Consider the following 72,089-nt stretch of genomic DNA (forward strand, 5'->3'; position numbering starts at 1 on the left):
TTATTAGAGCTTCTGTCCACACAACATGGGCACTAAACAGCAGCTAAGCCATACAAATAAATAAATATACAAACACACACACATCATATTTAGCGGACTTGTATTTCAATAACTAAGCTAACTAAGCATTTAACATAATTAACTGAATCCTGTCTTCTGATTATTCTTTTGAAAACTACAGCACAGGTTTAGCATTTCACTCCTGTAACATGCTGCCTGCAGGACAGATGTACAGCATATTGTATATAGATAGAGCCATTTGATTTCATCACGTCATATTTTCCTCCTCTGGTTCAGCTCCTTGCTCCTCCAGTACGTCACCTCGAAGCTATGCCATCGCTACTGGTGCCACCAACAGGGACAGCCAACTTGACAGCCTAATGATAAAGCACTCCGATGTGGAGAGGAAGACAGAGGTATTCCTGGACCATCTGAGGCAGAGGTACCCTCACCATGCCGCTGTTATCATGGGACATCAGGATTGCATGAGGAAACAGGTGAGATTTAAAGCTGTGCTGGAATGCAATAGTTACTAGTGATGGGAATTTCGGCTCTTTTTAGAGAGCCGGCTCTTTCGGCTCCCAAGTGGCTCCTCAGATTTTTTTGTTGCTTCAATAAATTTATTACCAAATTATGTGTAAAATGAATTACTCATGTAAAAAACACATTATATAGAATATTTATTATTTATATTGCCTTATTAATTTGAAATTATTTAATTTTACTGGGGTCATAGAGCTCTGGGCTGTAGGTCTTGGTGGCTGTGGTGTTGTCCTGGATGATGCTGTAGACACACTGGCACCTTCATTAACAGCAGCTTCCCTTGCTTGTCTTTTCTCCTCTAACTGAATTGATGGTGAACAGTACACACACGTCTGTGCAGGTTGTTTGTGGAGCCTGATATGAAATTTTAATTTTGCAAAGTCTGCACTCTGCCCTCAAACTATCAGTTATATTAAAATGTGTCCAAATTTTACTACGTGTTCTGTCGCTCATGTTTCTCACCTGTCCTGCCTGCAGTCTGACTATGTAGCAGCGCTCTCTCTCTCGCTCTCTTGTCTCTCCCTCACTCCAGTTCCTGTGCTCACTGCGCTGTGTGTCTGTAAGCCCCGAAACATGTATGTAGTAACAGTTCCCTTCTAGACTAAAATTCCATACAGTCTCAGAGTAACTCAGTTATCTCTTTTCTTGTTTTACATTCCATTCAGACAGGGAATACCCATCCCCCTGAAAGCTCCCCCTGTATAGGCGTACTGGGCTTGATGGAGCCGCAAGACCCTTTAACTTCCGAAGCCATGTCTGATGGAGAGGTGGTTCCCCCCACAGTCCCCTTTACAAGGGGCAGTAAAGCCAGAGCAAGTCTACCTGTGGGGAGCTCTAGTGGTCAGACAAGAGAGAGGACCGGTAGGTAGACACACACACACACACACACACACACACACACACACACACACACACATGCACGTGCATGCAAGGCCAAGGTTTGTTGAATCTGACTGATCCAGGCTACTATTACTGCAGTAACATCTTATTATTAAACCCATGCAATAACACTGTAATAGATGAAAAGATCTGCCAACACCTATGACATGGATATGCTGTAGATCCTGAAAATATGACTAGACATCTTTTCCCTGACTGTTCTGTACTGTCTGCAACTATACAAACTCTACAAGCCTCTGTTCTGTGAAATGTCATTTTAATTTAACTTCATTAAATTCTCATGTGTGGGTGCCAAACAGCATGCTGACAACAGACTGACCAGGGACGATGTAAGACCATTACATCCACCTGCTGTGTTGCTAGTCTTTTGTTAGCGGGCAAGATACTCTGACCCAGATATTTAATAAGACCTCAGCTATATTAGCTGGGTTGGTAGGAGTGGTGGGCCACACTAGCATATCATTAATATTAAACAAAAATACATTGGTGGCAGCCACCCCTTATCCTAATTTGCTATACAGGAAAAAACCTTAAGGAAGTTAAGGTGCAGTGATAAGAAAACAAAAAAAACATAAACCTTTGCCTAGTCCCAACCGAAATGAGTGTCCCTATAAAATTTAACCATGTACTTATAACAAAAGCATAGAAAAATCACAGGTCAGCTTATATAGACAAACACAAGCACTGGTAGCACAGCTGAGGGGGCACAGTGGTGTACTGCTCAGGTGACAGCACAGCCACCCCCACAGTCTTTTAAAACATGATGGACAGACCAATAGCCGCAGAGGGGACGGACCAACCCAAATGCTCTATCTACTACTTTCCATCCCAGTGAAACTGACTACTTATGTAAAAAGAATATTGCTGTGACAAACAGCAGGCTGACGTGGATCAAACTGTTGAGTGCAGTAAAGACACTGTAGAATTTGATGAACAACATGGCAGACTGGAGAAACAAAGAGTTAAATATCCTTCCACAAATCACATCTCTCTGAAGGTAATAAGTTGTTACTTAATGAATGATGATATAATGCCACAGCTGGCACTTTGAAAGATAAACACTGTAATTTGTCTAAAACCTTAACATTTCTACAAATACTGTAAGTGTGTAATTAGTGGCTTTACACAGTCCAACAATGGCCCAGGAGCACTTAGTGTTGTCTTATGTCAGACCTGTTGCATTCAGGTTGCTGGATGTGTCGTATCATCACACTGTACTGTCCTGTCAGAGACTAAAGCCCTCTCTGCCTGTGTGTGCTGTATCAGGTGTGTTATACCTACAGTATGGAGAGGAGACAAAGCAGGTCAGGATGCCTGCTGAGATCAGTAGTCAGGACACCTTGCGGGCTTTGTTTGTGACTGCCTTCCCCCATCAGTTCACTATGAAGATGCTGCAGTCTCCCAGCATGGCCATCTACATCAAAGACACCAGCCGCAATGTCTACTATGACCTGGAGGACATCAGGTGAGGACTTTTTAATGAAGTAATTTGCAATTAAACTGATGAATTAAACTGTTGTACTCAAATACATCAACATGCGTGCCTCCTAGATTACGGTAATACATAACAAAGTACATATATTATAAAATAATAAATACAATAATATAATATACAATAATAATAAAATGTCAGTGAAATGCCTCCTCTCACACTCAGGTGAGATCTACCTCTGAGTTGTCCCCAGCAACTGTCTCCAGTATTAACTCCAGGAATACGCTCTGGAAAGAATATCATGACAAAAATAAAATAAAAATCAATGTAAAGTTATGTATAACACATACAGTATCTGTATAAATACTGTTGTAAACTATTGTTTCTTACCAAAATCTTCCCAAACTATTCCCAGCCAACATTTTAGCTAACTAGCTAACTAATTTTCATGTAAACAAAAGTCCAAGTCCCACTGTCCACATGCATGGGCATCAAAATTTGCATGCCATTTCAAATATACTAAAGGCTCATGCATAACTAAACAAGAATCATGAATAAAATTAGATTTTTGAACTTGGGTGTAGGTGTAGACACCTGATTTTCCTGAGGAATTGGCAGACATCTTGGATTTCCCTTGTAAAGTGTATTTTTCTTCTGACACCACTAGATGGCAGTGAAAGCGTCCACATATGTGTGCAACAGGTCCCAGTTATACAGAATTAAGTATTATGGTGCAGACAACCAAAAATGTTGTAGAGGTTGTAGATTTACCAAAGCTGTGAGCCTGTAAACTATTATCAGAAAACGGATTCCATAAACGTGCTTTCAGGACATTCATAATTTCTGATTATAATGATTTAATAAATTCAGAATATCTGAGTCAGGATCCGATGATTGTATTTGTTTTTTCACATTAGTAATAAATCAAAGTTATTTCCAAGAAAAAGGGTTGGATTTATAATTAGATGCTCCATAGCCATAAGATGGGAACAGGTTTACCTACAAAGACTTGTCTGATCACTCATTGATTTTGCAGTGCAAGACCTGAATTGAATCTAAATCTTAATCAGTTACATATGTGTGAAGAGTGATTTGTCATGTAATGACCATGAGCCATGAAACTGTCACTGTCTGTGTTCTGTTTGCTTCTAGAAACATCACATCCCACTCCTGTCTCAAGGTTTATCATAAAGACCCTGCACATGTGTTTAACCACCACGCCAGGCCTGCCAACAGAGAAGGACGGGTAAGTTCTGTTTTACCCTCCATATTTTTGATTGTGTCCTACAGCGTTGATACAGTGACCACATATAGAACAGCTGTTTTCAGTCATATTTCAGACATCAATCAATCAATCTTGATTTTTATAGCACCAATTCATAACAGTGTTATCTCCAGACTCTTTCCATAAAGAGCAGGTCTAGACCAAACTCTTTAATTAGAGAGAGACCAACGATTCAGGAATTCAACATTAAGGATTCAAGAATCCCCACATGAGCAGCATCAGATATTATATTAGGACACAGTGGAGGAAGAACTCCCCTTTAACAGGAAGAAACCTGGAACAGAACCAGGCGCAGAGGGGGGCATCTTTCAAACAAACACTATCAGGCTCCTCTCCTGTGGAATCTGGGTTCGGGGGGCAGACACCCTCTCTACATTTCAGAGCAGTAAAAACCTTCCTTTTTGTTGAAGCCTATAGTTTAGGGCTGGCAGGTTCAGGCCTTGGAGCAGCCCCTAGTTATACTGCTTCGTCCACACGACTCACCATGATGCACTGGGCTCCTCTCTCCTCCTCTTCCTCTCCATCCTTCTGCTTCATGTCTCTTTAATGTCTGTTACTAACTTGGTATCTTCCCCGGAGCCTTTCTATGGTTTTCTCATCCCTCAGGTTCTCTTGGCTGTGGTTCTCTGGCTGGCTCTCACTGCTGTCAGACGCTGCCACTTTTTACCAATATTAGTCGTGCTATTATTTTTCATATATTAACTATTGTCATGTCATATATTTCAGTGTTACCATATTGCTAATTACTAGTCATATTCCTATTGTCAGCACTATAGTTCTGTTATTATAGTGCTGTTATTATTTTGGTTGCTGTCTGTCTGTCTCTCTGTCCAACCTCAATCCCAACACGAGGTTTCTTCCTGTTGTATGTGTTATACTTTTTTCTTTTCCTCAAACTTGTCCTCACCTCACAATGTGCAATACCTTGTAATATCTCCCATTTACATATTGCTGTACATACAGCTGTATGTATTTTTTTTTTATATCTACTCGTGTCTGTTGTGACATTGTAAATTTCAGCATCATGGGACTAATGAAAGAATATCTTATCTCATCTTATCTTTTAGAGCATTTTTTTTGTTTTTTGTAGATCACTAAAGACAGCAGTCACAGTCCAGTCCACAACCTGTCATCATCCAGCCGCAGCACCCTGTGCAGCCTGCAGGGCTCCATGTCCCCACCCACGGTCCGCTCCATGCCCTCCTCTCCCTCCAGGATGGCATATACTGGGGGCTGCACAGGAGGTGGGGCAGGGCTGGTGGATCTGGTCAGCGCCATGTTGCCACAGGAACGCTTGTCAGGAGCAGGGCGATCCAACACCCTCTGCTACAACAGCAGTGCCATATTGGAGAGGAGAGACATTAAGCCAGGTGAAATAAGGGCAGGGTCCTCAGCAGATCAGTGATCAATGATTAATTAATGATTATTAATTATTGCAAGCAAAATGTGACAAGGAAAGAATTGACATGGTCTATTTTTTCTGCAAAAGTCAAGTCACCCAAAATTACAAATTCATTTAATGAATATGAATACATGTCAAAAAATGTCAACATTCACGTGCAACTAAATGAAAGTGAAACCTCAGCATTGATGTATACCTGAATGAGCTCCAAATGTTTATCTGAACCACCAGAGATAGATCCACAGCATACATGATTGGAGGATGTGTGGAACAATCTCATTTCTCTTGATCTGAGCCCTGTGTATGTGTGTGTAGGGATGCTTTTCTGTGGTTTGACACCAAGATACATTTAAGAAGTTTATGTAGGTTTACAAGCTCGGAGTCTAACATCGCAGGCATAGATGAGACTAAAGAATACAGAGCAAAGCTTTTTCACATATATAGGATTCTGCAAGCAATATCTGGTTTCAAGTATGTGAGGGGCTACCCCAAAGATGGACTTGACCTTTCCATGGACCGACCATCGTCCAGACAAAGTGGAGTTTATCATTGTTTGGAGTTTTGCATGACACCAATTCTCTACCTAGCTCCACTCAACTTTAATTTAAGGTCAAATCAGCCAGAGTTAGTGAAAACTAGTTAGTTCTAGTTTGTAGGGTTCTTGGTCCACTGTGTTTCATACCATCTGTGAGAGTTTAAAAAGTAAAATGGAAGAATAGGTGTCCTGGTTGCTGTTCAGACGCTGGGGCCAGTGGCTCTCACTCATTTACTGTGCTGTGGGTTCGTCTACTGAGCAATTCAAGGACTCACATGCACTAACACGCACATGTGACTGTTCCAACGACCAAAACAATGGATAGAGAAGCTCGGATTACAACACACTGAGAGTGAAATTAACTTGATTCTCTGCACAGGTTTGCATTACTCTACATAGCAAATAGTTGGTTTATGCTGTATAAATATTCTGAATGTCATAAAAAGAACCTTTACCAAACACTACTGTTACCCTGAACAATTAGTTGGCTATTTGTTACTGAACTTGCTTTCTGGATAAGATCCTAGTTCCCCTTGCATTTTGTCTCAGACAGCAAACATACTCAATTATTGCCTATGCCACAACAGTAATTATGCTACTGCAGTGAGGGGCTGATCTTTGTTGCCATCAGTTATCCAGGTTACACACCTGGCCAGATACCTCAGGTTTGGTGCAGTGGACAGTGAGCGTAGGAAGTGGTCTGCCTGTTAGGGAAAGTTACAGAAAATTGACTCTGTGTGTGTTTGTGTGTGTGTGTGACAGATGAGAATGCTGGCAGCAGCAAGAGCATGGCCCTAGTGGTGCGTAGTGAAGGAGGACCACATTACCCAGACACCTACTGTTCCTCCCTGCAGGATGGAGCAGGAGGTCGCCTCAGCATCACCTCCTCCCAATGCAGCGCTCCATTAATGGGCTATGGAAATAGCATGGAGCACCAGACCGGTTCACTCCACAGGTACACACACGGATTTAAACCTAGTCCAGATACATATACAGTATACAGATAGCACAGCATACAACAACTATCCTCTCTATACCACTCTATGTAAATGCATACAAAGACCTGAACAAAGTAATTATTATTAGTATAGTAACATATTAATAACATACTAGTATTAGTAACATATTAGTAAACATTAACCTGCTGAATCCAGCACTAGTATGGTTTATTCACTTTCTGTAATTACTTCGACACTATATATACTAAAGAGGTCATCACAGAATGTAAATACATTGTTTGGCTAGTGTGCAGAAAACAAAACTGATGTTGTAAACATCAACAATTTCCTCCGGGATAAATAAAGTCATTCTTATTCTTATTCTTATTCTTATTACAGTATCACTGTAACCAGGTGTGTATGAATCCATCATTGTCCCATCTCTTTCTCCAACATCCAGGCATAAGATTAGGAAGTATGGAGACAGCCAGCACCTGCCACTGGGAACCAAAACCCCACCCCTTTCCCCTCACAGAGTCAATGAGGTCCAGATGATTGACAGACAGAGCATTGGAGGGTTGTCTCCAGAGAGGATGTCACCTATTCACCAGTGGCGGGACAGCAACGGGGCCACGGTGGAGATTGTAAACAGAAGCAGAAGAAGTTACTCATTGTCCTCTACCTCATCTGTTTTTGTGGACGGCCATCTGGAACAACACAACAGACAGGGTTATGTGACTGCCAGCAACACTCAGAGGTGAGCTGAGAGCCAATCAGGATGAGTTGAGGAGTTTAACAGCTATGGGGAAGAAGCTGTTTGTCAGTCTTGTGGTGTGTGCACGAATCGTCCTGTATTCTGGTCTTCCTGAAGTCCACAACAATCTCTTAGTCTTTTTGGTGTTAAGGATGAGAACACCAGTCAGTAAGGTTTTGCACCTCCTCCCTGTATGCTGACTCATCTGCTAACTTAATGATGGTGTTAGTTAGAGGCTGCTCTGTTGGATAGTATATGTGCTATCTTATGGGTGCATGTGTTTCAGTGACAGAATGAAAGCCATGGAGGAGCAGATAGCCAGTCTAGCAGGTCTGGTGCACCATGCTCTGTCAATGGGACCAAATCTTCCAGGAGTCAAGGACCCTGTCAGGTCTGTAAACTGTTATCTTTTTAAGCCAACAGCCACTTATACAGAAGCAGCTATTCAAGTGAGCACTGGTATATAAAAACTGAACCAGGAAATAATCAGTATCTCAGGTATTAACATGAAATTTGTTCTGTATACTGTATAAACATTGCCTAGACCAGGGGGGCCCACACTCTTTCGGCTTGTGAGCCGGTCGATCGCGATCGACGTATTGGGCACCCCTGGTCTAGACCAATGATGTCTAGGTTTATTAAGTTATTGTTACTGTCTGTGTGTCTTTTCAGAGAGACTGCTGGACGCAAACTTCTCAACAACAGACCTGGTGAGATATCTATTTTTTTCAATTACAGCCACTGGTGACATCACCAGCCACCAAGAACATGCATCTTATGCTCTGAACATGATGATGACCTTAAAATCATTTTCATGTTTGACCTTCAGGAGTGTCACCTGAGCCTCAGAACCCTGATGTTAGGATTGAAAACTTCAGCCCTGGCCCCCTGGCTCTTCAGCTCCGTCCCTCTGACAGTGGGCTGCAGCAGAGCTTGGTGTTAGCAAAGACAAATGTGTGTGAGCTGCGACTGCAACTCAACCAACTCAGACACTTACAGGTACTGAGCTGTATACTCACTAATTATAGTCAATGAAACCATCACGATCATCATCATTTTAATGACAGCTGACGTGGATACAAAATGACTACACTGTAGGTGACGGTTTATTTGTGGTTAATGTGAAAAGGACAGTATTAGTATTATGTATTAGTGTCCACAGTGCATCTGTAGCTTCAGTCATGTGACAATATATGGGCAGGGGTGAGAGGGATTTACATCAAATCCTGAAGATGTGATTGGGTTGCTCAAAGAAGAGTAGAGTAGGTAGAGAGATGCTGAGCTGTAGGACTATTCTCCTCCATCCCCATTGTTAGACTGAGAAGAGGAGAGTGGAGATGAAATCAATAAACTGGTTACTAAAATGCAAACACACTCACATATTGCTTTGCTACTCATGAGGTAACAGTGAGATTTATTAATCAAAAACATTTTAAAGGAAAGAAAATGTATACATATGTCAAACATATAGACATATTTGGCATTGTAACAACATACATCAACAATTAAGAGCGCAGGGTTAGAGTTAGGTTAGGTGAACCTAGTCCTAACCTAAACATACTCTACTGTAGCTGGACAACATGGTGTTATTTTCTCATATGGTGTTGGTGTATATAGATATATAGGTATTATTACTTTGTACTGTTCAACTGTCAGTGGGATATTCAGAACACACACATAGGTGCTAAAGCTGCTAAAGCTGCAGTACTCATTAGATCCATCAATACAAAACTGACTGAAGAACATGATTATGGTTTTGCTATTCTTTGAGTTCCGCCACCAATGAGCCAATAAGTCACATTGTCATTATATTTGAAAATAGTTCATCCTCTTGGGAGCATGATACGTTCACAAATTGAATGCCAATCTGTCCGTTAGATATTTTTTTATCACTTATAAATATATATAAATGTTTGGCTAGATTGTGTGGTGGTAAAGTTAGGACTTATTCTTAAGTGATCAGCTGTTATAGTAAGTATTGTTGTTGAATCTCAGTTCCTGAGCTGATGCATGTGTTCCAGTTGTCAACCCAGGAGAGTGTGAGTTCAATGCTGCGGATAGCAGGGCAGGAGCTGCTGGTGCTGATGTGTGATCAACTATCTCTGTCTGAGATGACGGCACACAGACAGAGAGCTGAGATAGAGGAGGAGCAGATCCACTACCTGGCTACGAAGGAAAGAATACTCACACAGCTCAGGTATGAATATGCTTTGAAAATATCGGTTTTTGAAGTAAGACTATGTAGCTTTTGAAAAACAAATAGCAAAAAAAGTCAATCTTTACAAATAAAAAAAAAAAAAACCCTATATTTTTAGCATTGACCATTAACAAGTAATCAAGACTTGTGGACACTGTTCAACAAAAGTTACTTAAGATAGCTTGAAAGGATCAAATCATATTTTATTTTTGTCTTATTGTCATTTTAAGCATTTGTCCATCAATAACTTCTCCACACAATCTGTGGCACCTGCTCTCTGTTTTATAACAGATTTAGTTCAAACTATTAATTCTAATTATTATTAACATCTTACCTAGCCTAGTACCTATGCCTCTAAAAGATAATTACATGTGTTTGAACAGTTACATACAATAGGTTGACCCTTACTCATCCATTACACCAGTAATCTTATAGCCATATTAGAATCTTATACATTCTGTGGGATTGACTCACTGAAGCCTCCAGAAAGACATGCAGCTGTTTAATTTCCAGCAAACAAGTTGATCAGAGAAACAGTGATACTACCACCACCACACACAATACTACTACACTGCACAAAACTTTCAATTCCAAAATGTAAGGTGTCAGCTGGGTTCTTTTGCCAAACGTTGAAGCACAGCAATTCTATAGGTGGCCATGATTTCTTACGTGGTGTCATCATTTACACCCTCTGACACCACGCCCCCAATGATGTCACCGAAGCTAAAGCCAAATCATTAGTGGCATAAAAGGCACAGCATGGCAACATCTTTAGGCCGAGACAAAATGAGAAGAAACATATTGTTAAAAATAGAGCTAGGGGGATGGAAAGTGATTTGATCTGGTGTGACATGGGTTTCCAGAGACATCAGAACTCATTCTCATGTTAGCATGCTACACACTGACGTAGCCCAAATGACTCAAATGACAAACAGAAGCCTGGCTTTTTTTTTTACATACAAATTTGAGAATGAGCGTGACACAATTCTATCTCCCTAAACCAATCCAAATCATGTATTTCACTTTGTATTGCTCAGCAACCTAGCTTCTATGAATTGAGAATTTGAGCATTTGAGGATAATTTACACATAAAATATTTGAGTCCACCCCCCACACTGCTCACCATTGACTCTGCTCATCACACACAGAGACTTTTGCTTGTTTTCCTCCTCTATGCTGACAATAATGTCAAGGAGTAAATCAGCCAATAGGCACACTTACTGCCCACATCACTGGTGTTTGACCACAAAGCATGCTTTAGAATCTCCAATTAAAAAATATATTTAAAAACAAACTGTAGCTCCCCTCCAGTTTAATTACGGACGACAAGGCGTTCTTTTTCTTACAGACATTTATTCCAACATGACAGTGCCATGAATGCCATGAATGCCATGAATGCCGTGAGAACTGAATAAATAAATATACAAATATATATAAGTTGGAGCACAAATTCAAATAAACGACAAAGAAATGCATAATAAATACAAACAGCACAATGTAAAAATAGGCATAGCTACATTTCATACCTCATTGGCCGCATAAACTTTGGGGGAGAAACTTCCAAATCAAAAACGATGCCCTCTTCAGTCCTCTTATGGACTCATAGTATTAACAGGTGCACTGCTCCATGTGGCGTCTGCTATAGTGCATCTAAATATATTACCTGACCCCAACAAGGTAACAACATTTGTTCCACATAAAGGTTCCTCTTTAAACAATATTCACCATCGTGTGTTTTAATCTTTTAAGCTTATTTCTATAAAACAACATAAAATATTATTTTATTAACTAAATTATTCTTGTTTTTAACTTAAAATAATGAAATGAATGTCTCTCGTTGTGGCAGAACAGCAATTTGAAGGTTATTGAAAGTAAAAGAATACTGTCAGCATAGTCTTTTGAATACTATCATCAGAAAACAACCTGTGTCATTGCTTAGACATTGTCAAACTAGTTCACTTGGTAAAGTGTTGTCAACAGGCAGGAAGATGTTAGAACTCTTACCTGCATGTGTCGACTGTTACGGCCACACACTTGATGTGTTTTTAACCTCCCAGTGAACTGGAAAACTATGTGGACTTTTTGCGAAGACGCTCTGCCTCTAGTCCAGACTACCTGTCAGTCACTCTGAGAGATGTGGAGGAGGGAGCAGTCAACCTGAAGAAGGTTGGGGAAGCTCTGACCATCCTTCAAGGTTAGTGGACTTTAGCTGTTGGGCTGCAGTTGTGTGTAAAATGTGTGTGTGTGTATTTCTTGTTGTAGTTTGACTGGTTTCTTGGTATATTTACATTCAGTAAAAGCAATACAATTGAGAGATGAACATAATGTTAGTTAATAATATATTTGGTAGTTTGTTTATTGTAAACCATTTTCACAGGAACTATGAGAACTATCCTTAAACACCTCACTGTGCTCTGTTAACACACTAGAAACAGTAACCCCACATATCGCATTGGAAGCTCCCTTGAATGATTTCCACCATAAACATCATGGGTTCAAAATAATTGCTTGACTTATATTTCTGTAAGAATTCTCATAAGTATCTTGCCAACAACCAGTGTTGGCTTAAAAACGCATTATATGTAAACAGATGAAGGAAATCTATGATACAGACTACAGTGGAAACCCCTTATAGCGGTTACGGCTACAGTAATCAATCACCTTTATGTATCAAAAAGTCTGGGACAGAATCTCTCCTATGCAAATGTTACTTGGCATACAGTACAGGCCAAGAGTTTGGACACACCTTCTCATTCAATGCGTTTTCTTTATTTTCATGACTATTTACATTGTAGATTCTCACTGAAGGCATCAAAACTATGAATGAACACATGTGGAATTATGTACTTAACAAAAAAAATTGATTGATTGATTGATTGGTTGATTTATTTAAGCATGTTCAAATGTGATTAGGCAGATTTACTTGACGCTGAAAGTCTGCATAGACTTAAATGTTTCTGCACAAAAGATAGAGCAGGAATCTATAAGAATCAATAAGGAATCAGACAGATAAGCAAGATCAATAATCGAGGTAAAGAGGGCTGCATAGGTTGATCTTCTGTGGGCGGTCAAAAGATAAGAAACTTTCAACTGATGAAAAATGTAGAAATCGGTGCCTTTATGTGTCAATAATCACACTCTCTTGATCACAGACTGTTGGAATGATGTTTAAGTGGAGGAAGAAATCTTTTCAGATTAATGTCAGATTCCCTGTCTTCTTTTCTCTGTCAGTGATGTGAGATCAATCAATCAATCAATCAATTAATCAATTAATCAATCTTTATTCATATAGCGCCAATTCATAACAGAGTTATCTCCAGACTCTTTCCATAAAGAGCAGGTCTAGACCAAACTCTTTAATCAGAGAGAGACCAACGATTCAGGAATTCAACATGAAGGATTCAAGAATCCCCACATGAGCAGCATCAGATGTTATATTAGGACACAGTGGAGGAAGAACTCCCCTTTAACAGGAAGAAACCTGGAACAGACCCAGACTCAATGTGGGCAGCTTTCTGTCAGGGTCCGTGTTGGGTGGAGGTTGCCAGGTCAAAGTTGCCATGTGTCTAATGACTTTGCATTCCACCCCTTTGCACACATTCCTGTAAAAAAAAATTGCAACAGGGTGGGAGGCATTGGGATTTATGAGCTCTGATATGTGACACCTCCCAGATAAACTGTCAGAATACCGTCATAACAGCTAAAGTTCACCATAACCAGGCTTTATTTGTGCAAGCTGCCTTGAGAAACCGCAGTTGGAGATAACAGGGAAAGGAGTTTCTTTGTTGATCCAGGCTTTCTGCTTCAGGACCTGTGTGTGATCCCATCAAAGAGGCATTGGATGGATCATTTGACACAAAGTGAACAAATCGATTTATGCATGCCGCCTACTTTAGTCAAGAAAAGCAGGTTGTTAAAATGGAAAGATGGAGAATATTCTTTAAAAAACGCAGCAACACTGTTGTTTTCATCTGGTTCTGTATGCCTTCTCAAACAGTGTATTTGAACAAAAATAAAATGAATTTTAGTGAAATATTATTTGGGATAAATAACCAATAGACAATCAATTTTGTTTTTATTTTTAATGATAATTCAGACACACCTGGTTGGAGAGTGATTCATTTTAGGTATTATCCTAACATTTCTTTGCAATTGCTCAAAGTGTTTAGGTGCTTTTGTTGATTGGTTGTCTTCTAGGTGAGTTTCCAGAGCTGCAAATGAAGATGCGCTCAGTGTTGAGGCTAGAGGTGGAGGCAGTGTGTTTCCTGAGGGAGGAGCCTCATAACATTGACTCCATGTTAAAAAGGGTCAAAGCCCTGACTGAAGCCCTCAGTTGTCTCCGCAGGTACTCATTAACTTCACTCATAAGTAACACAGTTATGTTTAGCAGGAAAAGAATCCTGGTGTGTCTATGATCATCTTTATCCTCACTGTTATCATCAGGTGTGTGTCAGAGTCAAACCCCCAAACAAACAAAGGACCACTGAAGACCCAGAGCCCCCAGAGCCCCCAGAACTCCCCCAAACCCCAGCCTCGATCCTCTGTCATGCCCCCTCTGCCCACCCCTTCTCTCTCTGGGAGTCAAGCGGAGGTCCGCCAGGTGAGCTCAGCCTCCCCAATCATGGCCTGCAGAATGAAGAGCACAGCAACCACTGCGATCCAGCCCTCCCACCACCACCCCAGCCCCCCACTGACACCCACACACGGACAAGACTCCCCCACTGTGTCCAAGGTATAGCACTGATAATTGTTGCGTTTGCTGCATGATTATAAAATGATGAAATGTGAGCCTGAGCACATAAACAGGTGTCTTGTTAAGAACTGTTGTATTGTTAAGGTGAGTCCTCACAGCAGAGAGAGCAGCCCTGCCCTGCAGAGGAGACTGGGCCCTCTGCAATCTGACGACATCAACCAGCCTGTACCGACACCAAGACAGGAGAGCAACACTGACCAAACTGTCATAAAACACATACAGATGCATACTGAGGTCAGTCCTCAATATATACTCACTCTATTACTCTGTTTTATTCTGGTAATTGGTAAATGGTCTGTATTTGTAGAGCTCCTTTCTAGTTATTTCAACTACTCAAAGCGCTTTACATCACATCCTCATTCACCCATTCACACATCATTCATACAGGAGGAATGTAAGCTGGAGGAGAATATTATGTCAGACTATTATTTCACACACTGAAGCTGCTTCAGGAGCAAGTTGGGGTTCAGTGTCTTACCCAAGGACACTTCGACATGTTGACCCATAGGAGCCGACTCACATGACGACCTAACAACCCTAACAGTGTTTAAGCCTGACCTCCCTACCAGTCAGTTAGAACTGAAGAAGCCTCTTGGATGGGAGGCGAAATGTCTTCAAGTACCTTCAACAAGTCCAGTTGACTTTTGCTCAACTCCTAAGTGTCATGATCCTGCATTTTGTTAAGCTCCGTTTTTGTCTCGTCTCCTGTTGTCTTGTCATTTCCTGTTGTATTTTGTAGTATCCCTGTTTTTCCTCGTCTCGGTTTTCCTTGTAACTGCTACCCAGCACCTGCGAGGTGTGCCTCTGGGAGATTGCCCAGTATTTTAAGTCATCCATTGTATAAAGCTCTGATACAAACCTCTATTTCAATTTGGGAATACATTTATTCTAGTTTGTACATTTAGATAATATTAATGACATTTAGTGTATTAAGAACACATTGCTTTTAAGGTTTTAGTTAAGTTTAGTTATGAAGATCCCTCACTGTTCCAACAAGCACTCATCCACTGCTCAACTGTCAGTCTGGACTAACATCATTCTGCATCTCTTTGCTAGACCTCTGGTAGCAGCGTCAGCTGTCCTGGTCAGCGATCCCACACCAAGTCTCGCTACTCATCCTCTACTGGATCACCAGAAAAAACCTCTAAGGGCCAACAGCAGGCCACCCAGGAGGACCCCAGCCAGGTAAATCAACTCTGAGAGACCTGAGATTAGCAGCTCTGCATCAGCATAGACTGAAAGAGAACTGGAATAATGCTCCATCCATGGTATCTGGTTCTGAGATCATAGATAATCATATCATAGATTCTACTTACCATGAAGTTTCATAAATATTACTCTACCTTTAGGTGGACTCCCACTGTACAGTAAAAGAATTGAACTGACTTTACTCATTTTATTTCTCAAACAGTAGCAAGCAATAGCTTCAGTCAAGGTTGAGTATTTTATTACGTTAATTTACAAAAAATGTTCAATGTTAATGCTAAATGTTTTTATTTATTTAGACAATTTTAATTTAAAAATTCTACAGTAGATAAATAGTACTTTTTTAAATTTACCTATAAATAGATAGATTAGAGGGAACTAGATTCAATCAATTCTGTTTTATAGTAACAGTAACACAATTTTCAGAAAATGTCAATTGCAATAATTGCATAGTCAATAGTTGGAAAAATTAGTGAATAATATTGTTTTACTGATTTCACTGTTTGCAGTGAGTTGAGTTCTCAGTTGAGAATGTATTGTACCTTCCTATTTTGTGGAGATGTGGATCTTCCTCAAGTTATATCTGTCTGTTTATGTCTGTTTGTGTTCCTCTTCACCATGGCACACCTCTGTCAAGATATCCATTCATGCCCCTATAACCAAACGTAGTTGTTGATCTTTTGAAAACTCAACACAGTTGACATTTGAGTCTGTAGATCAGTGGGGTGTCCCTGCATGTGACCTGTACGTTCACTGTATACAGCCATTCATCCTCTGGCAGTGAGTGAAATATTATTTTAGTGTCAAAAAATCTGTAATGTCAGTGGATATGATGGACCTGATTTTAGCAATCTAGCATCTATTTTGTAAGGACATGTGGATGAATTTTATTGAACAGTAGACTGTATAACTTCTTACCATGAGTAACGGCTTGGCTGGCCAAAGCCGTGGAAATGAGAGGTCTGTGTACTTAGATTCAGTGTTCAGTGTTCTTGACATATTCTGTGGTGTCTGTTTGCAGGCTGACAGCAGGAGCAGTAGAGCAGCTGGGGATACTAACCATTCTTTCATTACTTTGTGTGCCTGTAATATCATAGCTCTGCCTCTCTGTCCACTCCTCACTGCTCAGACACCACCAATAGCCTTCAAAACATCTACTTCTTCACCTTCAGCTTCTTCCACCTCCTCCTCTGGGAAACACTCTCTGTCCCCTCTCCTCTTTCTGTTGGGTGAAAAACCCCTTTTCAGACTCCCAACTTTACTGTCCCTCTCAGTTCCTCCTTCCCTCTTCCTCATAAGTCTTTTATCCTGTCTCTGAATAGGAGTCTCCTCCTCTCGTCTAGCCACATCTTGTCACCATCCCACGCTAATCTCAGCCATTGCAGCAGCAAACGCCAGCACCGCTTTGTCCTTGCGCCTGCCTCCAGCACCACTTCCACCTTGCCAGCACAGCTACTACTCTTCATCATCCTACTCTTCATTCTCACCCTCCTTCTCCTCCACCTGCTCCTCTCTGTCCCACCCCTCCTTCTCCTCTTCCTCTCCCTCCCAGTCCTCTCTCCTCCTCTCTACCATTGTCAGTCATGGAGCGAGGAGCGTCCAAACATCAGCATCCGACCCCAGCTCTCCGGGACGTGGCAAGAAACGTGTTGGAGGTCAAGCTGGCCAAGTCTTGAGCGCGGCAGCAGGAGTCCCGAAGGACGCAGTGTGATTTTTTTTTTTTATCCACAATTTAGTCTTTAAAACATGCAAGAGCAAACAGAAATGGGTGGAACATACCCAACTGATGTGCTAAATTGCAGTATGTTTACCTACAAAGATAAGGTTTGTAAAATTAAAAAGAAATGTCAGTATCCTGTCCTATAACCATACATCAGAATTCAACATTGACAGCAATAAAAGCACAAACAGGCAGTGCCTTGTGTTCCAGCAGATGGTGTTACATAGAGTGGTGGATAAAAGTACATTGGTTTGATCACTGCCTTACAATAACATTACCATATTATTAGCTTGTCACTCTCACTGCCGATGGAGTGAATCAACACCCTCACAGGTGTCTCCACATGTGCTCACTGATTGGACCTCTGCTCAGGTGAAAAGTAGGTGTTTTCACAGAACTGGGAGATATTTAAATGACATGTACCAGTAAAAATGGTAAAGGTGCAAGTTTTACTGTCTAAACAGGTGCAGCAAATCTAACAGAGTGAGGGAGATTTCAATGATGAAATCTGTACACACCAACACAGCAGGCACAATAAGAATACAGCTGTGTGGGTGTACACAGGTGTGTTAGGCCGAATCCTTACCAAAAGGTTCATGTACTGTGTTTATGTTGATGACTATCCACTAATATGTTCACATTTGAAACCCTTGTGTTGATATCAGTTGGCCTCCGTGTTGGTTGGGGTCTAGTCCACCCTGTTATTAGTTTTGTAAAGTCACATGCTAGCATCTGATATCCAGGCTACTGGACCTCTGCACATAATCTATATATCTATAATCTATGACCTATAATTGTCAAAATGTAGAAAAGTACACAAATCTTCAAAACCTTCAGCCCCACTGTTATAGATTTATTAAGACATTGACTCAAGTTTAGTTCTTCTTCTTCTCTTCATTCTTCTTCTTCTTCTTCTTATTATTATTATTATTATTACATATCTGCATGATTATCTTCTACTACAACATTTCACAGAAAGCCTTTCTAAAACCCCTCTGGAAGACGGATCTTCGAGTGACAATTTCTCCACTGCTGCTTTACTATGTCACATAAGATATAAAATAATAAGAATAAAAATGTCATTTGAATATAGACTAAATGGGTGAACAGAGTTTATTTTTCTTCAACTAGTTTTACATAGTTTCAACTTTGATTGCAATCAGTCCTCCTAGTAGAACAACCGCTTTTGGATTATTGATGTATGATGTTGAGTAGAAGTTGTAATTATCAATGTCCCAAAGACAATCCTTTATGTAGATGAAGTATAATATAGAAATAATATACAGGCATATTGTATTGTATTATTTGTAGCTTCTTGGTTATTCGTATTTCATTCGTAGTGAGTTGTTTGAAGTGTTTTTTGTCAACTTTCATTACACTGCCAATGTAAGTTCATCATCACAGATGTGTTCAGGCTGTCTGTAAAACTGAATCCTCAAAGAACACAGGGACAGTCCACCATTCTGGGAAATCTCTTTATCAGAGTCAAATGAGTAGATCAATACCAGTGCGAAGGGATGTCCGAGACATTTCCCAAACATTTCAGACTTCTGACTTTGCAGACAAACAAAACTGTTAACTTTTGAAAATACCAAATCAAACCACAATCTTTGCTGACATTAAAAGGTTTTTAGTAGCTTCACCACATGTGGCACGCAGAACATTAGTGTCTGTGGTGTCCTACACTTGTACATCCACCATCGTCGTCTATGCACTCTAAAAATGAAGCACTTTGCTAACTGGAGAAAACATCCTCAGTGAACATCCAGTTACTGTTTGTATAATTATAACTTGCACAGACAAACCGCCATGATGAAGTTATAGATGCTTTTTTGTTAGAGGAAAAAAACACACTGACTTCTTGCATACCAAGAATATTTTATAAATGCAATCTAAAAAAAAATGTAGTGAGAACTGCTCCTGAAACACGACAGCCTCCACTGTTTTCCACCATTGTCTTTTCTAATCTTTGGTGAAATACACAGAATTCAAGAGGTTACAGGTTTGAATAAACACTTCAAACACTGGATCTCCCTTGTAAACACTGAGATGAACTGACTCATTCATTTTATGATCTGACTCTGAGTAAGACTGCTATTCTATTTCCTAAAATGTCAGCCTGTTCTTTTACAGACTTCTTTCTGATCTTCTGTAAGGCAGCCGCATGAGCTTTAATACACCAATACCTTTGGTTTGATAATGTGATTTGATACACACTGTGTGGACCTTCTACTGTGTATTTGAATGTGTATTTTTCATACCTAAAGGCACAGTTTAATATAATCTCCCACTTGGATGCAAATAGATTATTTCTTTTATTGGTTGTGCATGCCTTTAACTCTGCCTTTAACTTCCTGAGTTTACACCACATCGAATAACTGTATTCTCTCTTTTTGTAAAATGTTGACTGAAGTTTCCTATGAGTTTGGAGAATTAATAAAGGGCTTCCAGAGTGTTTAATCATCAGCTGCTCCTGCTGTCCTGGTTTATTTAACAGTGCAGTCCAGTGTTGTGCCAGTAGAGGGCACTAGAGGCCCAACTGTGGTCTGATTCATGCTTCACATTTTCAGACCGTCTACTCAGCACTTCACTGTTACTCAAGGTAGAGCTCATCTAAAGTGTTCTGTTAATAGTAACAAATCTTAACAATCCCCTTTTTTTTAAATGTCTGTACAGTAAAATATTAAACAAAAGGAGGTAATTAAATAAACTGGAGAATCCTTTGCTGAAAAAATTGTGTGTGATTGCTGTGACGGCTTTATAATGAAAAAAAATCTTTTTTTTTGTAACATAAAAACTGTTAATTACCAAAACAACATAAAAATCCATTAAATCATGTTTAAATATTTCTATACTGAAACATTTCTGTTCTAATATTTTGCACGTCAACTATTCTCTTTCAACATGGAGGAAACATTGAACAATCGAACATTCAGCACAAGGTATCGATGACTGTCAAGCACTCATTGAAAGAATTACAGATTAGGATCCACTGGCATCAGACAGTTATCACTAAAATGGCAATTACAGGCCTCATTTGTGAGATGATCTAATAACCTGCTCCACAAAGAAACGCTGGTAAGTGAAGCACCATTGCAAATAGTAGCTCATCTCAGTCTGTGATTCTGTGATTGAACATCCTACCAACATATTTAACATACAAGAACAGCTGACTGGGTTCCCAAGGGATTTCTTCTCAAAACATTATTAGTTATGAAATTAAAATCACCTGGGAAAAAAAACAATGATTATTTTAGGAATTACGGTTAATTTTACATATTGTGTAAAGTGAAAATGATTTGTTTAGGATAAACGTTTGCCAGCTTCAAAATGACTGCACCCCTACTCTCCCTGAGAGTGTGTGATACTTTTTAGGACCCATGGCAAACATTTGACTCAATAAATAGTTCTATCTATCTAAACAGCATTGCTATGTAGTGTTCAGAGTTGCTCACTGACCAAGTGAATATAAGTGGTGTGAATGGGTGAATGAGGATGTGATGTAAAAGCGCTTTGACAGAGCATTTACCATTTTACTATTTCTTGCTGTGAGGCAACAGTGCTGCCCTGAAAACCAACTGACCAATCATTTCAGAACATTTGGCTTCCACAGACTGTCAAAACTGTTGTGCCAGATGTCCTTATAAAAAGAACTTTAAGATGCTCTTGATGCCAAAAAAAAGAAATCTTCCAGTCTGGATGTAATTCCTCCTGAGCTGCTCTGAGTTGTGGCACATGGTTGGTCCTATCCTCCTTGACTCCATTAAATATTCGCTCAAGGTTGGCTCTTTCCATAAATATCAAAAAACTACACTTATTTGTCTCCTTTCAAAAAAGTATAAGGATCTTTGGACTGCACCGCCATTATCATTTTACAGTATATTAAATTATTTGAGGTTGTATTCCTGCATTACTTCTCAGATTCATCAGACCTCCTTAAGAGCCATTTGACCATCGCCAATATACACTTACTACATATAATTGAGGCATCATCTGATGAACATCCTGGGGCAGTTTTATCTTTAGATGTAGAAAAGACAGTCAGTCATGTGGTGTGTGGTATTTGACAAGAGAACAAGGCAGGGCTGCTCACATTACCCAGCTCTCACTGGAACCTTTAGCCCAGGCAGTTTGGGAAAATCAAGCCATATCATAATTGTTGTAATGCATTATAATCATTATTATAATGCATTATTATGTGATTATATTTACTGTAAGTGGCCAAAATGTGCTTTAAGTGAAATATAAAATTCCCAAAGAGTAGGCAGATATAATACTTTACATGTTGGTCAAAGTTGGTCAAATTAATTAATTTTAAAATGACAATATTAGCACAGGAAAAACAAGCACTACTAAATATATTACACAGAATAATATTACTGTATTGTTAGTTCATAATTCAGATATACTATGTTTCCACTTGTCCTTTGAACAAGTGGAAGTGACTGAGAAGCCTGACACCAGAGAAGAATGGTGGTGCTGACAGTGGGTGGATGGGACAGCAGTTATTTGTACATGACTTTAGTCAGAGAGAAGGAAGTTAGAGGTAAATATCCCCTTAGAGGTTGAGACTTACCAAGTGCTGATACCAGGCCATAGTTTTTTAAGGAGTCACATTTGGTGATCAAACCTTTACATGAATCTAAAACATACTGCTGCACCGAACCTCCAGCTGCACAGTGGAGCTACTTTAAACAGTGAACCTGGAGCCTTAAAGGTCTCCTGCTTTCTTCTTTGTCTGTGAATAAAACAGTACGTTTTCCCCCAAGCTTCCTTTTTTCCAAAAGCATAATGAGAGCCCAGTCCTATAATTGGCGAAATTATTAGTTCCATCATATGCTAATTAGCTCATATGTAAATTGCAGGGCCAGATGAATCCCAGTGCCGACTTTGTGTAATTAGTCTGTAACTCCTCTGCATCCTGTGGAACGTGGGGAAGTTGATGGGCCAAAAGTGTGTCAGATGCAACAGAGGGAGGGACGGGAGACTAATTAGAAATAACTCACATAAAGCATTTCTACATTAATTACTACATTTTCTGTGTCCCAATACTTTTTTTTCTTCCTTCTCCCCACAACTGGGTTGCGTCAGAGGAGAACATCGCAAACCAACAAGGAGCCTGACTGCTGCTTAATCAAAGCTGTGGCTCCTTATTTGCATTTTTAATTGGAATTAATTATGATTGCCCAAATGTGTATGTGTGTGTGTGTGTTAACTGTGCTCAGGGATATTCTTGCTTATGGGAATTTCTTCATCAGATGATGTCATTATCAATAGCACAGTGTGTTTCGCTTTACAGAGACCAGGACCTGAAAACAACTGACCAGACAGACGGCTTTTCTGTGCAATGCATAGATCATTCCATGGTATTTATAGTGCATTGATGTGGATATAGTGTCTCAAACTAAATAACCATCAACAGGCAGGATAACTTGAACCTGCTGGCCTTCTGGACTGGAGCTTGAAAACTGTGGTACCAAAAAACTACCAACTGTCTGAGATTGAGGGAGCACGTGGTTGCTTTTAGATTAGGAGAGAAAGAGTTCTGTATGAATGGAAATGGTCTGTATTTGTGCACCTTTCTAGTCATTTCAACTGAATCTAAGTTGGAGACTATTCTTTCACACTCTGAAGCTGCTTCAGGAGCTAGTTGGGGTTCAGTGTCTTACCCAAGGACACTTTGACATGTTGACCCATAGGAGCTGGGGATCGAACCCCCGACCTTCTGATTGAAGGACGACCCACTCTACCTCAGTCTCTCTCCTGGTTGAGTTCAACAGGTTTAACACTCGCTTCGCAGCCCACAATTAGCATCAGAGGTAGCAGGTCAGTGGTCTTCCGCTGCAGGCCGACACAATTGTTGGCCCAAAGGCACAGCTTAACTATCACAGACACCTTTAAACAGACTGCCTGTTGTTGTGTATGGTTACAGAATGTTTGAACCAGTGTTTGTACCCAAGAAAACACCTGTCACCTGTCTTAATGATTATTGTTGCTGTTATAATAAGTAAAATAAGTTCTTGGAAAGACTGGTTAGAGCATATATTATATGGAACATTCCCCCACTGACCCATTAGAGTTTACCTGTAGATGACACTAGCTCACTTGTTCTGCATGTCTTGGTCCTCAAGAAGAAAAGTACATGACATACAGTGCATGATAAAAGGCCTCACTTAATGTAAGACCAGAGAAACCATTGCCTACTTGGCAAGTTCATCAGTCCATCGACTGATCATCTATCAAAACTGTTGGTAGTTTTAGATTTCTGCGAGCACACATCACTCACACTCACCTCTTCCCTCAACAATAAGGCACAACAAAGGGCTGTTCTTCCTGAGAGCTTCCATGTAGGAACAGAAGCTCTGCGCAGGACTAAAGAAACTAAAAACTACACTCTGTCACCTGTGTGTCAAACACGTGATCAGTAGGTTTCCAGCTATATTAGAACTTTTTGAAAATCTATCAAGTCCCCCAATTTGCAGCAGCTTCCATCTGAACCCCTTGACCAGGTTTCCACATAGGAGCTGCAGAAACAAACGTTCATGGATTCCTCAAGGAGAATTTCAAAGGAACAAACTATTTGTTTCTTTCAGCACAACTCAAAAGTTTTGGTTTTGCTTTGACATCCATGAAATGTTCAGACAAAGACAAGAGAGAATGTTTTACATGGAATATGTAGCACATGACCTTGGCTCAGGATGTGTCTAATTCAGTCTTCTGTAATTTTGAGGGCAGCACCGCAGGCAGCGACACACAGCCCACTCCCACCCAGGGGCCCCACCCACACATGACCCCAGGCTATCTGACAGCCAGCAATTAGAACCTTACCAGTAACTACCCCAGACCCTCATTACCAGTTAATTAAATCAAATCTATCAGGAATTATCTGTGTAAACCTGGGAGGAATATCTTCAAGAAAGCTTTCAAACCCTCAAAAGGAAGAAGCAGAAAGAGGTTTTCTCCTGAAATGTGTCCCTCTCTTTGAGCATCAATTGGGAGTTGACTGTTTGACCTGTGAGCAAATCTCAGTTTTTGATTCTAAGAACTTTGGATCATGGTTTGGTTCAAGTTCCTTATTTGAAGACAGTAGCTATGCCTACAAATAAGATGCTTTTTGTCATGTGTTGGGTTAAAACAAAGGCGTTTTCACAAACAATGTAGAGTTTTTATTCCAAAAAGCAGCACTTATGAGCTGGAAACTTTTCATATTCTATTTAAACAACAAGAAAAAGGTTAAAATCCTCCATAATTTAGACATTCACTTCACAAAAATAACATCCATTTATTTATTCTCAAACAGGTAACAAAAAGCTACAAAATGACTGGCGATCTATGCACAGACATAAAAACATAGAAAAGTCAGTGTGGCTGGATTGTCCACAAGTGGCTTCATCATCTCTTCCTCCTCCTCCTCCTCCTCAAGTTCATGTCCTCATTGCTTCCCCATCAAGTGAACTTATATGTGTGACTGTCAAGGAAACCGCAGCACATCTCTCGGCTGGTACATTGACAACACAACTACAGCAGTCTGAAGGGCAGTGGACACCTACAATATTCAGTCTACCCTCATTCATTTAAATAGGGTGGGCAGAATATTTAGAACAGCTGTCAGTGTGACACTAGAACTGAACATCAGAATAATTGTAGATGTAACTGATGTATCAACACTTCTCACTAAGAAGCAGCTTCAGCTTGGTGGGCCTGATACACTACTGTAGAACTGTAGCATGAAGCATGATGTAGTGTTTTCCAATGCTGAATGTCCTGCCCTCCACAGTGACTGCCACTGTTGTCAGTGATCATCACAGTAGACATCATGTGCATTTGTTGCTGCTCTTGTTACAATTAAGTAATAACGCACCGTTCCCACTAAACAAAAGGTAACAAGACCAAAAAGAAAGACTGAAATATGAGCTCACAGATCCATGGCTCAGGTCTCTCTCTATAACTTACCACTGCTCTGTGCTAGAAACACTCTGTAACCCACTTTGTTAGAGGATATAACCATTTGAAAATACTAAAACAACATACATGTACTCCCCATCAGTGTAATGTTTTAATGGCAGATCAATACAAGCTTTCTATTGTATTTCATCTTGTTGATCTTGTCTTCAGTTTTTAGGAGAGATCTTTGCAGCAGCTATTAGCTTTCATATGGATGTCTTTGTGCACATATCATATCCTATTACGTATTCAAAATAATGTTTCATTAATTGTTAATTAAATGTGCTTCATACATCAGTGCAGCTGCTGATTACACTGCTTGATCAGGAGACAGTAAGTGATCACGTTTACTGGTGTGTGCCACTAACTGTAATACTAAGGTGCTGTCATGCTGAAGGGAAATGGCAGAAATGATGGAGGGAGAAGCGGTTACTGTCCAGTAAGAGGTCTTTTGTCCTGAGCCGTCATTGGCTGTAAAGGATATGACTCGTAGTTGAGTTTCTGGGTGAGAACTCCTGTCAGGATGAACTCGGCGTTGTGGACATCTGGACAACAGAGACAGGACAAAACACATCAACATAAGGTCTAATGCAACACTTTGGTTCACAGGGTCAATCTCCTCCTTACTTGGTACTGTTTCTGACCACTAGGAGAGTGAGGCCATGTTTTAATGAGTGGCTCCCTGTTTTGTACTGTGCACAAGGACACACATACAAGTGGGCAACTCACAGGAGAGGACTGCCTTTTTTTTTGGCTATTTAAACTTTGCAGCATGCCAGAGGTGGCAGTCCTAAAATAAAGATGCGTTTAGGACTACACTGGAATTGGGGTCCTGAAGACACACAACTGGGGAGCAGGCAGTAATGGTCGGAAATGCATTGGGAGCATGATTTCTATAAAAAAAAACAAAACCAATCCCGACCGGGGTTCTAACTCTCATCCTGCCACTGGTGTCAGAGTATCCCACTGATTGACAAAAAAGAAACATAGCAATGTGCTGGCAAAGGTGAAGAGGAAAAGGACTGCCTGGGAACAATATAGAGTTTTCATTGTTCATGTTTTTAAGCGGCTTCGAAAATGTTTTACACAAAATTAATTTGTGTCTAACAGAAATTAAGTTTGCTTCAAGAAAACTCCACAAGACAAGACATATTGGAAATGTAGGAATTGTATCTGTACAGGTGGTCAATATTGTATCAATATTATCGCAACTATTGATTCTGTACATCCCACCCCAGGGCTCCAGTGTCCTGGCCCCTTAATACTGGCTAGAGTTCAGTAAAGACACCCAGTATCATTCAGTTAGGAAACACACAGCGCCCATCTCTACTATCACCTTCTAAACATTTACAACACTCTGCACTCAAACAGGAATAAGACTGTGTGTGTGTGTGTGTATGTATGTTTGCCTTACCAATGTTTTTCAAGAAGTATTCTCTACAGAGGTGGAGGTCATTGTCGCAGGAAATTAAGATGATTTCTGGAAGGTTCTGCAACCAAAGACCAACATGTATTTAGAACAATGTAAATAAATAATAATCAGAGAATTAATCAGAGGTATTTTTCAATCTTTGTTGATACTAATGCTTTTAACAGAAACACCATCACCTACCACTGGCTGTGAACTTATATCTAGGTATAATATCTGTCATGTGGTTTTAAAGTCCCTAAAATACATTTGTATCCCACCTCTGTTACATATTAAAACCCTTGCTGTGAGGGCTCAGTGTTTTTAAGGAGGGACAGTTGCATTAAAGGATTCCAGGTAAACTGAAGGACCTTGTTCTGTTTATGCTCCATGATCTTTCTGTAGGAGGGTTGCTTGGCCAGCAGCTTTCCCCCAGCACTCTCCAGGATGGCCTTCATGGTGCTAAGGCTGGGGCAGATCCCTGGGGTGAGGTAGAAGTACTTCCCCTGCAGAACAGGGACAAAGCACGTTCACCAGAACCAATCCAAGTTTCCACTATTTAAACTAGTGTGTCATTTCCAACTCGTTTCAGTGTCTTACCTTGAAGAGCTGTGTACTGTGGGCTCTCTTTAACGACTCCTCCAGATTGAAGCCAAATAACACCTCTGCCTCAGCATCCCTTAGAGTGTAACTCTGCTCATCTGCAGCACAGACACACTAGATAAGTCACTACTGTGTGAAATAGTACACATTTTTTTCAACAAGGACATTGGCCCTCTGATTAAAGTCAATTAAATTATGAAATAGATGTTCAATTTATACTTGAACCTCATACATACTGAATCTGCACAACTCAAAAATAACTCTAAATGAAAAGAAGGGAAAAAGAGACTCAAAAGAGGGAAGACTAAATGAAAACAGAGTGACCTTGTTGTTATTTTTGGTAGATAAAGTTTTCTTACAGTTGCAGCCCCGGTAAATAACACACTCACATACCCACAAACTTCTGGCTCTTCCAGCTCTCCTCCAGCCACTCTGGGCTCACGATGTGTTTGACCACAGACATGGCGGTAAGGAACTTGACGGTGCGAGTCACCTTACTGGCTACCAGGTGAGTAGCTTTGTGACTGCTATCTGCAACTTCACCACCTAAAGCTTGCAACCTCTGCAGGGAGGAAGAGATGAGGACAGACACCATCACACAGTGAGGCGTTAACGTTAACATGTAACTTGATTATATGAGTGAGAGAGTAATACTGACATTCTGTCTCACTACCCTGTTTATAGGATTTGGTTTTACCTTTGTGTACTGCTGTACTTGTGTGGGCTCAAAGCCTGTGAACATGACTCGAGGAGTGGACTCAGGAGGAAGCTTCTTACTGGGGGATTGGATCTCCTCCAGTCTGCACACACAGAATTGTACCCACAGTACCATTATTGCATGTTACAGACTCCAATATTTTTCTACATTATATAATATTTAGAATTACAGATTGGACAGTTGACAAGCAGCCTGTACCCAGATCTGTTGGACTGACCTGGCCTTCTTGTTTGCAGGCTGGTTGGTGGAGTCCATTATCTTCTGTTTCTGGAGCAGCTGGAGACTCTGGACAGCACAGAAACATTACAGAGACACAATCAGATGAGCCGACACAGCATCGACTGCCCGTATGGTTTCTTCCATCTGTACTAACCAAACAAGTTTCAAATATAAGCTACATGGGAAACACTCATTCATTGGTTTTCATTGGGTTATTTTACATCCAGACGCTGTACATGTGGGGAAACCATGGAGGGGTTTCTCTTATAATAGTATTAATGCAAAACAAGTTTAAAAACTCAGTGAGGTGCAACATAACTATTTGGATAAAAGTGTAGGGGTGGTTATGACCATGATTTATGAGTACAGGGTAACTAGTGCAGACTGTAAACACACCAGAAATATGTTTTGCACTGAATACATGATTGACAAGACAGAGTGTTTAGGTTGGTTGATGTTAAAAGCAGGTACGCTGCACGGATGTTTCATAGGCGTGTGAGGAGCATTACAGCCCAAAGCATTTTGTGTCAGGATAGTAAACATCTTCCAGATGGAGCTGACTGGGCTGGTTTTGACACACCAAATAGAAGGAAAGCACACTGTGGATTTCATCTCATCAAACAGCGCTTCAACAAACTCACCACCAAAGCTTCAGGAGATATCTTGATCGGCGTTCTCCAAGCAGCTACAGAAAAATACAGACAGTCAGCACAGATTCATTTATACACACAGATTCAGACAGACAGACACACACAAAAAAAAGTTTGGCAATTACTACTGATTACACTTTAGATACAATATCAAGCTTAAGGCTGTTTCATTAGTCCTACTCCTGTCACACATACATGCTCATACCATATGAATCAAACATCTGGGACTCTACAGTTCTACGTACAAACATAACACACTCCAGTAAGGATACAGAGTGTGAACTAACTGCCTTGTTTATTGTCTGATATGTTCTTTCTAACATAAAATGTTGATGCCTGTTAATCATGGTATTTTCAGCTGTACATACCCAGCAGGTTCTGGACCAGTTGTGGATTAGGCACCAGTGGTTCAGAGAGTGTGTAAATGGAGTATCTGCTGTGCTGAATCTGTCTCAGTGCTTCAAAGTTGCCCAGCAGTATATCACACAGCCACTGGGCATTTACACACGGGATCTTCCACTCCTTAGCCTTCTCATATTTAAGCCCACTTGGTCTGTGGAGAGATCAGCAAGATAAACATATCACCAACTGCTTCTTTTGATATCTTGGTCTGTAGTTCTGCTGCTCTCAAACGAAACTGACTGAGACATGCAACACTCACTGACTTACTCTCTACCTGGCACCTTGCTATTACATGTATTCTGTTGTTGTTTGTTGTATATTTGCACACTGACATCATCATTAGCATCAAGCGGTGCAAGCACCCTAACAAAATGCAAGGAATTACTATGATCATATTCTTAGCTAATATAAATCACTATTTTGGAGGCCTTAACATGCAGCAAGAGTAGTGAAACTGTTGCATCTTGTCTTTAATATCAGAGAATGCTATTGTAATTTTATTGCATTCTCTTGTATGGTGGCAGCAATTGTTACAATGACAATAAAGTTCCTTAATTTGATTAGATTTGGCTCTGGCAGAAATCATGTTCATGGGCGAGTCAAATTATTAATGTTTAGTCAGGTTAACTAATGTTGCATTAACCTGCTAACTTACCATTGGATGGGTTGAGAACACATATAGCTACAGTAGTTAATATTGTGTCGCAAATTCAGTTTTGGGCTGTTATCAGTGGTCAAAATATCATCTGGTGATTCTCCAAACATTAAAGGAACTAGAGGGGGCAAAGGGGATATGACAATTCTGACAGCAGGTTGATCATCCCGCAAAGCTGTGTTTTTGTGAATGACAATCTTACTCTTTACAGATGAGGACACTGTTACTGCGACACAGATATCCGGTGTATCTGGCACCAGCCAGATAGGCCATCAACTTCAAATCATCTCTGTCAGCATCCACAAAACCTGTCACTGAAATAATCTGAGAGGAAAGACAGAAACAGGGAAAAGGTTTGAGTACGTAGATGACAGGCAGATGTCATTAAGAAGGGAAAAAATAAAACATAGGCAATTACAATTATTTCTCTCATTTTCTGTACAAGTGTAAGAGTAATATTCCAAGTGGAGGAGACTTCTTGAATTCTCAGCCATATAAAGACTGTTACCTGGTTAAATAAACTGGAGATTCCATGATGAAAACATACATTTTTTTTGGTCATTGTCCTCATTAACTACACTAGGGGACGTCAGGCTGGTAACATCCATGACTGTGTGACCCAAAGTAGCAGTTGTTTGCAGGAGTTGGACCTACATGCTGAGAGCAGGGTTTGGCTCCAGGAGGGAAGGCAAAGGGCAGATGTAACGTCCGATGAGGAGGAACCATCTTCTTCCTCTTCAGTACAGTGTTGAGCCAGTGTGCTGTTACACAGCGCTTTCCTTCTCTCAGGGCCTGACAAAGAACACACCACAAACAACCACAAAGACAGCAGTTTTTGAATAACACATCAAACTTGGTTAAACTAAACCAAAGAGAAGAATAGCTTGATATTCATCATGCAGTTCAGTCCATACAGTCAGTAAAAGAAAATGGTGAGGACACGTGTAGCGCCTTTCAAGTCTTCTTGACCACTCATTCACATTCACCTTTTCACACATCATTCATACAGGAGGAAGCTAACTGGACAGGAGGAAACTGTTCATTCACTCACCAATTTGGGGTCCAGTGTCTTTCCCAGAGACACTTTGACAAGTGGACTCAAGAGCCAAAGATTGAACAGCCTGAGCTGTGGCTCACAGTTGACTCCCTCTTCTCCTAAATGTTCATAAACTCTAACTTCTTTACTTTCAGATACTCAGTCAATGCCTTCTCCTGTCACCATGTTTTGTTTGTAATAATCTATTTTCTAGATCGTCTCCCTCTGTTGTCATGTTGTCATGTGTTGGCATGTTTTATAGTGGTAGAGTACTTACTACATTTGTGCTCTGATAGCACACATCCTTACCTGTACATACATGTTACTGACTTGACTCTCACACAGCAGGTGTGTACAGCGGCTGGTCAGGGTGGGATCAACAGCACCTCCACATGCCTGGATCACCTGAGGGAGGAGTTCATCAAACATTAACCAATCCCTTAATTTACCATTTTGTCTCAATGCTGATGTTAACCACTATTGCTGAGTGTAAATAAGCAAAGTCGAGTCAAGTCAAGGTAAATGTATTTGTACAGCAGCTTTCAGACCCAATGCAACTCAAAGTGCTTTACAGGGACATAAAACACAATAAAAACAAGACAGAAACATTCAATTGCACATAAAAGATAATAAAATCACAAGAAAATAAACAGTTAAAGCTTAAGAGAAGATGCATTAAAAGACAAGAAAAGCATGTGTATAAATAGTTACAAGTTAAAAGTTATGCAGCTCTATTACTGGAAAGTGATGTTTTAAGGCCTGATTTAAAAGCGCTGACAGTTTTAGCATCTTAAGTGTTCAGGAAGCTTGTTCCACAGGTGAGGAGCATAGAAACTAAAAGCTGCTTCACCTTGCTTGGTTCTGATTCTGGGAATGCTGAGTAGACCTGCACCTGATGACCTAAGACCTAAGGGGTCCAAGACCATTTATTGCTTTGTAAGCAAGTAATAGGACTTTAAAATCTGTCCTTTGGCACACTGGAAGCCAGCGGAGGGATTTAAGAACCGGTGTGATGTGCTCCACTGTCTTGGTGTTAGTGAGGACTCTGGCCGCCGCTTTCTGGACAAGCTGCAGTTGTCTAATTAACTTTTTATTACGACCCGTAGAGACACTAGTGCAACAGTCCTGCTGAAGATAAATGCGTGAATACGTTCTTCTGTATCTTTTTTTTTTTAGTAACTTTTTATTTATGAGAATGTAATCGGACTATTTGATTAATACAAGTAAATTATTTTAACTGCATTTATATAAGAATGATTGTGTCCCAAGCTTTTTGAGCCATATAAGCAGATGATCAATGTAACTGTGATCACCACTCATAGCATAGGCTCCTGATCATTATGCAATGCAGCTCTAAATAAAGACTATTACCTTCTTACTTTTTGTTAGACTGAGCGACTGTCTTACCCTCTTCCATGTGGCCAAGAGTTGTTTGTCAGCCATCTGTTCTGGATAGTCAGCAACAGCAAACACACAGCCCAGCAGGAAACCATCCTGAGGAACTGAAATGGAAAGAAGTTACAAAGGTGAATCTGCAAGTCACAAGAGTTTTATTTGTCATGTGTGAAACACTCAGTGAATACGTTAGCAATTCAATTCATGCAAGTAAAGTAAAGACGACAATCTAAGGCATACAATAAGATCTTACACTGACAGCAGGTGCTACCATGTTAGGCGCCAACCTGCTCATCACGGGCCAGTTGCACTAGTTGGATGCAAAAAAGTCGAGTGCAAGCCCTATAACAGGCTTAGCTATGTTCAGCCTTGTGATAAATATTTACACCCAGCTGACACATTCGTCCTCAATGATAGTTTCCTTTCACGTTGCTTATTTAGGCGCCAGTGGCACTCTGGTCATGTTGAGCTAAGATGGACAATATCTGCACATAGCCTCTCTTACAGACTTCAGGCAGCAGGTACTGAAGGCAACTGCACAGGAAACTACCAACCAATGGTATCTGCTTCAAGAGATCAGCTAGACTTTCAATCAGTGAAGAAAGAAATAAGAATAAAGAAATTATGTGACAGTGAAATTACAAGTAAAAAAGGAGAACCTTGAGTTCAACAAACGGAAACGCCATACATTCCATATATCTGGATAAATATAAATACCTGAATGAATCCTATACAGTCAAATTATATCGTCTCTGCATAGATGATGGTGCAACAGGTATTGATTCTACGGAGGGCTAAGGGCACATTTTACATCCAGCCTAGTTTTACAACTGGGTGAATGTCCAGCTGGTGGAGTCTATTCATTAACACACACACACACAAAAAGATGACGCTCTCAGCTCAAGGGCAACCACCAACCAACTGGTCACATCCTCTGTGTTGTGGAGGACAACACATGAACAGGTCAACGAGTGGCCCAGGTGACCACACGTCTTGAGAACCTTGCCTGGACAAGCAAGACAAGTGGCAACACCGAAGCCTGCGCAGCCAAGAGGGCTGACGGGGCAACGGGTGTAATTTAACTCCACCACGTGCCCAGAAGACAACCCTGATGAGAAACCCTCAGCTAGAGTCAGAGGGAGCCGGAGTACCCGGAGAGAACATGCAAACTCCACACAGGAAGACCTGTGCTGCCCTAAAAATTCTGGGAATAACATCAAATATTTCATTACTAACTGAAATACCAATTGAACAATGCTGTGCAGTGTTCGTCCAACATCAGACGAGGGTCAGGTGACCAGTATGTCATCATTCTCATAGCCTGATAATTGAGAACAACAAGAAGCCAAGTCCTGAATCCCAGAATTGTGTCTCCAGAATACCTGTGTTCTTCCAAAAATCTAATGCCAATTTCAAATATAAATACTAACAGAGTAATAGCAGTCAGCAATGCTTGACCAACATACAACAGACAACAGAGACTCCTGATTGTAGGTGTACTCACTGTCTTGTCCCGGCTCGTGTCCAAACAGCTGGGAGATGTGAGGAGGGTGCTGGAGCTGAGGCTGCATTGTGGTGGTCTGCTGCTGCTGCTGCTGCTGCTGCTGCTGCTGCTGCTGCAGGACCTGCTGGTTCTGATGCTGCAGGGCCTGCTGCTGCTGATTCTGCAGGTGCTGCTGCTGCAACTGCTGCATGTGTTGCTGTTGTTGCAGGAAATGTTGCTGTTGCTGTTGTTGCTGCTGCTGCTGCTGCTGCTGCTGCTGCTGCTGTAAATGCTGTTGGTGTAATTGCTGTTGATTCTGCTGTTGCTGCTGTTGCTGTAACATCTGCATGCGCTGCTGCTGTTGGAACTGCTGGAGCTGTTGCTGCAGAGCCTGTTGCTGCTGCAGCTGCTGAAAACCAGGCCGTAGGAGCTGCTGGGGCCGCAGCTGCTGCTGGGAGAATGCATGCTGCTGCTGCTGCTGCTGCTGCTGCTGCTGCTGCTGCTGCTGTTGCGAAAACATCTGTTGTTGGTGTATTTGCTGCTGTTGCTGCAGAAACTGTTGGTGCTGTTGAGGCAACTGTGCGAACCCTTGTTGTTGGGCAACCTGTGACTGTTGCTGTTGGTGATGTAGCTGCATCACCTGATGCTGCTGCTGCTGCTGCTGGAGGTGCATCATGGGAAGCTGCGGTTGCTGTGGTAACTGTTGGTGTTGTTGCTGGCCAACCTGGTGTGACTGTTGTTGTTGCAGTAACTGTTGCTGCTGCTCTGCTGTGAGGGGCTGACCTGGCAGTTTGGACTGACTGAAGAGAAGAGGGTTGGTACTGTTAGGGGTCTGAGCATGGCTCTGACTGGTCTGCTGCTCCAATGGCTTTGCCTGATTGGCTGTCAGATTTTGGAGGATCTGCAACAAAGAAAAAAAAACAACAGAAAGTTACAGCATAGAGTGATATGATATCAGTATTTTCATCTTGATGTCATCATTCAGTAATACTAGATTAATATGAGTCGTGACATGTGGCCCTGCTGTTCCTGAGGTAGAAGTTGCCTCTGTGAGAGAAGGTATGTGCTCTTGGGCAAAACATTGGAATTTCTCACATGTGCTACATTGGCAGGTCGATTGTCTGGCTGCATGTCAGAGTTGTTGGTGATGTTGCGGAGGGTCCTTCCAGCCACGTTCCACCCAGAGATGCCTTCTGTAACTAACACACCTAATAAGCAGAAAGAAGTGAAATCTTCATCAACAGGATACATGATTGCACCCAGAGAAGCATAAAATGTAAAAATACATTCATTATTTTTGCAATATACTATGATTAGTGAAGATAGCCCATCAGTGCTTATTAGATTATGACCTTTAAAATATTTAATTATCTTTAACTGCAACAATCCACTTTTTTTGCAGAGCCATCAGCTCAGAACCAGCTGAAACCAGTGGGACCAGGTACACCATCTACTGTCCACAGAAGTCTGGCCAGAAGTGGTCTTCATGAAAGAATTGCAGCCAAAAAGCCAAACCTCCAACATGGAAACATGGCCATGCGGCTCAATTATGCATGGAAATGTGGGAACTGGGGAGCAGAAAAATGGCAGTAGGTGCTCTGGACTGATGAGTCAAACTTTAAAATATTTGGCTGCAGCAGAAGGCAGTTTGTTCGCTGAAGGGCAGGAGAGCAGATCAACATTGAGTGTCTGCAGACAGCAGTGAAGCTGCTGGAGGTTCCGTACAAGTTTGGGGCTGCCTTTCGCAAATGCGGTTGGGGAGTTCAGCGTAAAGAAGAACAAGGTGTCCTGGAAGTGATGGTGTGCCCCCCACAGAGCCCTGATCTCACCATCATCCAGTCTGTCTGGGATCACATGAAGTAATTTGAGGCAGCCGACTTCCACAGAACATGTGTGATTAGTTCTCCAAGATGTTTGGAAGAACCTACTTGCTGAGTTCCATCAAAAACTGTGTGTAAGTGTACCTGGAAGAATTGATGCTTTTTGAAGGCAAAGGGTGGTCACAACAAACACCGATTTGATTTAGATTTTTCTTCTGTTTGCTCACTTTGCATTTAGTAAGTTGATAAGAATAAACAATTAAATCTAATATTTTTGAAAGCATTCTTACTTTACAGCATTTCCTCACACCTGCCTAAACCGTTACTGTAATGTCTAACCATGATAAGTAACTCTATCTAGGAGGAATTGGTTTGTGAAGTTTCCTGACATACTGACCCTGCTGTGCAGTGTGACTGATGGCAGCAGAGCGAGCCTCTGGAGGCATGGTTCCTCCGCTGCCAGGTACAGGAGGCACAGTGGCACACAGGTTGATCAGCCCACTGCCTGTAGAGGTCACTGGGTCTTTGCTGCTGGGTGGCCCACCCCGCCGTCTGGCTGTGCCAGCTGGAGCAGCGGGGGTCAGTGTGGCCACTTCAGCTGGTGTCCAGTTGAGGTTGGTGCCCTCCTTCTCTGTGGAAGAGTCATCGTCAGAGTCGTCAAACATGCGCTCATTGCGGTGATCAGGTTTGCGCGGGGAAGTGGGGGAGACTGAGTTCAGTTTTTTTGGTCCCGGTCGTCTGCGGGGGCTGGACTCCTCTCCAGACGAGCTGCCACTGGACCGCCGGGATCGCTGGGGGCTGTAACTTCCATCTGAATGGGAGTGCTGGTCATATGAGTCTGCTTCGCTCTCCTCCGCTTCTTCAGGCTCTATGTACGTGAGTCTGGGATGATAGAGCGCCTCATCTTTCCTGCTTTTGCCTGTGAAGGTGGAAAGAGGGAACGACTCGTAATTGTTGTGCATCAGTTGACTGGTTTAAATCTGATGGGTGATTAGCTACTCCATTTTTTGTTGAAAATATATATATGAATATATAGATTCTCATTTTGTGCAGTGGCTAGCCTCACAGCAAGAAGGTTCCAGGTTCAAATCTACCAGATGATTGTATCAACTACGTCTGCAAAAGACTAACCAAACTATGCACAAACTATAACTAACATGAATGGAAACATACATCAGATTACACGAACATTACCTTTAACAGAATCGGTTATCCAGTCCGGGGTGACAATCTTAATGCCAGGGTGTTTCAGCGCACACTCAAACTTGGCCTGGAGGGAAAATACAAGCACTATATACTTAGATACCCATAAAGATTAACATGACCACTGGTTGAGTGGGTGCATTTATGCTATATGTTGTCATCACATGAGTTTGTGTAAAGAACTTCAGCCAACATGAGATCAAGCATTGATGGACAAATCAATACTTTCATTACAGACATTCTAGGTAGAATGAAAACAGCAAAAAGGTAAAGATCACACATAGCTTGAACTTACTCCCTTTGGTTCCTTCACCACTAAGTGGGTGACCTTCTTGTTGAGGTTAAGCTGACATTCTCCGCCATAAAAGGTTATATAAGCCCACAAGGAGTTGAGATCATCTGGCAGCTGTACACACACACACACACACACACTTAAGATTTTGGACAAGTCATGTCTTTCAACAGTGAAAAGTCTTAAACTTAGCCCAAGGTAGGGCTGGGTGATATGGACCAAAACTCCTACCTTTAGTTTTGACACAGCCAATCACCAGCATACAGATGTGCATTATGTATAACAACTACACGTTTCGATATACTGTAAAAATTCTCTAGCCCTAACCTCAGGTCAGAAATCCCAAAAAGGTTGAGTGCAAAATGAGTAAAGCAACACTGAACTTTGTCCATTTAGAAACAACCCATATCTTAACTTAACAACAATTCAACTAACCTCTCCTTTCTTGATTTTTCTCTCAACATTTCATGACATGCACATATAGAAACACGAATAACTAACACCAAACACACTTACCCTTGGAAGACAAGCTGTCACACCAAAAAATATCTGTCCTGATTCTGGGGAGAATCCAGTAACTCTGTGGTGTTCATGGTTATGGAAAAACACAGTAACCATTAAAAGCTATTATACTTGACTGTGGCATTTTCACTAATTCCACACATTTAATAATCCTTTAGACCAATGAATCCCCCAGAAAACATTTTTAATTTCTGGAATTCTAAACATTAACATCCATGTGTTTTTTTTTCTTCAAAACGTGTTTAAAATCACATCAGTCTGAGGCATTTTGGACTTTACGGTGACAGGATACGGTAACAGGTCTCCACATCTGACAGAGAGGATCACCCAGGATGGCTGGAAAACATTGAGAGAATGAAAAGTTAATTCATAAGTGTGTGTATCTATATCTATCTATCTATCTATCTATCTATCTATCTATCTATCTATCTCTCTCCAACAGTCAGAAACAGACTCCATGAGGGGGGCATGAGGGCCTGACGTCCTCTAGTTGGACCTGTGCTCACAGCCCAGCACTGTGCAACCCGAATTGGACCGGAATTGGTACGTCCACCATTGGCATCCTGTTCTCTTCACAGATGAGAGCAGTTTCCAATTTAACTGTAGAGAATGTATTCCATTTCTCAGTTGTTCTAAGCATGAAGTTGCTTAAGTGCATGTAATCTCTAACACACATGCATGTGCTGTGTCAAGCAAATATTTGGTTCATACAGTGGCAAACAGAGCTATTCCACCCCATGTTTGCAGCACCCCCTCCCAGAGAGTAGTTACAATGTCCCTGGGTGTTTCAGCATGCCTTCTCATTGATTCTACAAGTCTGTGAAACTAAAGTGGAGGGATGGAACACCATTCTCCCCAAAGATATTCACTCTTTTGGTGTTTTGGTGGTAACGTGTCGGTCATTAATCTCCCATAGGTCTTCCACTGGTTTGAGATGTGGTGATAGCATTTGATAGCATCAACTGGGTCTGCTCAACATTTTTATACATGTCAAAGACCATGTTTAAATGTTAATTGCTTAATGCTGAAGCTTCTGCATTTCTTCCACTCATTCATTTGGGTTTTTACTTTAATTTTTCATCCTTTTCCATTTTCTCTCAGTCACACTAGGTTAAGGTAGCTTTAAACTGCCATTACTGTTAACATAACAAAACAATCACCTTCTATGTGCTATGAAAAACCAAAATAGCACATATTCTATTTTATGCATTAAAGGAGTAGTTTGATATTGTGGAAAATACACTTATTACTTTACACGTACAGACATGAGAGTGGTAAGTTAAAGAAAAAAGCTTTCTATTGTTTAAACCCATCCACCAAATGAAGAGACCAGGTCTCAAAAAGCCAAAGATACAAATACAAATCCTTGCCTGGCATGAACATATTTCCATACATACAACCCTTACCTTGACAACAGGCAGGTCAAAAACCTCTCTCGACTCGCCAACTTCAGGGTTGTCCCCATCCTCTGCAATGATGTGAGTGGCCAGAGCATTGTAGGACACCTCCTTTCCTTTCCCTGCTTTTAGCAGCTGCACAACCTGGGATTCATCAGAGGTTGTCAGTCAAAGTCTACATCAGTCCAGATGACACCAACACTCTTCACAGAATGAACACTGGCCAAAAACCATACAGTACAAAATGACAAGACAGTAAGTAAGCAAAAATTATCTAAGCCCTTCTAGGAGTAACTTTGATAGCAATTCAACATTACTAACATATACGTGGCAGATGTTGGTGGCCACCATGAGTCCATTTGATTTCAAACTAACTGTAAATTTTATTCATTCATTTTATGTCTCCCAGTGAGACGTCTGTATTGGTGAACAGGGTCACCAAGCAAAAAACCTGGCTCAATCTTGCCCCATTTCAATGCAGCATTATCAGGCCACGCATTTCATTATCCAATCTAATATGTGGAATTGCACAAGGTCTTCCATTTACATTACGACGTGATGCTGTAATGAAGAACCACGAAGCAAACAAAACGATCAATTAGTGTCATAGAATCTTGACAGCATCTCTCTCTTGTGATAATTCAGTTAAGAGAGTCTATCAACTGCATTTAAGAACTCTTTCAAACTCAACAAAACACTACAAAATCAGTATTACACCATTTAAAGCCATTTGAACAAGGCATCCATAGAAACCCATGTATGTATGGTGCTTCGGCATAGAGTTAAGGAAGGATGAGAAAGAATTAAAACATACAGTGACATCTTAAGATCTGATAAAGCGATCTGAGGAGTGACATGCAAAAAAGAAGTGGCTGTGGTTTTCACTATTGTTAAAAGTGGAAGTGCACATATTTTACACAAGCAGAAAAGTATATAATTTATTAACATCGGAAAGAGAGTTCCCTCTGCATCCACAGTGCAGTTTTGGTCAGACAGAGCTCAGTAAGTTTCCATTCTTGAATACCTGCTTTACTGTGCTGTGCTTCCATGTTCTTATTTCACTTAAGCAAAAACCTCAGTCTGGTGCATCACCTATGCTGTAGCACTAAATCGTGATCATTTCATGGGATTTACCAGGTCATCTCTGGTGTAAATAAACACTCAAAATACTGGTCCGACTTGAAATCACTATTTGGCAGGAAGTGTAGCTCTGTGCTACCGGTCTCCAGTGCCAACTCGTGAAATAGCAGTGACGCATGCGCAGTAACGAGCGCCCAATTGAGCAAGGTGCTGACAGTCACAGGTTGATGCTAAATAACACTGTGCGCCTGCTATTCCACTACACGTTAGCACAGCAATGCAGGAGTGGTTTAGCGAAAGCCAGCCTTTAAGCGCCAGCTTTGCATCAAACGTTAACTTTGCAAGCTCCGTGACAAATAAACTGTGGGCTATAAGCTAGCAGCTAACTGCCTGTGCAACTATGAGACTCATAGCTAATGGTAAACGAAAAGTGCAATGATAAGGTAGCTAGTTAGGTAGCTTCTGCACAACATATCCACAGTCAAGTCAAGTATCATAAACACTATCTGACACACAACTTTATACGGCGCACTGCTCTCTGCCTATCATGCAGCACGCCAGCCAGTCAGCTAGCTGTTTAATTTCTCCAGTAACATTCAGTTTAGCTTGAATGGCGCTAGCATGTTAGCATGCTACCAGTAAATAGCTACAGGAAGCTAACGTCCAGAGCCTCACCTTTTGGTCAATGTCCCCTACCACGTAGAATTTGACATCTTTGAAAAGTTCGTCGGAAACCTTATTTTCCTCCTCAGACATGATTATCCATTAATGTCATAGGATGATAGATTTAAAAACTAGTCAAAAGCTAAAAGAATAAAGAGTGTGTGTTTCAGCCGCTGCTCCGGGAGCGTACAGTAAACCGGGGACACTCCAGCGCCAAATCACCGAGCGCGCCTTGGACGACTGCATTCTGAAGTGCTGAGGGGGGGGGGTATTATCTTTGTATCCATTTATTGTCTCTTTTCTGACGCAGTAATGCATCCTATCGCTCAAGATAGATTTCTATAAAGGGAATTTCATCAAAAATACTAATATGACATGTTTTCAGGTACAGGGATTTATCAGTATTTTTTTCTAATGGGCATGTTATCCCCCTGCGATGAGAAAGTTGATGTATTCATCTAAACGTCTAACCTAGATCTGAAGCACACAGTGAAGAGGAGACAAACTTTGTGTCACTGTTTCATGTCATTTGCAGTTAGACAAAACCAAACAGTGCCATTCACAAAAGATGAACTCCATCGTTTTTGAGTCAGTGTCTACATCCAGTACATCTAGTTTAGTTTGTGGGGGAAAAATTTATTTGTGAAAACTCTAGATGTCTTTTGCATCCATGATGCTTCCAATGAGCTTTTCATAAGTACTTTCTAAACAGTACAACCATAATACTTACCAGTATTGCCATGAAAGCCTTAAACGAAATGTATGGGTTTGTCTCTGAAACCCTGGTTGTTCCAGCTTTATAAGCACTGGAAACATGGATTCAGTGGAGCTGACAGGTAGAATAACACCCTACCCAGGTGTCTTGTCCTACAGACAGTTCAGAGGTGTGGAGAACAATGGTGCATATTTAAATCTAACATTCTCTGACAATGTAACACTGACCATGTTAGATTTAAATAGTCCATATTTAAAATTAACATGGCCACTGGCCATGTAATAATGACTCCAGAAGAGATTGTGCATATGTCCATTCAGACACGGGCAAGAATACATCAAGAATACATACATACATCCATTTTGATTCAAGATTAATAATGCACACATTGTATATGTATCAAAATAAACCACAAAATATGGCAACTACCTACTGAAATAAGATGTACTTTTAACTTGAATGAATGAAATTGCTTTGTGATCAGACACACAGATATCCTTAGTCACAAAGTTGTCAGGGCTAAGACCACTATATACCAAGCCAAGTCAAGGGCGTGACCCTCTGAGTTAGTGGGTTTTTGTATTGTCTGGTTGAAGGATTCTAAAATATCTAAAAAAAATCAGAGACAAAAGTCTGAGAGGGGCAGTGGACATGTATGTTAGAATTGCCTGGCCTGGGTTGTTTGCAGATTCATAAAATCATCACTGGGTCTTTGGAGTTGACCATAAAACCAAGATGTTCAAATGATGCAAAACAGCTATGTACAATGGGAGTGCTTTTAGATTCTTTTCTGTAGATAACTGTGCATAAACATGCACAATGTAGAAAGAGGGCGATGTCAGTTGGCTGATATGACTGGAGAACGGGCAGGTCTGTATTCATGGCCATGATCATTCTGATTTTACCCTAAACATCGCCGCCATCAGCAGCCCATTTCTGTCACAACCACCACCTGACTGCTTTTACTGAAGGATGTGTAATTGTGATTTTCTAAGATGTCATATCTTCTACATTTTGTTCCTGTGCTAGTTAATTACTTCATTCATTAGTAGGTGTCAAGCCAACTGTAAAGCACACACACACACACACACACACAAGTAGGTTTGCGTGCATGGAGACACACACACTCCACGGTGAATCGTAGATGTGTCGGTGCTTAAAGACCTTGACAAACTGAGGTGCAGCCAAGTGAGAGCAGTAATTGGTTGAGCTGTCTGACAGCTACATTAATGATGTCGACGGTCGCCTCTTGACCTTGTTGGTATGAAATGTAGACGTTACTTTAGACACACCACCTGTCATTGTGAACCAATTGGTCTTGGTCCGTATACCCATCACCCTTTCTCCAACCCACCTCACATCAAACTGAGACACAGTCATGGGTGCAGTGATTGGATGACAGCTAGATTAACGCTGCAGCTAATCACCTGATGACCATGCACCTTTAAGATTTAGACATCTCTCTGTCTGCACGGACCTGGCATGATGTAGCACAGGAGCGTTTACCTATGTGGTGTTTTCTTTCACAGTTACAAGAGTTGTGCCTTCATGAGTGATCACTTGATCTCTGTTCATGTGAATGAGCTGTAATGTGCATAGATTAAAACAATGCATAGTGCGTAATAATAATGACATGCTTATGTGTCTACTGTTCATATACAAGTTTAGAGTTAGGGTTGTTCTGAATGAAAGGTGATATACCTGAAAGAATGTGGCAAGTCAACATAGTCAATACAATAATACAATACTATAAGTCAAAGTTGGTCTTTTATTTATTGTCACTGGGGTATATGTTTGTATTATAGGGCTGGTCGTAGCCTTTATGGGACCCTGAGTGGTCATTTCAAGGGTTGTTAAATTACGATGGAAGGTAAACTGAATTACTATTCAAATGATAGATGGACTTAAAGAAAAAAGGAATGATAAAAATAAGTTTTTTCATTTAAATTACTTGGAATATGGATTCTTAGGTCCTACTTACCTACCAGGTACCTATTGTATGTGCATGTGCACAGCACATAAAATGCTGTGTGTGTGTTCCTATGTGACTTTGGGTTAACATCCCTTTACAGCCATTTCTCTTTGAAAAGAGGTAATGTATCCTCAGTAAAAACCTGAAGGAACAGTCTGGCAGTATTCTATTCCAGACTGTCCCACTGGTTCTTACTGAACATATAAATCTATATAAATGCTTCACAACAATATAGTTTCAGTGTGGCAGAATAATCCACATTTGGTGCTCTAGTGAGTACTTGGGGCAGTAGGACAGTGTATGTGGGACTCATTCAGAAGTGTGTTTGTTCATGTCCCACAGAGGAAGAATAGACTCGACTGTAACGTTAATGTTAGCACCGAGGTAGAGTGCTTCTCTCTATGTACATAGGCAATGACGTGATGACCAATTTTCCAAAATATAGCCACGCAACAGTCACTATAAAGCATGTTAGCTACGTGACATATAATTAGTGTTTTATTCACCTAAGAAAGCAACCAGATGGTATCTTTACTGTAGCAAGGGACTGTTAGGCCTTTTCACAGCACTCTGCAGCAGCTACCATGACTACTGTGTACCTGAAAGAGCAAAGGGCCACTTTTGGATTAGGCATTATTGCCTACTGGAGAGTGTGACTGTAGCAGGATCGACTAATTATTTATTCAAAGCTGCTGCCACGCAGTGTAACTGTATTATGATGTATTAGTGCATTTTCCACCATTAATATTTTTGCCACTGAAAAGCAGAAACTCCTAAGTGATTCTGTGTGAAACTGATCGATTCTAATTGATTCTGTGTGAGCTCAGATTTTAACACGGTTCCTCTTCTGTTCCAGTTCAAGTCTGAACTATCCCTTCAACACATTCAATGCCTGCTTTGATATCCTTAACATAGAGTCAGCTGTCAAGTCACACACTGTCAGTATGCAGCCTGATGACAGTGTACATGAGGACAGTTGTTGGGCCTGATAACATCCCTGGCTGTGTATGAAGAACAAGTGTGAATCAGCAAGTTGATGTCATGTATTGGTATCTTCAACCATCACAGGAGAGTGTTCCCACCTGCTATAGATATGGTATACACAGGAGTATGGATACTGTATAGTATGTATGTATACATATGTACATACATACGTACATATTTTTGGATGTTGTTTTTACTAGGATTATATATTTGTTTAGCATAATCCATTTTATATGATAAAACAGATGTCAAAAAAATCAGATGCTTGTCTTAATTCAGTATGTATTTACTGTATTTTGGCTTTGAAGGGCAGTTGGCAGAAATAGAACATAACCTGAAGCTAAAAATCATTGTGTCTTGAGCCCTTTATATCTTTATATCTACATTGGGACAGGGTCCTCTTTTCACTGAGCCCGCCATTTTGCACTGTTTGGACCTTAAAAATAATAAACAATAGACCATATACTGCATATGATATTAGGGGAGAGCTCACATGTGTGTATTTTCATGCATTACTGTATACTTCATTCATGTACTAGAAGCAACAGTTATGGAAGTATTCAAATCTTCTACTTAAGTAGAAGTAGCACTACCACAGTGCAGAAGTACTGTATTATAAGTAACAGCCCTGCATCAACAATTAGCTTGAGTAAAAGTAAAAAAAATGTCTTAGCATCAATATATACATAACATACTAAAAGTACTCATTATGCAGAATGACCAGTTTATCAGACAATACGTCAAACTTTGTTCTAGTTTTGGGCATTATGAAATTCCCTACCATATGTCTGGTTAAATAGTTCTGTGTATCAAAGCTAAAAGTAACATTTTAGCAGAAATGTATGCAGGCAGTGCTATTATGATATTTCTGATAAAACCATAATGATAGCACTAATGTGTTTGTAAAAGTGTTTCACGTCTTGTAAATTTGTTTTCTCAAATGTAAATTTGTCTCAGGACTTGTAAATGTGTTATGGCAATGTAATTTTGTTTTCTGATTTGTAAAAATGTTTTCTAAAATGTAAATTTGTCTCCAGCTTTGTAAAAGTGTTTCTTGTATTGTAAAATTGTTTTGCACCTCCCGGTCACCGTACATTTCAGAAGAAAACAGAAAAAATCTAAATAAGTCAAAATGTCTTATTTTCAAGTACACAAAGTATGAATTCCAGGAAACAAACTGAGTATTTCAACTGAAGCCATGCAAAACATATATACTTGGTATTTGAAATATTGGAGAAATAGATTTTTAAACAAAGAGAACTTGCTCTGTAAATTTCATTTCCAATTCGTGAAGAATATTTATATATAGGAGGAAGTGGACAGTGTGTGTGAGCCACCATGGCTGAACAATGTAGAAATCCTTCATAAAATCAAACTCCAGAACATCCCAGGAAGAGAAGAGCACAGTACCGCCCACACTGTCTGATTGACAGATGGTCCACATGACGTCCTGTACAAAAACATCACAGCAGGGAGAGAACCAAAGATGTGTTTAAAAAGCTCTGGCATCACAAGAGCAAATTCTGTGTGTGTGTGTGTGTGAAGAAAATGGAAAAAGGGAGTATTCAGACAGTGTAGTAGCCCTCCATACATTGTCAGTGTATTTTTTTGTAGATGAACTGTTGTCATTAGACCACTGTGGGGCAACAGTACATTTTAATACTAGGGTGTTAATTGAAAAAGAGAGAATGACCTCCAAGAGCCAGAGATTGTCTAATAGAAAACTTCCCCAGAGTTTTACAGACAGTGGTACTTACTACCACCCAGATTCAATCAGCACCATCAGATTAAAGAGATGAAGCAACAGTTTTAATTAGGGCATTTAAAGTATGATATTTAACTGGAATAATAATAGCCTTTGCCTGATTGTTGTGTAAGGACGACAGAATGTGGCAGGAGAGACGATAGCGGAAAGTAAAAGGAGATGGTTGTTGTGGATTAGGTCAAGGTCATCAGTGTCTATGGTACAGTGATTCTTTTTTAATTATCACACAGTGTGCTAAAAGATTCAAAGTGTGTGTGTTAGAGGATTAAGGCCTGGCCGCTCATTGTCATTTAAGAGCTTAGCTACAAATCTTTTGACAATGAATTCAAATGATAGCTAAATGTTTGTTCATCAGTTGAACAGAGATCATTAACCTTATAAAACAAGGAGAGATGTAATGCTCAAAAGAATTTAGCAGTTGCTATTTTCCCATTCATGGTCCACGGGCAGGTACATCAAATAGTAATAGTAAGAAAAGAAGACATTAAAAGGGTACAAAATTAAACAAATGCCTTGATTAGTGATACAGAACCACATCAGACACTGTGATTTAATACATATCACAATGGGCCTTACACTTTAACAACACATTTCATTTTTCGTTGAACAAATAAAGCAAATGTGAATTTGTCAGGTGTAAAGCACATACAACATTTGATAAATTAACATGCATATGTCATTTTCAAATGTGTAAGTCATCACATGTGAAACAGTATTTCACACTGCAGTTCCTTATACAACAAAAACAAGTCAGAGGCAAAAAACACCACAGAAGACATTTGAATAAATGCATGCATACAAAAATATCTACAGTAAAACATACAGTACATGTGACTATTGCCTGAACCTCAGGCCAGCGGCACCTTTAATGTCCAATAAAGTCAAAGTACAAATGCACTTTGGTACCAATGAATGTTTGTGGATGTTCAGAGAACATGAATTACCTCTGTGTATCCATCCACACACATAAAAAGATCCTAATCTGTTCAAGGAAAACATTTAGATTTAGATCATGCAGACATTAGCTGCTCGTCTCCCATAAAAACACAACAGTGTCAGTGTCAAGTCCCCCTCAACTCAAAATGTGTGTTATGTCTTGTACCTTTGTTGTGATGTTGGTGACGTCACTGTGCAGACTGATGTATGTCCAGAGATAGTTTTCACATCAAAGAACGTTTTTCTGAACTCACCTGAAATCTCAGTTTATAGAAATACTTGCATATTCACACATTCTAGATGTTTTAATGTAGCTGTGGAACAGGGTTCTGCAGGCCTAGAGAACCTTTTCCTGTTCCGCTAAGACATAACAACAAACAGATGTTGTCCAGTTGCAGCTCAGCTTTGGCCTTTTTTTTTTTTTACCAAGCCCTAAACCTCAAAAACAACAGCTTGGTTTGTCTCCTCCTCTGTTTGCTGCAACCTTTTTGTCTAAACAGGAGACAGTTAGGAAGACCTTTTAAAATTAAAAAAGCATTGGAGCAAAACCCTCCTTTGTCAGCACCGCTGTGAACTCATGCAGGACCAGGCAACGGTCTGGAATGCCAAACTCCAATGGAGCCCGGGCGGGGGCCTGTCAGTCTGTTCTGCAGGCTCTCCTCACACTGGGTTTATCCATGGCACGGCGATCAGGAGGATTACAGCAGTAAATGATAGCAATGAGACGGCTCATAGCCTTTTGAACATGATGGCAGAGGCCAGGACAGGACAACATACAGCTGAGGAGCTGGAGGAGCCAAGAGGACGAGGAGTGTGTCCAGGTATGACTCAGACTGTTTAAGAGTGTAAGAGTGTATTTAATCACTTGTATCTTGTAACTCAGGAAAGAGGACAGGGACACATCAGTTCTGTACAAATGGTAACACACGTTTCTCTCAGTTCACTTTTTCTCTTCAGATCTCCACTGACAGACATCTCACACAGTGAAGTTTACATTCCAGATGCACTAATGCAACCAAAACACTTAATGCACTTCTCTATTCATTCTATGTCACAGAAATGAGTCACAAATATTGCAATGTGTTTCAGTAGGCTTTTATTTTCGCATGATCATTACACATCCTTGTATATGATAGCTACAGATAAATAAGCACAGCAGTAACTCTGTTATCTGCATTTGGCCACAAGTTCGCATTCACATCACATCTGATGTTTAACAGTTTTTATGGTAGCATCTGTAAGTGTAAGTAAGAGAGCTTTGGTGTTGGCTGAGTTTAAGTGAGAAAACATTGGTCTTTGAATGCATTTTGTGGGAAAGCGATGAAAAGTGATCCACAGTTTAGTCCACATTAACTGTAACTGTAAGCCGTTCATATGAAATATATTCTTGCCATGTAAACTAACATAAAATCTGACTGAATTTGTCCTTTTTTACACACACAAAAGGGATTTAGCCTCATTTCTGTGTGGAAGAAGGATTAAGGAAAAGTCCAAAATGAATAGAAAAAGGACCCGCTGTGAAGGGGTTAAGCTGTTAAAAACACTATACAGGGGATGAATGCGCCCAATGTTTTTTTCTCCGAGGCCTTTTCTATTGAAACTGATTATAGATTAAGCCTTTTTGATAAACATATGCTATCATTAAGCTTCCTGTTGACCTGGAAGGACTTATGTTTCCTGGAGGAAAAATGTACGAGAAAGTGAAACATAGGCCTATTTTACATGCTCTCTGTGATTCTTGGCCTTGTGGAGGTCATAAATCAACCACCTTGTTCATTTCCCACTGGCACTTGGTTAGAAAGTAAAGTATGGCCCTGCACTAATCCCTGTGTAAAAACAGAGCAGACAGAGCGGAATAGGAAGTGTCCCCTAACCTCAGAGCTCCTCTCATACCTCCTCCCCCTCAGGGAGGTTTTGTGAAGTGGACAGGAAGCTGATGGTCCTGGCTGACCTCTTCTTTGTGCGCATCTCGCATCTGGGTACCAACACAATGTAGGAGACAGCAGCGTTCAGAGTCTCAAAAAGCCTCTCATCCTCAGGGTGCACAGTCACCGAAGGCTGAAATATGGAAATGATTTTAGAGATGTTGTTGCTCATTGTGATTATGGAACGTTAGTCCTCTGTATTCCCTGATGGGACTTTATTATATCTATATATATCTATATATATATCTATATCTATATCTATATCTATATCTATATCTATATATATATATATATATATATATATATATACGGCCCATAGGCCTCTTCAAATTTTCTCTGGTATAGTAGCATATAGTTGGATTGAGTTCTATCAAACATGAATCTTTTGAAGCTTTAAAAGGGTGGAAGCATGTAAATAAATGTTATTAGAGGTGAAAAATCCCCAGGCAGACTTTTCAAAGGCTTGTATGGCTTCATTCATACATATTATAATATTAATATATTATAAGAATAATTTAGTATTCATAAACATAAGTAAGTACTAAATACTGAGTATTTAGTATTCATTCATATCATCGGTCATAATAAAATAATCAGTGGAGACAGAAGAAAGTAAACATGCATCAGATCAAAGTGTCTCTGCTTTGATTTAGTGATTAGTCTTTTCTATGGGGCCTCTCCCTCTTTTATTAGCTTCAAGTGAAATATGCACAATATAAAACATAAATAAAGGAGATATCCTGGTTAATCTGCACACTGACATTCTTTTATACATTAAAAAAACAATCCATGAACATGAACACATTAAGTGCATATAGGCCCACTGATAATGAACGTGTGCACACATTAATAATAATGTCTATAAAACAGCATGATGATGATGATGATGATGATGATGATGATACTGTGGTAACGTTTGATGTCTAACTCACGGATTTATTTCATTCATTCTGTCGAGTTCTGTATTTTTGTTGGAGACACAAAGGCTCGTGCTTTTCCACCTCTTGGTTTAAATAAAGGTTTCATCGATTTGAACCAAATGATTTTTGCTCGTTAACACCTGGAATAATGCTGATTTTATCCGCAGTTGAAGTCGGTCTGTGAGTTCAGTTTGTGTTAGTGTGGTTGAAGAAAAGCCTTTTTCTAACTCCACCTGACTCCACCTGCTCCAAGCAGGCCGCGAGACCGCGCTGCCAGTCTACCTCATGATCTCTGGTGCATGTAGGAGGGTTTGGATGGCTGAGATCACTAAGCAGCGCATCAAACCCTCATTCATTCATTATCACTCATTTTTGAGAATTTTAACTTTGAGGTGGGGGGGAGGGGGGGCATATTCACTGCACCAGTACCTTCTAGGCCTTTATTATAGCATGGACAGCCCAGTCCACTGTTCCGAAATATCTGAGGACTTCTGTTTTTTTTGTTTTCCCCAGAACGTTTCGTTAGAATCTATCTATCTATCTATCTATCTATCTATCTATCTATCTATCTATCTATCTATCTATATTAGAGCGGAGTTCTTCTTCTGTCCTGCTTGAACGGGATTTAACATTTAAATCATCACTTCATGTGCACATAATCTGGTTATTAGCTCAAATCATCGAGCCCAAAATTCATTCTTGACCTTAGTCAGTAAACTTAGCTTTTAGTAATCTTCTTTAAGAAGCAGTCTGAGTCTTCACACTGCTACCTTCATCTTCTTCAGTCACATTTTAATGCGTGCGTGCAAAAGCAGTGAGAAATGTAGTAGCCCCCCCCCCCAGGGGTGGTGTGTGTGTGTGTGTGTGTGTGCTTCTGTCTTTGTGTCACTGCTGTTTGACCAACAACAGCCGTACTTCCCTGCCCACACGCTCCCCCACATCTAGTCTACTGGAGGTGAAAGACTTCTCAAACCTTCTCACCTCCAGTAAATACAAAGATTATTCCTATTCAGTTTAAAGGCAAAACAGGAAATATACTTTAACTTCACTACAGCCTCTGAAACTTTGAACACCTGCCTGTCCTACAATAAACCTGGTTCTGAGTGACAACTGACTAATAATATGTGTGTTATTCTAATGTTATGTTCAAGTCCTACAATGTGTCACAACCAAACCTGCGAGGCTCCATTCAAGGCATTCAGTGTTTGATTCTTGTCTTATACCCTCCATCCCAGAAAGCCTCCCCAACACTGCTGAACACGAGCAGAGGAGCCTGCAGGATGTGCCGCCTTGACATTGATCACTTGTCAAAGAATCAAGATCCATTTTGCTACACAGGGTTGAACAACAAAATGGCAGCTGTGCTTCGGGATACAAACACACAGACACTACATCCATATTTAGATTTAGAAATGAAATGAAATGAAATAAAAAATAAAATAAAACAATATGTAAACCTATAATTTGGCTAATTAAATGCACATGCACGTGCATACCCTGGAAAAAAAAAAAGAACAGACCGATAACTGTCTAATTTAGCAGCAGAAAGCTTGGCTAAACATTATTCTCCACTTATCCAAACTTCAATCTGTGCCTCCGAATGTTAGAGTCGTAAGAAATGTCTGCTGTAACCTGAACGCACCACAGCCTGCCTGAGTGGATTGGATTAATATGTGCCTCCGGGGAATTCCGGGAAGGTCACATGGTACCGACTCTCCAGCTCTATTGGATCGAGGCACGTGTCTGAAAGAACCGTAGTACAACGTCATAGCAGCGCCTCTCGGCCAATGAGAAATAAGAACCCAAATCCTCAGTGAAAGTATATGAGCGGCGCCTTTATCAGGTAATTTAGAGCCGCTGGAAGCATCAATCATTGTGAGCAGGGACCCAGAAGAAAATCAGCTTTTTCAGCTGTTTCAGGTCAAACTGTGGAGCTCTGGAGTCATGAGGAGAAGGCTTGTAGCTCACCTCAGCAGAAACTGAGCAATGACAATCACAGCAACATCAAGTGTTGTGCCTGAAAGGAATTAGTTTGGCCATCACCGTTTGGTTTTTTTACTCTAAATCCAGTCACTGGCTGATCAGAAAGTGAACAGGGCGCAACAGAAAAGTAGAAGTAGTAAGTGGAAGGGTGCAGAGAGAGAGAGAGGAGCTGAGGGATATTAGGCTCCATCATGATGGAAGAAAACGCACGACGAGACCCACAGCGCCCACGGGACTCCAGAGAGGAGTCCAACCGGGCCGTGCGCCCTCTCCTCCAGCCACATGGCAACCAGCAGTCCCACAGGGTCACCAACTTTTACATCGACAACATCTTGAGACCGGACTTCGGCCAAAAGAGGAAGGACGGGACTTCGGTCCGGGAGGGAGACGGTGTGAGAGTGATTTTAAGAAGAGAGGAGCTGACGGGGAGAAAGTCCTCCAAAACTGGCAACCCGGAGCACAGTGGACCAGGAGGCGAGGACAGGGAGGGGGACACGGGAGCATCCGATGAGCAGGACCCGGACACTGAGGCTGGGAGGCCCGATCCAACAGCCGCTGATGTAGCTGTGAAGAGCCGCCGCGGCCCCCAGGCCAGCTCGGCCCCCACGGCCAAGCCGATGCTGTGGCCAGCCTGGGTTTATTGTACCCGCTACTCCGACCGTCCGTCCTCAGGTTGGTGGGAAAATACTGCTGGAGCACTTTTAATACAGCACATTTATTTAAATAAAAAAAAAAAAAGACAGGGCTGGTGGTGGTGGTGGTGGGGGGCACTTAGGATCGATCATTTCACAAAACAGCCTCTTCGTTCGTTTTAAGCTGAAAACATTAGATTCTCTGACACCCCCAGTCCAACAGACACCACTTAACAACTGACAAACCAATTATTGCATCAGCACCAAAACCTAAATATACAATTCTAATAATATCTAATATCTTCTTTATTTCTTCCCTCCAAAAACGAGATTTTTAGACCAGACATCAGCATATTTGAGAGAAAATGAACTACTTTAAATGCAGAGGAGAAACTATGAGGTGCTTTGGATGAAATTCAATCTGAATTTTGGATTTAGATTAATGAGACGACGCAGAATAATCATGTGAAAATAAAGTTGAAATGAAATATCAGTCGTGAGGACATTTCCAAAATGTGGAGGAGTAAAACCAACTTTAACGCCATTGTTCCCCAGTCTTCTTTGTTGATATCTGCCATTAGCATATTTCTTGACAATGGGCTCCAAAAATGTCCCAGAAAAAGAACGATTCGATGTGAAATGCTGAACAAGTGGACTCTTTTTTTTTTTTACCCCCTTGCTAAATAATAAAAAGGCATTTTAACAACATTTCTATGTGACTGTATCATCCAGTCCTTTTGAAAGCCCCCCCCAGCACACAGCAGCTTAAATGCTTTTCTTTGATTGTTTTTAATGATGCTGCTTTTTCTCTGCGTGGAAATGTGTCTGATTCCATTTCGATGAGGAAAGTGAAAGTTGTGTTGTGGGCTGAGGTTGTTTTCCAAGTGGAAGCATGGTGCACTTGGACTTTTCCTTTGTCATCATTTAGAATCCCACTAAGAGTTTTCTATTGGTGCTAAACACCGAGCAGCGGCCGGGCGGAGGAGAAGGCTTAGAGATCTATCGAAGAAGAAAGCACAGTGAGAAATGTCTTTTTTTTAATGTTGGATGGAAACATTGAAAAGTTTCCATCGAGGTCCAGGCCCGAGCTGAGCCCCACAAAAGGCCCCGAGAGGCGTCAGAGAGGCCGCAGCGCGTCTCCACACTCCAGAGAAGCCAGGCCAAGGTTAGATGGAGAGTGACAGAGCAGCAGGTTGGACTGAGATCAGAGTCTGTACAGATAGTTCATTGTTCACTTTAGCTGTACTTCCTTTAGTACACCTCAGCTCAGCAGAGCTCGAGCACCCACTGTGGTGTGTTTCCACTAGAAGTGAACTGTGATGGACTGACAGAGGCCCAAATATTTAGAGACGTGACAGAAACACAACGTGTTATCGTCCTTTTTAGGACACAACTTTTAAAAATGGATTACCTAAGGTCACAGGGTAATAGGGAAGGAAAGAGGCGCCTAACTCCCCCATCCTCCATCATAACCTAAGCCCACCCCCAGCTGCACGCTCCTCCTCCCGCTCTCAGTAAAGTGCGCTGCAGCAGAGCTGGAGGAGCCGCAGCCACCGAGCGGCCTCATGGCTCCTCCACAACATCCACTCAGCCCCTCACTTGTTCTGGGAATTAAAAGTGAATATCTGAATATTTCACTCTTCTGGCAACCCCCCCACCCCCCCATCCCACACCCCCCCTTCTATTATTTGGCCACAATAAATGCTTACAAATGCAGCAAAAAAAGAAAAAGTAGCAGAAAAAGATATATGAGCAGCTGTGTTGATGAGGGACAGACAGACAGACAGACAGTCAGACAGAGAGACAGACAGACAGACAGACAGACAGACAGAGCCCAGCAGAATAATCAGTACAACACTTCAGAACCGGGTATGTGGAATTAAATTAAATTAAATCAAATAAATAAAGCTGATAGATAGATAGATAGATAGATAGATAGATAGATAGATAGATAGATAGATAGATAGATAGATAGATAGATAGATAGATAGATAGATAGATAGATCAGTGTGTCACCACCATTAAACCTGATGTACCTGTCAGGTATTTCCTTCCCTCGGGTGGCACACACACACACACACACACACACACACACACACACTGGTGTTATTCTTTATAGCTCATCTGTGTTCCAGTTTGACTAATGTATTCCTCCTCTGTCACCCACACCCCAGGGCCCAGATCCCGCAAACCAAAGAAAGCTCCGGCCCCCAGTAAGGAGGACAAGCGGCCCCGGACAGCCTTCACCACGGAGCAGCTCCACCGCTTAAAGGCGGAGTTCCAGAGCAGCCGCTATCTGACGGAGCAGCGGAGGCAGAGTCTGGCCCAGGAGCTCGGCCTCAACGAGTCCCAGATCAAAATCTGGTTTCAGAACAAACGAGCCAAGATCAAGAAAAGCTCCGGGGACAAGAACTCTCTGGCGCTGCACCTGATGGCGCAGGGACTGTACAACCACTCCACGGCCAAGGACGGCAAGTCGGACAGCGACTAGCTGAGGCCCAGGGACCGGAGGGGACCGTGGGGGGGTCTGATCCATGCAATAAAATCACTTCAGTACCAGCATTTATATTTAACTCAACCAGAGACACATATATTGTGACATTTTATTTGTGAAAAAATGTGTGTGTGTGTGTGTGTGTGTGTGTGTGTGTGTGTGTGTCCAGGGCTGTGGTCACTGTCAAACATGGTGCTGCGTTCAGTAGTCAGTTACCTGCTCCATCACAGGACACCCCCGCTCACATCGACACCATGTTGCCAAGTCAGAGCCCCTGGGCCCTGCTGGGGGCCCTCGGACGGTCTGACACCAGCTCCCAGTATCTCAGAAAGCTGGAGTCACACGAGGACCCGCTCCTCTGACGTGTACGTGACGCTTACCGGGTCCAGAACAAGTCCAGGTCGGACCTGAGCAGCAGACTGGACCCTCACTGACCACGTGTCCGTCACGCACTCTGCAGCCCAGCTGAGAACTCCTGACTTCTAAAAACTCTATGCTGAAATCCAAAGATTGGTCGTGCTGCACCCTGGGGGCTGAGGGTGGAGGAGACGGTCGTGTTGCTGTTGCCCCGCTCTCCCTCCGCGGGCTGTCGGCCTGCAGGTGCTTCATTCTTCGGCCTTGAAGGGCGCCAAGAGGCTCCTGACATGTGGGATTAAAGCTCGGCTTCCTTTTGTTTTCTTCCTTTTTTATGTTATTTTATTTTTTTTATAATTATAATTCTTCATTTTGTACTTGAAAAGATGTCCATTTAAATTACCAGCACTCTGGATTTTTTCCTAAACGTAAACCTTTGGCCTAAAAACACTGGACGTGTTGCCCCAGAGCCAGACCCGGGGTGGGTGGGGGGGGGGGGCACTCACTCAGTCCCGACCAACACGTTGGACAGCATGGACCTAGCTGCTGTTTCTCCTTCCTGTCCTTATTTATGGGAACATCTAAAGCCATGTGGGAACGGGACTGCGGGGCTGCCGGGTCTCCGTGACGTGATCCAAACCAAACCGGGGTCTTACGATGCGGTGAATGTTTTCACGGGTTTTACTTACATTCAGTTACAAACCTGGAAAAGCTTCTGCCTTAAAACTGATGTAAATAAAACAAAGTATTTACAGTGTGATGAATACAGAGCAGCTGTGTTTTCTATCATGGATTTTTAAAGATAAAATACTGATCACGTTCAGCTACCCCCCCCCCCCCAACTAATGTCTTTTATATGATCCTATATGTAAATAATTTATATCATAACGGTGTGATGGTAAATAAAAGACGACGAGGCAAGTTTTCAGAGAATGATTTTATTTTATAAGCTGAAATAAACTGGAGTACAAATGTTCTACAGAGCCAAATATTTAGTATTTAAGTGTGATGTGGATTGTAAAAGTGATTTTATTTCGATATTCTGGCGGGATGTCTGGGCAGTGATATGTCATCCTCAACGTTACCTGCAGCTGTGATCAGATTTTACATTTAACCTTCATTTCAAAACACTTTTAAAAAGGACATTAAAAAGGCTCATTTCTGACGTTTCCAAGGATCCATTTATTTTATAACTCATAACTTTGGTGAAAAAACATCACAACCAAACAGTTAATACATTTTTATGACAAAGTGTACATTAAATATACCAGAAGTGTATTCAGTCAAATGTTTGACAGACCTAACTAAATAAAGCAGAATGAAAATGTGCATCATCAAGTTATGAGATAAAAATATTTCGATGCTCAAAAAGGCATTTGAAAACCAGTGCCACAGTTCAATCTGGATATTTTGAAAGCACGAGCTGTTTGAGGTCTGAGAAACTGTAGGCTGAAAATTGTTGAAAGGTATTAGAGGGTCAGATATGTGGGTCAGGGGCAGGAAGCAGAAATTAATTTATACATTCTGGAAAAAAGGGAATTCTTTTTCCGCTGGCAGTGAATGGAGATCACAGATCCTACAGATCACACGTACCTGTGGCAAACTAGAGGGAAGCGGCGCCTGAGCAGCTGAGAAGGATTATTACACATTCACTGTGTTGGAGCGGCCAGTTGTGACCCAAAGAGTTCAACATATTGTGTGTAACCACCTGGTTTTAGTGCCACAAGAGCGTTCATGCTTGGCAATTCATCTGGGTGACACCTAACAGCATCTGCAGCGGCCCTGGAGTCAAATGTCCATGACTTTCCAACACCACCTTAGATTAGCCCGCTGAAAATCCTTCTGCCTTTCTGCTTCATGTGTCACACAGGAATGAAGGTACTAGAAGGTGCTATATTCCTGCAAAGCAGTCAGTTCAGTTTGCTTTGTAATTGTCAGCATAAGTACAGGGCTCATTTGTCTTTTACATTTATCTTGTTGATGTGTAATTTAGAATTGTTTTCTACCCATAAAAGTACTGTTGCTGTTCTCTACAAGCCTTCGTCGATTTGTCTGGAATTGAGATAATCAGCACTCTTGAAACAATGAATTTCTACATTGTCGAATGGTGTTTAAAACAACCTTGTGAGTGTAAAGGATCATGGACACTTGTTAACACACATCATCAATGTGCAGCTTCAAAGTTAGATAAGCAGCAGAAACCTTCTCTGAGCATTGTTCTGCTGGACTCGACACAATAAGAAACACCCTTTGAAATGAGAACAGAAGTGATCACTGAGGAATCAGCTGATAGGGCTAGCTGATAATAATAAGCTGAGATCAGGTTCATCAATTGTTCCCAAATGCAGCGACAATGTACAAATACATGTTTTCAAAAACAGACAATTCTACAACACAAATGAGAACAGACTTTTGGTCTAGCGTACCTTAACCACACCAATCATTTATCTCCCACATAAACTGATTTGAAAGTCATTGTGACTGTCAGACAGTGAAACTAGATTATTTACAAGTCAGGCACCAGGAAACAAGCAAGTACCAAACAAATGATGCTATTTTTATAGTACGTCTAGAGGTTATTCAGTCCTCCTTTTTGAATATGTACTATTCATACAATAATTCATTACTTTAGATTCACTTCATTGCACCAAACAGTTTGTCAAGTCACACTAGAAAAGTGTGTCTCAGAACTCCATGAAAGCTAAAAGCTGTTAAGTCTAAATTATCTGCAAACCCCAAACACCTCCTCCTCCCCACGACTAGAAGCCAAATAAGTCCACCAACAGTGTTGCTCTCACACATCTAGTCATTTCTGTGTGTTTTACCTGAACATCTGAGCGCGGTGGAGAAACAAAAAAAAAAAAGAAAAAGAGAGGGAGTAAGGAATATAGACAGAAACCGTTTCATCACCAAAAAGCCAGAGAGCTGTCTTGTGACTGGTCCATTGGCAGCGGCAGCAGCATTGACCTGGGCTCTGAATGGCAGCAGGAGCCCTCATCTGCATTTCCTTTCTTAGCTGGCTTGTATGTGGAAGTAACGCCCAACGGTTCCTGACTTGATGAGCTGAGCTACTCTTGACTTGGGCGAGGAAAGGAGAAAAAATCTGCGAGCTGGGTTTCTATGCACAGTGTGGGGCTGTCAGTCGAAAGGGTTGGGGGTGTTGGAGGGTGGATGAGGAGGAAGGGGAGGGGGGAGAGAACCTGGATGAAGGTCAAAATGCTGTGGGTGTCCATGCAAAAAGCAGCAGATGACAACAGTACAGCCAAGAAATGGTAAGAAATGGACGTCTTTTTCCTCTCTGGGTCCCACTGTGGAGAGCAGGGACTGTTCCAAACCATCCCAGCTACACGGGACAACTTGTTTTCATCAGTCACATTGTTAAAACGTGTTTCTAGAATTTGTTCCAATCGTAAAAGCTTTTTAAAAAAATAAAGAATTCATAGCTTGTGAAAGAATATTTATATGCACACTTTCCTCCCTAAAAAGAATTCAGTTTGCTGCACCTGGTTGTTCACATGAAAATCCTGCTCTTCAGCCCTCTGACTGGTCAGTCACTGTGTAAACCAGGTGTTTGTCAGATTGTACAGTTTGAAAAGTTACAAAGAATGTAGCTCGTCCAATTTCTACACGAGGAAGGTGTGTATTGGGGGGGGGGGGACAAGCACACTGGCCCCTCAATTTGTGTTTTACTTCCTGCCTCCCTACATAAAGGGCACACCACACTACTTCCTGCATTTCCACTGAATATTCTAGGATGTGGTTTCCACTTTAGTGGGTTGAAAAGATTCAGATTCAACTATTCTTTCTTTTTAATCTCATAAATTCTCTTTCAATGAAACTTATTCTCTAAACCTGTTTGCACATAGTTCCAGACTGCTGTTAGAAACTACAGTCACAGTCTGAGCACTTTCCTTTTTTCTGCTTTAAGCTACATGGAAATCAGTGAAGTCATGTCCTGGCTTTTCTTTAGAAGTCTTTGTGTAAGAAAATAGTCTCAGCTCAAGGTCCAGAGCTTTCAACTGCATCTCATAGTCTTCACCAGCACTGGGGTTCAGATTAGATTGTCTATGCTCAGAAGGCATCATTTGGAAAAGAGTAAAAACATAGCAACAACAGCCGACCAGCAACACCACACAAACCCTGCTGTGACATCCTGATCATACCTACAGTCGTCTTCACTGGTCAAGAGAGCAATGACAGTAAAATCAAGCACAAGTGTCTCGTTTGCTTATTGGAACACTGGTCAAATGTTGCTTCATCTGTCTGTGGTTATGTTGCATGAACAGGTTCTGTTGTTTTCTGGCTAAAAGCAGAGCATCAAGGGGGGAAAGATAAAAACATCGTACTTACCAAAAGTTCATCCATCTCCTTGTCATAAACCTAACCTCTCTACCAGGCAGAGGCAAAGGGCAGAGGAGCAAAGAAAAGAAAAGTACATATCACAAAGTATTGATGTCCCCTATGTCTCCATCAGACAATAGACAGCCCATCCAGTCCCCCTTCCCCCACTGAGTAATTTAGCCATAGTTTTCTGAATGCTTCCTAGTCAAAGTTGGAATATGGAATGAGGGGGACGGGGGCTTTGTGGCGGAAATATAATTACAGCTGCTAAAAGCTGGTGAAGGTGGAGAATGGGGGATGACATCAGACCAATTTCACACCCAGGCCTTGGATGGCCGGGCCAAGCCTGGGCCTCGCCGTGCTACGCTGATCAAAGCCTGCTGCAGCCACCCCAAAAGCCAAAAAAAGAGGGAGACTTAGCTATGCTAATCTCCAGGATAAATATATTTTAATCTTGTTAAAATACAAGTTAATGCTGCAGCTCAGTGACCAAACTTTCTGCTATAAGAGTAGAAGGATACAAGAATACAATATCAGACTTTGTCTCAAAGGGGTTTCTATTCAGCAAGTGAATGCTGAGGCTCAGAAAAACAACAGCTGAGGTTAAATTATCAAGCAGTCATACCTCTGTCATAATCCTCTCAGACACTGTAAGCTTCATGAATACATGTCTTAAAGCAGCTGATAGAGTAGCTGTGGCATATATTCTGCTTTTGATACCCATTATGCATCATTTACCTCATTTCCTTAAAAATGGTGCTCTTCTCAATTATCAATGTTCAGACTAGGATTAGTTCATTCTTCAAATATTTCTCCAAAAAAAAAAAGAGAAGGCAGAAGAATGTGATTAGTTGATAGCCCAGGAGTTACACCCATACCTCATTATTTATGTCCCAGGCCAAAGCTCATTGTCAAAATGAGCAAAACAGTGTGCCGTTGATGCAGAGAGGCAAAGTACAGAGGGGTTGATGGACATGTAGACTTTATTTCTAATCTGCAAACATTCACCTTTTTTAACTCTAACTTTCCCTAAACTCACCTGTAGACTGCTGAAAGAGAGACTCTTCTGATGTCTTTTTATGAGCGAATAAAACACCAACTAAGCAAAGTGTTTTCACATGTAGCCTTCTTAGAGGACGTCATCTAAGATGGCAGAGCAAATGAATCAAAGTATAATAGCAAGAACTCAAGTCAAGATCTAAATATTGATCTGTATCCAAATGACTTTTCACTCATTGACAAAAACAACATTGGGAGGTCATTGAAGATCAGCAGACGCACCAGCAGCTCTAGTTCGAGGAGAATTCCATTGTATTACAACTTGGGTTTTATTTTCAGAATTTTGTCCATCAGTCCATAATAATAGCAGGGAAATCTGCAGAGCCAAGAAAAGAAGTCTGACACTTTGCTCTGATCATCTCAGCCGCTTCATTTGTATGAAAAACGCTCAGTGTTCAGGAAACTGTTCACACAACCACAGCAAGTTCAGCAGCTCAAAGGTGAAGCAGGAGGCAGTTCTGTGAACTGTCTTCAACAAACAAATAGGGTTTCTCTTCTCCAGAAGTTTGACTGCTTTCTCTTTTACTCATCTGTCTGTTCACAGATCTCAGCCATGAACAGCAGACACAAATCACAGACAAACCACAAACATAAGACCCAGGTTGTATGAAACTATAATTTCCCTTTAACTAGGACTAACTAGATAACTAGCTAGACTTTGTTAGATTTCTTTCAGCAAACAGCAGCAGTGGAGGGCGGCCCCTCAGACCCCTGCTGGTAGCTTTCATAGCACACACACTCCTTAAAACAACCTGCTACCCTCTGCAGATCAAATACAAAGATCAGGTCATATCAAAGTGATACAACTCACACTGAACACTCAGCAGGAACATATCAAGTCCCACAGAAGCTTTTTTACACATCATTCTAAATGATACTCAGTCTTTGCAAGTGCAATAATCTATCTAGCACTAATCTATGAGTGAATCATTGTTCAATGTTGGTGACGAACAGACTGAGCTCCATAATACTAATTCCCAAAGAACATTTCCACCAGCGGATGTGTTTCAACCTAATCATATTAAGAATGTCAAAAGTGGACGACCCTACAAACCTGGAATCAGTTTTTGATTTTTCTTTTTACAATCAGTACCAATGTTTTTAAATGTGTGCTTTCTATAATATATGGCAGCCAATACCCAGTATGGTTAAGGTTACATCAGTACGTCACTCCTTTAACATGCTGGATAATCTCATCTTTTTTTTTCACAGACAATTTGGTCAGAGATGCAGATGTCTTATGCTAGAAGCAGCTAACGCAGCCTGCAGCAGAGATAAGCAGCAGACTACAAAGGTCTGGTGAGCTCACTTCTTTCTAACTCTACAGTCCCACATTTGTTTTTCCAATTTCAAACTTATCGTTTTCACCCCCACTCAAGTGGCACTACTTTGTCTGAAGAATAGCTCTGGAGACACCAAAGGCTTCATAAGACTTCATTCATATATGCAGTACAATGAATATTATAAGATGGTGTAAAGGTACTTTGCCTAAAAGTCTAAAAGTATCCACCTCCTGATTGGTAGATGACCCGCTCTACTTCTGAACTGCTGCCACCATTTCAGTTGTTAAACTGAGTTCCATATATATATTTATAGGAAAAACAAACATAAGGCCCCCCATGTGCTGGCAGAACAGCTTCAGTGAACTTTGGCATTGATTCTGCAAGTCTTTGGAACTTGGAAGGAGGGATAAACACCATTTCCTGATTTAGTTTTTCTTTTCAGCGTCCTACATTTCAAGAGGAAATGTCCCACGTTAGGAAATGCAGACTGGCCGAGACAACTTGACACTAACAGTATTGATATGTCTACCATTGCATTACATCTTTAGCTTTGATTAGGACACATCCTTGGGATTCCAGAGTGGTACTGGGTGTGGATTTCATGTAATGGCTTCATATTGCAATGTATTCCTGAAATATGAAATACAAGCCATGTCCCACAGTAGTCTAGTTCATCCTATCAACTCAATAGTAATGTCTTATTTAACATTTTAATTGTGTGGTGGTCCATTCATTCTAATGATGATAATAATAATAATAATAATAATAAAGCCTCTGTCAGACACCAGAAGGACTGATTTCTGTTACACACCATCACAGGCACTTTACGTCAATGTCAAAATTAAGTATATTTACACAAAAGCAAAGTACACTGGACGGAGTGTCACTGATTCCAAAGGCCTTTATGTTTTTCAAAATAGTTTTACCCATTAGTAGCAGCCATAGAGTTAATTTGGCTGCTCAGTGGTGATGGAAGGTGCACGTTATGCAACACACCCTCAATCCAACATGTTCCCATCCACCTTGACCTAATCTTCTTACACACCAACTCTTTTATAAGAGTAATAACTGAATATGTTGTGAGGAGCCTAAGTATGATGCAGTCCCTGCCACTAAACATGCTTCCCCTTAGCATATCAATGCACAGCACTCTGGCCAATCACCAACCAGCTGCTGCTATGTCTGGTCCAATCAGACAATTCTAATATCTGGACACCTGCTAGTATGTATGAGAAGACACTTATCTACAGCAGCTTGTCATACACAGAATAAAGCACAGCACTGAACTCATTGAACCCTTTGGTTTCCCTACATTCCCTCCTGTATGGACCTTTTTGTAGACATTCACAACAAAGACGGTAACAAAGAGATTACATGTTTGGATCCACAAATGATGCTCTTACTATATTGATAAACCATGAAATAACACACATTGATGTGAACTAAACACACTTGTATAATCAGTGTAGAATTAAGGCAGCAACTAACGATCAAATGTGTCATAAATTAATTTATCATTTTTAAAAATTCTAATTAATTGATCATTTCTCATCAGTCAGATAACAGTGCAGCATGCCTATGGACCAGAGCCCCATTAAAAGGCTTCAACATCTTGTTTTTTGTTTCAGTAATGGCCAAAAAGCCAAAGAAACTCTGTTTCCTGTGATAGAACGCTGAGACAAGCAGGCCATTTGGAGAATCTGGAACCAGCAAACGTTTTTAATTTTAATTTTTGCAGTACAATGTAAAAAAAATTTACATTTCAATTGTTTTTCTTGAAGCTATAAATTCACACTGTACAAACACAGCACTTTGTGTTTGTACTATGCTCATTCATGCTCAGCGGCCAGTTGATTATAGTCAGTCAGTGCTCAGAAAGCCATAAGAACCAGCAGCTGACAAAACAATACTCTGGTGTGACATCAGTGAGCGGCGTGCAGGAGCATTGATTTCAAGCCTCAGACAAAAGCTAATGTGAAAATATGGTTTTGAGAAATTTGTTCTTTTATTTATTTCAAAGGATTTGTCAACAGATTTTGTTACAGGCGTCTTTTTTTTGTAATCCACAAACCTGGTCCCATCTTTGTCCACTGAAAATATAAAACAACACTATAACTCCTCATTTGTGTGACTGTTTTCTTTACAGTAATCTGAAATCAAAAAGAGACAAAACATGAGATGTTAATCAGGCACCTACATGAATGAATAGATCAATGAAAATGTAACATACTCTTATTGTGTTGGGTTTTGTTGATTCATGACTCAAAAAAATGATTTTGTTTGCTGTTAATTAACAAGTTTCTTGTGATGGGGCCCAACATGAAGCAGTTTGTATGCTATAGAAATGTCTCAGTGTAACAGTGTTTTTCCTTAAAGTCAACACTGATTAGAACAGTAGTACATCTGCTCTGTCTTTCAACTGGTTCAGACATTCTGACAAAATGGCCTCTTTCTCATCTCTGCTGTTACTTAAGGAAGCCAGACAACAACAGGCACGATCAAATACATTGATGACTACATTGGACAAAGTCAAGTACAAGTGGGATACATCAGTTTCCATGAAAACACTGAGATGCAGAAACAAGCAAAGAGAAAACAGATTTTTCTACAACAAAGTACGAGAAGTAATTTAGCAACTTTAATACCACCAAACACGATCTTTGGATGAGTTTATTAGGCTATATTCTCCATTCGTTTCTCTAGCCTTACTCTAGAATGCCAAGCCTTTGCTCTGATCTAGGTATCGGTTGTGAGAGGAGGGGGAAGATGAATGGAAAACAAGCTGCGGTACCTGAGACTCTGTTGCATAACTCCTTGTGCACATGCTCTATGTCCTGGCTGAACAGAGAGATGATCTCATCCTCCAGCTCCTCCACGATGCTTTCACACTGAGAGCAAAACACAAGCGCAGAAGAAAGACTTGGTCTGGGGGAAACAGCTGAGATGGCTCGGCTATGTATATACAACACACACACACACACGCGCGCGCGCACACACACACACACACACACACACATTGTGTCTTTCTGCACAATGGTGGGCATGCCGTTTGCAGGGCGGTGGCCATGTTTCCCCTGTCTGCCAAACTGTTCAGCCATTTTGACAACTCGATGGTCACACTGCTCTGCCACAACTGCTCTGCTTCGCTGGCTGCTTGATATTCTGTTCAGCCTGTGATCCTTGTTCTGATTGGATTCTTATTTGAGTGATTTCAGCAAGTAGTTCTGGTGAGAATTTGTATTTCTTTTTATCGAAGAGGAACCTAACAATTTGTAAAAGCAAGAATATGGATATATATTTTAGCTCCAATGTATCACATGAACTGAGCAGCAGAATCAGGTTTGGATCCTGAATCCCATTTTGACTGCAGCTCATAATTATTTACATTTACTTGGGCTTTGAAATATTGACATTTGCAGGTCTGTTTGTAAAAACCAGACCTACAAGGTGTATAGCATGGCACACAAGCAAATATAATTAAGATGATGAAAAGAGGCACAAAACACAAATGAAAGCCTTTGAGATGAAACAATAAACTGGTTCTCTTCTTTTCTACATGACTTTTTCCACAGTTTCACTCTATTGTCCTGATCCTAACAGGATTTTTATTTATCCATTTTATTTATGCAACGATTCAATTTAAAGAGGTTATTTGGAAACCTCTTTTGTATGGGCGGCCATTATATTAGAATATATTAAAACATCACACATACAGAACAAGTACAGGACCAAGAAAAGACATTTCTTTTAAACGTAGAAACTCACATGTCTAGCAGACTTCACACACAAACTCAGCCATGGATTAAGTTGGTCCTGGTCTGCACATGCCTCCAACCCACACGTCCCTAAATTATTTCCCAAATACAATCATTTCTACAGTTTAATTAGCACGTAGTTTTGCACTCACTGCGAATTTCAGGGCGTTCTGTATCTCGGGTCCATCAAAATGGAAGTTTTTAAAGTCAGGGAAGTCCCCGGTGGCCCCACTGCCCCTGGGAGCAAACCTCATGTACTGTTTGTGCTGTGTGTCGGGATCCACGTGGAGGGCGTAGTCACTCATGCTGTTGCACACATCATCAAGGAGCTCACTGAGGTAAGTCTCTGAGCGAGCAAGAGGTACCTGGCCACACAAGCAACAGAGGGGAGGAGAACAAGGAGGTCACACACAGGCCGTTTGATGACACGAGTGTACCAACGTTAGGCTCTACATCTTTCATCATGTGACATTCCTCTTAGTAATCCAGTGTCTCCTATACTAAATTAAATGCATGCCTCTGAACATTGATTAAACACATGTAGACCAAGCTGGAAATAAAATATGTTAAAAATACACATTTCACACAAATCTGACCTGTGTCAGTGCTTATAGTGAGGAAAAGAAAAGCCTCATTATAAACCACTGTGATGTGTCCGTCCTCCTCAGAGCATGGGTTGTCCCGGTGTCTGCTGTGTTACATCACACGGCTGTAGTGTGGGTCAGCAGGGTGACCTCTTGTTTCCGCTGTTTTCTCCGTCCTCACTAGCATACCTCACCCTCCAACTTTGACTTTTAACCTGTGTATACCCTTTCCACCTCTCCATCTAAACCGTCACTGCCCTCTTTCCCCTCTGAGGACAAACAGTGAGGCGGTGGTGTCTAGACAGGTCATGACAGGTGCAGCGCCCTGCTCCAACCATCCCATGAAGGAGCTTGGGTGACAGAGGTAACGCCCAGGGGGTGAGGGCCTGAGGATGGGATAATGAAAAGGGTGACGGGTTCTATACACCTCAGAGTGGGCTGGAAAAAGGGAGGGGTTGGTTTCCCAAGAGCGGTAGGGTTGGTGGGGGAGATGGGAGAAGTAGGAGGCCTCAACAGAAGCCAAGTGCAGGGTAAACAGCTCATCTTCTTAGCCCCCGCTTTTGCGCCTTCTTCTCTGCCCATTTATCCCCCCTCCATCCTCCAATGATCAAAGGAGGAAATCTTCCTTGTCTTCTTTGGTCAAAAGGTGGCAGGGTGGGGGTGGGTGTGTTGGGGTGAAAGGCACAGGGAGTATTTTGCAGCATGATGTTGTAACAATGTAGATATACTATTCCATGACCTGCTTTTAGAATAGGCTGTATTCCCTTTACATTACACACACACACACACACACACACACACACACACAGACAGACACACACACACTATTCGATTTGAGATGTCACTGAATGACAAAGGGCCTCTCTGCCATCTGTTCAAATCCTTCCTTTGCATTCTCTGTTCTTCTGCTTCTTCCTCTGCATGGCAGTGTGTTTATTTATGAAGGGACGATGCTCATTCCTCTCCACCATGTACACATCATGCAAATATGCCAGATTTAGTTCCTGCACAGTAACAAGCAAGTCACTAATCAATCTCCCCCAACTCTTTGACTTCTGATTCGTTCAGCAGAAGATCCCTTGAGCTTGACAACGCTGTTGTGCTGAGGAGGAAGGAAGTTGGGCGGTAAACAGAACGTGTTACAGCACAGGGCCAAAGGTTAGAGGGCGAGCACCGAGGGATACAGGGCACCCGGGCCAATAATGATGAGGTTCACCTATCAATCAAAATGTGCTTGTGATGGCTTTGACACCAGTGGTGACATTTCATTCACTGAATGAGTGAAATTAGTTTTTATATCTTGCATATTTGTGGGCTATGATGTGCTTATTTTCATTATCTACTGAAGGGGACATTACATTTAGTCTAAAAATGCCAGAAAATTCTTCAAAATTACGGTCACAATGTCATTAAGCTCATGTCGACATTTAAATGTGTTGATATTCAAAATATTTTGTTTCCCGTCATTAAAAAAGAAGCAGCTAATTCTTTTTGCACAAGAAGTTACTTGTACTATTAAGCTACTCAAACAATTGTTTGTGAGTGATTTTCTGATGATTGACCAATCTTCTCTACTCCTCAAGGTCTGCTTACTGACTTTTACTTAAGCTTTCAACCACACCTTATTGTCTTTGTCAGCATATGGAGCTTCACTTGTCATGGAGATGGCTTAGTGGCCATTATTTGTATTCATAATTTTCACATTTTCACAGTTTATTTTGTCAAAGTAATACTTCCGAGGTCATGACATTGGGTAAATTAAATGCAAGAGATAGCATTACTAAACTACTTTTGTTGGGCAATTGATTTGTAATATCGTCATTGTTTTTATTTCATTTCTGACTGGGTCGCCAGTGTCTTTTTCTGTAAAAATAAATTACAAATGTTCAATATTATTATCATCTATTATTATTTATGCATTATCATGTAAGTAGCATTTACATGTTGCAGCTGCCCAAGCTGAAGCTAATTTTATTTTATATAGTGTTGGATATACATGACAGCATGTACTCCATCTATCAGGTTAATGTAAAGGGGAAGTTATAGTTATATTTTTATTGTCTAAGCTCTTATGATCTAACAATATAAGAACTGGGGGCCGAAATGTGTTTTCCATCATATACGCATTTCATAAAATTGAGTTTGAAATTTAAATTCCGACTAAATCCTCAATCTAATGCAAACCCTACTAAAAAAGAAAAACTCCTTTCCCCCTCCTGACAATAAAACCACGTCGGTCCATCTCAGCCTGTGTGCTTGGGTCTGAGTCATTATCATGCCATGCAACAAAATGGTTTGGAATTAAACCCCTTCCTTGCCAGTCGGAGCCTTGTGAAAGGGAGCTGTCAGTCACAGCGTTGTTTGAAGAATGGGGCAGGGGGGTTGGTGGTGGTGGTGTTGGTAGGGGGAAGCGACCGGTTGGGACAGAGAATAGGCTTCTCAGGGATGCTATCCTCCATTCAATTCCCATTGGACAGGGAGCCATTATTGCACCACTGTGGACAGGGCCCTTTCAATTTCATTGTCCTGGTGATGTGGGCCAATGAAGACCCATAAATTATTATTATTATTATTATTATACTAATAAGATTATTATTATTATTATTATCATCAGTCATTGTCATTATTGTTATTATTATTATTGTTATTATCTTTTTACAAGTATAACAATGCCACTTCATCATGACAAGAGAGATACTGAAGCCGTTTGTAATTAGCAGGCAATTCTGCCTGTAAATGATATGCATCCTCAGAATATCATTAAATCATAGCCTAGAGCTAGTTAATGTTTGCAATTTGGAAAATAGGAGAGAGCTGGTGGGGCCTGGCCCTGAGCTTGAATGCAATAGGGCACGGTTTGGGGAAATAAACCTGGGTGCTTACATGAGTCAAATGAGAACATCAATATCAATCCGGAGTCAGGACGTGGGTCGCTTAACTTAGCATGAAGACTTGAAACGTGGAGAAACTGCTAGCCTGGCTCTGTCAAAGGGGGGGAAATGTAGTTTTAGAGGGAGCTACATGCTGGAACTATTTCTCAGTGGGAAGTCAGTGAGGGATCAAGCCCTTGTTGCTGTGCCTTGGGATCTCAAAGAACAGCATGAGCCTCTGTACACCATCCCAAATTCAAAAATACATCTACAAGCACCTCTACAGCTCATCACTCAAGATGTTGTGTCTCATGTGTTTAATTCTTTCATAACCAGAAGTAAAAAATAACTCAAGCTTCGGTTTTTAGGGACTTCTGTAACTATTTCTTGACAGAATGTGCTGCTTCCTGGAAACTTGTCACAGTGAGGTTGTCAAGTTGGGTAGCCTCATGCAGAGACCAAAACCTACCCGATACAGCATCCCACACAACAGCAAGAGACTCCAGTGTACTGTACTCCTGTGTGCAGATAAAAGAAACATGTGCTGATGAGCTTTAGAGTGTTGGCAGGTAGTTTTTTGAACTTTGGAGTGCATCCAAAGGGTGAACAGGTTTTCTCTCATTCTTTCCCTCTTTTTCTCTAATCCTAAACAAACTGTATTCTGTTCAAGCTCTGCAGTTAACACAGACATGAGATTATTATAAATCCTTTCATCTCACTCTTAGAAAGCAAATAAGTGCATTTCTCAGAATGGTCAACTATTCCTTTAAGAACACCAAAGAAAGAAAATGGATTTAAAAGAAATCATTAAACTGCATGTCACCTCATCCAGTCACATCTCTGGGCCATGATATTATGTGTCACTGTGTCAGTGTGCCATTGTGCATCCCCTCATTCTCAATGCATGACTTCCCACCGATCACTATGAGATCAGCTCGCTGCTCCAACTAAGTTCAATGTCTTTGGAGGCCTTAAATGTGTCATTGTTGCAGCAGGCAGGTTTAACTTTTGTGCCACAGAGCAGCCCCATGCCCCCAGGAAGTCCTACTGTGAGGAGGCCAAAGAGCAGAGCCTTAAAACCTGCAAATCCTCCTCAGTGATGGCATCTAAGCAGTGACATCCCTCCCTCTCCGATTCACACTAGGTCAAAAGCTGCTGAAAAGGAGGGAGCCGGGAGGGCATGGGATCAAGGTTTGGCTTCTTCTGTGGCTCAGTAACATTTGATTGACCAAACAATGCAACAGGTGGAGGTTAGTGTCAGCTAAGGGTAGAGGAGGAGCTCATCTCTGGAGAAACCACACTATCGTGGTCTGGTGACTATAGCATGATAACAACCCAAACATGGATCTGGGCTGTAGTAATGCATTCAAAAAACTTGGTGTCTGTACACCAGAGAGCTGGAGAAGACACTTTAGACCAATACGGGGAAATGTATTTTTTCACACAAATCATGGAGTAAGGTGTCAGTTGCCAAGTTGCACAACAATGTTAGAAATATTAAAAATAGAATTAAAACAGGGACCCTAGAAAGACAGTAATTAACATGAACTGATATTTGTTCTTGTACATTTGGTTCCAGAACTGTTGCATTTGTCATTTAAATAAACAGCAAAGTGTTTGTAGAGGAGGTAAAAGACTGAACACCAAGGGTCTCAGACAGAGGCACTTACACACAAACACACAGCTGGGGGGGGGAAATAAAATCTAAGCAGGACCACAGGGGGCAAAAGAAGAGTAGGTAGCATATAGATATAGATTATTAGCACCATGAAGGACACTTCTGTTTGGATCTTCTATCTGGACGACATAACTGCAGTATTCACCATGAGTTCAAATGTGATTTTATATATAAATACATATTATATATACTGTTGCACTCAAACTTATTTAACCCCCATTGCACATTAGATATTTTAGCAAAATTTACAAACTTTCAGCTGTGTTCAATTGAACAATTTAAACAAGAACAATATAAATAGCTCAACACAACTAATATTACAGTTGGTCTCTCCAATTCTAATGATCCCTCATAATAGTACTCAATTTGCAAATGAGGTGTTGTCAGTCTGTCCAGTTAGGAAGTATGAGCAATTGTGAATCAGTTTCACCTGTTTTGGTGCAAAAGAAAGTGACAACAGGTGCACTGGAGAGGCAACAGCAAGACAACCCCCCCAAAAAGGGAATGGTTTTACAGGTGGTGGCCACAAACAGTTGTTCTCTCCTCATCCTTCCTGACTGATTCTCTATTTTGCTAGTGTCCTTGTCACTACTGGTAGCATGAGGTGGTACCTGTTGCCCATTCAGGTTGCTGTGTCTCTCAGCACAGTCTCAACAGCATGGAGGAGATACCAGGAGATGTGCA

The 72,089-nt window shown here is 41.1% G+C and overlaps 4 protein-coding genes across 5 annotated transcripts in view; 2 read left to right on the plus strand and 2 right to left on the minus strand.

The window, feature by feature from the left end:
- Nucleotides 1-383: 383 nt before the first annotated feature.
- On the plus strand, nt 384-17,656 carry LOC139214213 (sickle tail protein-like). The gene is made up of 17 exons (XM_070844981.1): nt 384-512; nt 1,209-1,404; nt 2,710-2,908; nt 4,028-4,130; nt 5,251-5,530; nt 6,860-7,052; nt 7,496-7,792; nt 8,076-8,180; nt 8,462-8,526; nt 8,622-8,788; nt 9,811-9,986; nt 12,044-12,180; nt 14,184-14,354; nt 14,441-14,718; nt 14,824-14,973; nt 15,796-15,924; nt 17,498-17,656. The coding sequence occupies exons 1-17, from the start codon at nt 468-470 to the stop codon at nt 17,654-17,656; spliced, it is 2,850 nt and encodes a 949-aa protein (XP_070701082.1). The 5' UTR covers nt 384-467.
- Nucleotides 17,657-24,937: 7,281 nt separating this feature from the next.
- paxip1 (PAX interacting (with transcription-activation domain) protein 1) lies at nt 24,938-41,351 on the minus strand. The gene is made up of 23 exons (XM_070845092.1): nt 41,168-41,351; nt 39,422-39,556; nt 38,308-38,351; nt 38,010-38,073; nt 37,497-37,607; nt 37,193-37,268; nt 36,396-36,917; nt 35,274-35,386; nt 34,200-35,079; nt 32,708-32,802; nt 31,610-31,705; nt 30,919-31,056; nt 30,467-30,588; nt 29,576-29,760; nt 29,199-29,242; nt 28,556-28,623; nt 28,318-28,420; nt 28,014-28,182; nt 27,618-27,718; nt 27,389-27,523; nt 27,024-27,099; nt 26,090-26,154; nt 24,938-25,123 (listed from the first exon to the last, which is right to left on the minus strand). The coding sequence occupies exons 1-23, from the start codon at nt 41,246-41,248 to the stop codon at nt 25,112-25,114; spliced, it is 3,435 nt and encodes a 1,144-aa protein (XP_070701193.1). The 5' UTR covers nt 41,249-41,351; the 3' UTR covers nt 24,938-25,111.
- Nucleotides 41,352-52,549: 11,198 nt separating this feature from the next.
- LOC139213992 (homeobox protein engrailed-1-B-like) lies at nt 52,550-55,478 on the plus strand. Its single transcript, XM_070844724.1, has 2 exons — nt 52,550-53,027; nt 55,162-55,478. The coding sequence occupies exons 1-2, from the start codon at nt 52,550-52,552 to the stop codon at nt 55,476-55,478; spliced, it is 795 nt and encodes a 264-aa protein (XP_070700825.1).
- Nucleotides 55,479-64,261: 8,783 nt separating this feature from the next.
- cnpy1 (canopy FGF signaling regulator 1) overlaps nt 64,262-72,089 on the minus strand; it is an 11,077-nt gene continuing 3,249 nt past the window's right edge. For both annotated transcript variants that reach the window (XM_070845349.1, XM_070845348.1), the window contains exons 4-6: nt 66,426-66,638; nt 65,310-65,406; nt 64,262-64,668 (exon numbers count right to left, since the gene is read on the minus strand). In XM_070845349.1, the coding sequence (XP_070701450.1) occupies nt 64,628-64,668; nt 65,310-65,406; nt 66,426-66,638 (351 nt within the window). In that variant the 3' untranslated portion in view covers nt 64,262-64,627. The remainder of the gene's footprint in view (nt 64,669-65,309; nt 65,407-66,425; nt 66,639-72,089) is intronic.

This window comes from Pempheris klunzingeri, chromosome 15 (genome assembly GCF_042242105.1).
Source record: "Pempheris klunzingeri isolate RE-2024b chromosome 15, fPemKlu1.hap1, whole genome shotgun sequence".
In the NCBI taxonomy this organism is placed as follows: Eukaryota; Metazoa; Chordata; class Actinopteri; order Acropomatiformes; family Pempheridae; genus Pempheris; species Pempheris klunzingeri.

Bases quoted from the DNA above. Each gene is read 5' to 3' on its own strand.
- LOC139214213 (XM_070844981.1), top strand. From the start codon at position 468: ATGGGACATCAGGATTGCATGAGGAAACAGGTGAGATTTAAAGCT. The intron at 14,355-14,440 runs GTAACACAGTTA...GGTGTGTGTCAG, and splicing joins CTCATTAACTTCACTCATAA to AGTCAAACCCCCAAACAAAC. The intron at 15,925-17,497 runs GTAAATCAACTC...TCTCCCTCCCAG, and splicing joins CCCAGGAGGACCCCAGCCAG to TCCTCTCTCCTCCTCTCTAC.
- paxip1 (XM_070845092.1), bottom strand. From the start codon at position 41,248: ATGTCTGAGGAGGAAAATAAGGTTTCCGACGAACTTTTCAAAGATGTC. The intron at 35,387-36,395 runs GTCAGTATGTCA...TCTGCTTATTAG, and splicing joins CAGTCACACTGCACAGCAGG to GTGTGTTAGTTACAGAAGGC. The intron at 31,706-32,707 runs GTAAGACAGTCG...CTCCTCCCTCAG, and splicing joins TCTTGGCCACATGGAAGAGG to GTGATCCAGGCATGTGGAGG.
- LOC139213992 (XM_070844724.1), top strand. From the start codon at position 52,550: ATGGAAGAAAACGCACGACGAGACCCACAGCGCCCACGGGACTCCAGA. The intron at 53,028-55,161 runs GTTGGTGGGAAA...CCCACACCCCAG, and splicing joins CTCCGACCGTCCGTCCTCAG to GGCCCAGATCCCGCAAACCA.